At 47.5% G+C, this 70,519-nt stretch overlaps 5 protein-coding genes across 5 annotated transcripts; 3 read left to right on the top strand and 2 right to left on the bottom strand.

Moving 5' to 3' along the window:
• Positions 1–410: 410 nt before the first annotated feature.
• On the top strand, positions 411–3,236 carry LOC124654178 (seipin-2-like). Its single transcript, XM_047193200.1, has 2 exons — positions 411–1,096; positions 2,724–3,236. Exons 1-2 carry the CDS (start codon positions 560–562, stop codon positions 3,168–3,170), a joined length of 984 nt encoding a protein of 327 aa, XP_047049156.1. The 5' UTR covers positions 411–559; the 3' UTR covers positions 3,171–3,236.
• Positions 3,237–9,001: 5,765 nt separating this feature from the next.
• Positions 9,002–12,793, top strand: LOC124652550 (endoglucanase 24). Its single transcript, XM_047191581.1, has 6 exons — positions 9,002–9,233; positions 9,850–10,133; positions 10,912–11,349; positions 11,437–11,584; positions 11,750–11,916; positions 12,067–12,793. Exons 1-6 carry the CDS (start codon positions 9,002–9,004, stop codon positions 12,394–12,396), a joined length of 1,599 nt encoding a protein of 532 aa, XP_047047537.1. The 3' UTR covers positions 12,397–12,793.
• Positions 12,794–25,983: 13,190 nt separating this feature from the next.
• LOC124657383 (HVA22-like protein i) lies at positions 25,984–31,533 on the top strand. Its single transcript, XM_047195943.1, has 5 exons — positions 25,984–26,015; positions 26,101–26,149; positions 30,943–30,995; positions 31,072–31,192; positions 31,303–31,533. Exons 1-5 carry the CDS (start codon positions 25,984–25,986, stop codon positions 31,531–31,533), a joined length of 486 nt encoding a protein of 161 aa, XP_047051899.1.
• A 781-nt stretch (positions 31,534–32,314) lies between these two features.
• Positions 32,315–35,971, bottom strand: LOC124654085. Its single transcript, XM_047193117.1, has 4 exons — positions 35,652–35,971; positions 34,289–34,368; positions 34,158–34,216; positions 32,315–32,776 (listed from the first exon to the last, which is right to left on the bottom strand). The coding sequence occupies exons 1-4, from the start codon at positions 35,919–35,921 to the stop codon at positions 32,472–32,474; spliced, it is 714 nt and encodes a 237-aa protein (XP_047049073.1). The 5' UTR covers positions 35,922–35,971; the 3' UTR covers positions 32,315–32,471.
• Positions 35,972–53,041: 17,070 nt separating this feature from the next.
• Positions 53,042–57,268, bottom strand: LOC124654153 (beta-glucosidase 31-like). The gene is made up of 11 exons (XM_047193184.1): positions 56,984–57,268; positions 56,813–56,876; positions 56,671–56,729; positions 56,521–56,596; positions 56,362–56,433; positions 56,199–56,286; positions 55,820–56,084; positions 54,183–54,298; positions 53,856–54,079; positions 53,622–53,744; positions 53,042–53,544 (listed from the first exon to the last, which is right to left on the bottom strand). The coding sequence occupies exons 1-11, from the start codon at positions 57,137–57,139 to the stop codon at positions 53,216–53,218; spliced, it is 1,572 nt and encodes a 523-aa protein (XP_047049140.1). The 5' UTR covers positions 57,140–57,268; the 3' UTR covers positions 53,042–53,215.
• Positions 57,269–70,519: the final 13,251 nt, after the last annotated feature.

The following is a 70,519-nucleotide window of genomic DNA, read 5'->3' as shown; positions in this document are numbered from 1 at the left end:
CGGCGCCACCGCCGCCGCCGCCGCCGCTTCCAAACCCACCACCTCCGACGAAGCATTCGTCGACGCCACCGACACCCTCCCTCATCCGCCGCCCCCGCCCCTCACATCGTCCTCCTCCACGCTCCGCCGCCGCCCGCGCCGCGCCAAATCTGTGAAGGAGCCCGATCAGGTGCCCTCCCCTTCGGCTTCCGCCTCCTCCGCCGTCACCGCGGCCGACGAACCCGTCAAGGCCAGGCCCGATTCCCCCGAGGCCGCCAGCGCGGTTTCCGCCGTCGACGAGCCCGTCAACGCCGAACCCGAAATCTCCGAGGCTACCAGCGCCGCTCCCGCCGCCTCCGCGGTCACCGCGGCCGACGGGCCCGTCGAGGCCGACCCCCATTCCCCCGAGACCGCCAGCGTGCCCCGTTCCCCCCCGCCCCGGGAGGAGGAATTCGACAAAAAGGATTCCTCCGAGACCGCCAGCGTGCCCCGTTCACCCCCGCCCCCGGACGAGGAATTCGACAAAAAGGATTCCTCCTCCTCCTCCTCGTCAGATGAGGAGGCTGGAGCGCGGGATCACATGCCTCTGCCGCCGGCGGCGCCGCCGGGCATGCTCGAGTCCCTGGCCGTATTCATCATCAAAGCGGTGGCGTTCCAGGTGAGCGCGCTCATCGCCTTCATCACCTTCCCGGTGCGGCTGCTGCAGTGGTGGTACCTCTTCGTCACCGACCCGGTGGGCTCGGCGCGGCGGGCGCACGACTGGGCGCTCGGGGCGGTGGGGCAGGCCACCGGCGCGGTGGCCGCGCAGCTCGGGGGCGGCGAGGGCGTGGGGCGCGTGGCCGGGAGGCTGGCGTGGGGGTCGCTCTGGGCCGTGTACGTCTGCGTGGTCCTCTGCGCGCTGCTCATCATGGCGTTCCTCGGAGGGGGGCTGCTGGTGGGGAAGATGGTGGAGGAGCCCGTTCAGGTGACGGAGACTCTGAATTTTGATTACACCAAGCCGAGCCCTGTGGCGTTCGTGCCCGTGCGGCGGTTGGTGCCGCCGCATCAGCGGATGCAGCTCGAGGTGTCGCTCACGCTGCCTGAGTCGGATTACAACAGGAGGCTGGGCGTTTTCCAGGTACCTTTCTTGCTGGTCCTTGTCAAAGTGGTTTGGTATGATCATCTGCTTGAAAATGGTCTCCGCTAATCGCTATCAAGGGAACAAATTATGCTGGACTGAAGTTTTGTCAAATGAAGCGATGATTGCAATTTTAGGGTCCTGCCAATTTCTGTGTGTCTAGTTTCAGAAGCATAGATATAAGTTAATAACTGCAACTTTGATGTGCATTCCCATGTTCAACTTCAATTTTATTAGAGAAGAAGCTTCCTATCATAGAAGCTTTACACGTTGGGGTCTGCTATATATACACTTAATTTTAAAGTTCATCTGAACTTTGCAGTGTGATTTAACCAGAAATTTTGCTCCACCTAATCTTGTTCTGTGGAATGAAAAGAAGTTCTGGTACAGTCTTGTGAAGTTGTGATACAAATTGAGGCGTAGTTAGTGGTTGATATTTAGCAATGCGCTTACTATTACTGATTTTAGCAAATCCGCGTAAAATTGACTGGTTGATGTTTGATCATCTCTTTGAAAATTGTATTACCCTGGGTTTGTAATGTAAAGTCTATTATCCAGTGGTATTGCTCTGACATTTCATCTCTGTCTAGGATGTTATGGGGAAAAAAATCCTACTACTTTGATTTGTAAAATGTAAATTGGACTATACCTAGATAAACTCTATTATCTAATTGCTCTTTCATTTATATAAGTGCAAGGACACTATGATACATATGTGTGCAAGTTGATTATGAAGAGAACATCTAGGCAAAGATCTATATTTCTAATATAATCCAAGCATATGAGAATATATAATCCACTACAATGGCAATGGGAGCCAGACTACAAAGTAGATATCTGAAATGCAAATCCGTGTTGGATAGGTAAACCAGTGAATCTAAAACATGTTTGGTGGGATAGACATAGTGGTGTCAGGCTGCGAATGTTAATGGATTGATGACTCGGCTATGAAGTTCAATTGATGATCTATTCTCTGGCAGCAGACTCCCAGTAAGCAAACTAGCAACTCCAAGAGCTCAAGCCTGAAGCCTTAGTAACATAATAACCATGGTTTGCAGCGAGATTGACCACATGCTTTCAATAAGACAGACCATTTCTGCTTCCGCAGTTCAACTTTGCTGATGAAATTTCTGTCTCTCCAACTGATTGTGCCATACTTTTTGAAGAGTGTCAAGGCGTTATATACCCAGTTTAGGTTTACAGAATTATGTGCGTTGCAAGCTCGTAGTGTGTATGCATGCATAATATAGATAGTTCCAGTTGCAAAGCTCTTTATATTAGTTCAATGGATAATCCACAGACTCCCAAAAGCAAACAAGCAACTCCATGTGCTCAAATCTCATAAGGTTTGCAGCCAAATTTGGTCGTATGTTTTTCAACAAGAGAGACCGTTTCTACCTCGACAGATAAATTTCTTGACGGAAATGTCCGTTTCTACCCAGTTCGTGCTTTCTTGATACTTCTCTTCAGAATTATATGAGTTTCAAGCTCGTAGTATTAGTGTATGCACAATAATGATAGTTCAAGTTGTGGTGCTCTCCATGTTTAGCAGTATCTGTAGAAAATTGTATCATAGCAAAATATTTTGTATCTCCATCTGATTTCCTTTTTCCCCCTTTGAGTTCAGGTAAGGGCAGAGTTTCTATCTGCAAATGGAAAAGTGGTCTCTGCGACGAGCCACCCATGCATGCTGAAGTTCAAGAGTGTCCACATGCATTTCATAGAAACTTTTTTCCAGAGTTTTTCTCTATTGACGGGCTACTCGTCAGAATCCCAGGTCATCAGACTAAAAATGAGCGGTATCAAGGAGGCTTTTGAACCAATAACAGGAGTGACGATAATGCTGGAGCAGCGAGCCGAGTTTAGTCCTGGTGCAGGCATCCCGGAGATATATGCTGCATCGCTATTGCTCGAGGCCGAGCTTCCTCTGATCAAGAGAATACTCTGGAACTGGAGGTGGACTCTTTTTGTTTGGAGCAGCATGGGGTTCTTCGTTTTTGAGTTGTTGTTTGCCCTTGTTTGTTGTAGAACTTGTATATTTCCCAGGGGTGGGCATCATGCTGTAGCTCCTTAGGGGCAGCTCATGTAATGTACGCTTCGAAATAAATGCAAAGATGGTGTCACGGTCGACTACTAATCATGCTGACGATGCTAGTTTTTTCTTCCACCATGCCTAGCATTGACAGTGCATACATGGTACTAGATTCTCGCTGTAAAGAAAAATATAACCAATTCTACTGCTGTAACTCATATCAGAAATGTTTTTTGAATGATGGGAAAATGTTAAAGCATGCATCAATGCTGAACTCCAACTGCTGTAACTCATATCAGAAATGTTTTTTGAATGATGGGAAAATGTTAAAGCATGCATCAATGCTGAACTCCAACTGCGTTTTATACAGCTTCTAGTACCATGAGGATTAATCATGCTTGTTATTGCTGAGTATCAGATATTCATTATAATGGTAATGATGCTTCTGAAAGACCAATAAGCAGAAATGCTGTTCTTTTGCTGCAACAAGGTTCAGTACTTCTGTGGCAGGTAGCTCTAAGAGGATTCATTTCAAGCTCAGCTATATCTTCCATTTCAGTGTTAACTTCACCAAGATGCTGTCATTTGATGCAGGTGTGCTCATGCGCTGTCTGCAATGTAGAATTGGTTGTGCAGTCGATTAATCGATTACTCTGTAGGATATCATTGTCTTTTTTGTTTGGCTGAATCAAGTGGTGAGAATTTCCCTGTACCTCTTTTCCTTTGAACCTTTAATCATTCATTCATTTTATTGATTGAACGATGGATATTTCTCTTGATTATGGTGTGAATAATGGCATTGCAGTAACAGGTTGTCGCCGTAGCCAGAGTGCAGCCGTGCAAGATGTCAGGAACAGGTATATTTGAGCGGTTGAGCACCAGTTTAGTCATAAATTCCCTAGATCTATACAATTGGTTTACTTTCTGTCCATCGGTACATTCGGAGTGCATTTGTTAAAATTCTTAGTCTGAATTTATTATCAATGGTACCATTCTACCAGCGAGAGACCAGCAAGGGTCTGTTTCTTCGGTGAGTCTGTTAATGGCATCCATGCTAACAACCACGAGTGTGATCCTGTAATACTGTTCGGCGGCTTTAATTCGCTACTGATTGGAAGGTCAGATTAATCTTGATTAAGATGCTAGATTGTACAGTATGCAAGTTGGTAAAGAAGTATTGTTTCATCCACTCAACCAAATAAACAATTTGGTTCTTTTTTTAGCCAAAGCACTAGAGTATATTACACACGGGGCAAGATTATAAGATCTACTCAGAACAACCATGTTAAAGGGTGGAAATTTCCATATGAGACTCCAACTTTTTTTTTCTCTCGCCATCTGCAGAACTGACAGTGTATACATGGTACTACTTGATAACCAATTCCATTGCTGCAGCTAGTATCATACATTGTTTTAAATGGTGGGAAAGTGTTCGACCATGCACTCATGCTGAACTATTAATAAGTACTCCGTATATTTTATACAGCCTCTGACGTGAATCTTCCCATCCTCTGAAGTAAACAAGTTCTGCCCCTTTTTTTTAACATGACGATGAGCTTTGCATGTGCATAGTTGTATCAGATATTCAGATTACATGTTTAATATGTGTACTGGTGCTTCTGGATGGCCTGCAAGCAGATCTGTCGTTTTTTTTTCTGCAACATGAGTGACTACTCTGTTTCTTTTTACAGTACATGAATAAATACTTATTTTGGGACAAGAAGTGCACATGAATAAATACTTCTGTGGCAGGTAGCGCCAAGAAAATTCTTTCAGACCCAGTTATACCTTATAAACATTATAATTAACTTCACCAAAATGCTGGCATTTCAAGTGGGGTTGGAAATCATCATGCCCGGTCTGCAGTGTGTAATTGGGTTTTGCGTCGATTAATCGATTCTTCTGCAGGATATCATTGCTCTGCCTTTTTTTCTCGGTTGGCAAAGAATCCCGGTGACCACCGGCATTACTGGACAAAATGGCCCCAGAAGGTTTGTCAAAAGAACTCATAAATTCGTAAAAAAATGTCAAGACTATTTAAATTCGAATAAATTATATAAACTCTGTTGAATTTCGTCCTGTAGAAAGTGTTCTCAGTGGTATCCAGAATAACCGGTTTTCGGCGAGAAACAAAAACCCTGGGCTGAAGAAACTAAGAAAGTGGTGAGAACTTTGCTGAATGAAGGCTTGTGCAGAAAAGGTAAATTGGTCGGTTCGTCCGTAGGATCTCGTTGTTTTAGTTTGGTTGGTTTTCGGCTGAATCAAGTGGTGGGGATCTTACTGTGCCTCTGTACCTTCGTCCCTTTGAACCACTGATAATTTTCTCTCTTGCTGATTACACAAGGAATGTTCCCGTAGATTAACGATTTGGAAGTTGGCGTTGTGGTAACCAGTTGCTGCTGGAGCCAGAGGTTGAGTCGTGCAAGATGTCACGGACATGTAATTCTGCCAGAGCAGTTGAGCCCCAATGCTTAATAAGTGCTTAAAGCATGAGCCACAAAGTCATAACGCTACGGATCCATACAATCGGACTTCCCGTCCAGCGTCCATCGGTACATTCAGAGTTCATTTTTCAAAATTCTTGGTCTGAATATCTTATCAGTAGTACCCTTGTACCAGCAAAGGGTCCGTGTCTTTGGTGAGTCTGCGGTGGCGTCCAGGCTAACAACCACGAGGTGAGACTTCATTGTAGCTTGCCTGCATCATCAAGAAATAAGATCACCGGCCTCTTTCCGTTGAGCTGTAACCCATCTGCACAATGCGAATGGAAGTGGGCTTGCCACCCGCAGCAGAGCAGAGCAGAACGGTGGTTGCTTGCACGGATCCTGAATTGCTCAAATGGCAATACTCTCCTCGTCGCAGTGTCAAGGGATGAACAGAAGACCCAGATCTGCTGCTAGCTATGGGACACTATCTGCAGGCTCCTCATGGTGCGAGTGTGCTGTGCTGAAACTCTGGTGACGCTGCCACTACCAGCATTCTATGGTCGAGGTGCACTGGCTGCGACTCGGTAGTGACACTGACGCGTGATCTGCTGCGAGCTAGGACCGAGGTAAACACGCCAAATGGTGACTGTCTGCCCGTCTACCGTGATGATCAACCTATCGACTTCAGCAGTGTCAGTGTGGTTCCCGTAATATACTCAGACATGCATCATGAGAGGCCAGCATTAGGCTTGATTAACGGTATGCTGGATGACTTCACTACACACTCTACTCAAGTGGGAAAATAAAATTACTGCCGTCCAGTCAAGCAAACAATTTTGCTGCTGCGTAACCATTATCAAACCGAGTCTTGCGTCAGTCCCCACAACATGTTCCAAGTGTCTGCATTTTGTTTTGCGGGTCTAAGTGTATGCATTGTTTGATCCAAATCGTAATCACGTGCTCCCCCGCCCGTTAATCGCTTTAAGCACTAATAATTGCACTCTCTGTAGATAATGCTAAATAATGCTGGATTGTATCGGACGCAACGCAACGAGTGTAATCTCACGCGTGTGCCACAGCTCACAGGACGCCTCATACAGCAATCATGTGTCTTGTGATGGATGTTCTAGCTAATGCAAGGTAGAATGATCACACAACGGCGAGATGCACATTTGCGTAAACGAGAAGTGAACTATGACTACATGGGACCCCTCTCTCTCTCTCTCTCTCTCTCTCTCTCTCTCTCTCTCTCTCTCTCTCGCTCGCTCCCTCTCCCTCTCCCTCCCCCTCCCTCTCTCTCTCCCTCCCTCTCATTAGTAATTTCTCCGGATCAATTTAACATGCACGCACATAGTTAAATAAATTGCTTTGATTGTTATTTTGGTCAACAATATATGAAATATATGTCACAAAATTATATAATTAAAAACCTTTTTAAAATACGAATCTAATAGTATAGAATTTATAGACATATAAATTTATATTCTGTAGACTAAAATAATGGTTAAACTTTATCTTAAACTGCGTGCGCGCCTGTTAAACCGATCCGGAGAAAGTAGTGTAGATGGGGTCAAGGGATGGAAGAATCAAGACCTGATTTTCCTAATTTAGTACTAGTGCTCTTTTAACTTCGGAATCATATTTATTCATTTACGGGAGTGGTGTTTTGAAACATGGGAGTATATGCTCCCTATATTTTAAAATGCATCTTACACACATTTAAATTTCCAAAAAATTGAAAGAAAAAAATTCGCACGTACATCTTCACGTGCTACACACTCATAAAGTCGTTTCATAAAAAATCGATTTATCATGTGACATGTGTAAAAAAGATAAAATTCAGTGCTAAAAATAATGGTTGACACAAGATAAACTTTCTCTTTTTTACACAGACCACAAAAAATGATGGTTTTTCGTGAAAATTGACGAACACATATATTATGAAGATGTACATGTAAAAAAAATTGACACTTCAAAATATGATTTTTTTTGGTTGAGTGAGCGTACGCACCCGGGGCTGAATTGAATTTCTGTACATTACTTTCTTTGGTCTTCTAAATTTTTATGCTTTAGCCATCCGCGGAGTCTTTACAATATGGAAGCGACTATCGATTAACGAAGACATCATCCTAATGTCGGCTGCATCTTGATCTTTAAAATACGGGAGCTACTATTGCAAAATTAGTTCTCACTGAGATGGCGTCACTTCAATTTCAATTGCAACCAATGTGCTCCTCTCAGACATGTATCATGACATAAATCCAAATGTTTGCATACTATTTTCTACTTGCAACTTTTGTGCAACTCTGAACATAGAATGAATCACCATGGGATCCAAAAGCACGGGACTTGATTCGGCTCAAACTTAATTCTCAGTCGACCGAGCAAAATCGTTAATATGTGGTTTTGATAATTAACCTCTCCTAATTATAAAACCTAGAAAGTTTGTTGTGTCATGAAATTTATTTCCTAGGAAAAATCTATGCATGCTGATTTCGCACACCCAATTAAAAATCTTTAAACTTGATGCTTGACTTGAATCCATCCAATGGTTTTTGTCGCAAACACTGACTTGAAGTATCGTCATGCCCCACTCAGGCCATCTCATCTTCCTCGTATTCGTCTTCGTATGCTTCGAACCTCTTTCATTATCTTCCTCCACATCCAACTTCCTTCTCCTCTTTTCCATGTCCTTATCCCCTTGGCCTTCCTTCTACCTGCGTTTGGGATTATACGGCCAACGTGTGTTTCTAGATTATCAATTTGACCAACATTACATGAATTATACAACACACGGATTATATCATTAGGAAGCAGAATATCTAAACTTTCTAATGAACATGTTTCGTAATATATACTTTGTATTATGCTGATCAAACTTACGATCTAGAAGCCCACGTGGCATTATATCCCGAACGAAGGTAGAATAATTTTATAGCTAACCATTACTAGATATACATGTTATATATGACCAGATATATAGATAACATTACCATGCCTTGCACGGATCACTATACTGACCTTTATCAAATCCTGCTCTAAAAGGAGAGAAAAAGGAGGGTACGCGCGCTATTGGGTGGATATTATTACCACGTCATTCCCGAGGGAGGTACGGTAGCCCTGTCGGCTGTCGGTGCTCGACTACACACTACCTGACGCGTCCCGGCTATCCTACACCAGACGTGCGTCGCACCCTCCCACTGCCAGTGGGGCCTACATTGTCTCGGCCCCATCCGCAGTGACACGGAGGTCCTACCCCGTTCCCCAGCAGTTCCCTAGTCGCTACCTCACCGCACCAACCGCCGCGCGGCGAGCCTGCCTAGTTAACTGCAGCAGCTCAGCGGCACCGGGCTAGCTCAGACCCAGACCGGAGCAGCCTCTGCCTTCTCAGCCGCCCGCGCGCCGTCGGGGAATGCGATAGGAGAGAGGCAGGCGGAGCGCGCGGAGATGGTGTCCAAGAGGGGGGGCTGCTGCGGGTGGCTGATCGTGGCGCTGGTGCTGGCGCTCGTGGCCACGGCGGCGGTGGTGGCCATCATGAAGCGGAAGCCCGGGGGAGGAGGAGGCGGCGGCTCGAGCCGCCGCCCCAAGCCGCTCCCCGTCCCCGGCCCGCCCGGCGACGTCGACTCCAAGTACGGCGACTCGCTCGGGATCGCGCTCCAGTTCTTCCAGGTCCAGAAGGGTGAGTCAGTACCTACAGCACCGCTCGCGATTCGACCGTTTTTGCTCCGGGACATTGCCCGTTTTTTCCGCCGGGATCGCAGGCATGTTTTCTGTGTCGATTTTCGCTGTGTTCAGATTCAGTCGTGCGCTATCTATGCGATGGTAGGTGGACAGGCCAGTTCGCTCGCTTCGGGTGCTCTGGTGGACTGTGATGACGAATTTCGTACCACCTAGTAGCTAATGCCGAGAAATCCGTGTCCGGCGCTGGTAGGATTTGGGAATTTTTGCTCTGTCCATCACTTCCTGATGATTTTGACATTCAGAGAGTGGAGAACCTGTCCACTGACTGCAAAAAGGATGTATTTTTGTGTGTGTGGTGCTTTCGTGTTGCTGCCAGTGTGTGCTGGCTTGCAGATTCCACTCAGATGTTCTCATCTAGCTCTGAATTTGAATGTTTTTGATTTTGCTGTCAGGGTAGGGATTGCTACCTTCATACTTTGGCATTCCCGGACAGTGACAGCAATGCAATTCTTGGAATGCCGGCTGAACAAAATCGCCAACCATTGCTGGCTTGCTGCTTCTTCAGCTCTGATCCATTCGAGAAACCCTTGCTGATTTCCTGTTCTCTCGTGCAGCGGGGAAGCTGGTGGACAACCAGATCCCGTGGCGGGGCGACTCGGCGCTGGACGACGGGAAGGAGGCGAAGCTGGATCTCTCCAAGGGGCTCTACGACGCCGGGGATCACATGAAGTTCACCTTCCCCATGGCGTTCACGGCCACCGTGCTCGCCTGGTCCATCCTCGAGTACGGGGACCAGATGACCGCCGCCAAGCAGCTCGACCCTGCGCTCGACGGGCTCCGCTGGATCACCGACTTCCTCATCGCCGCGCATCCGTCAGACAACGTGTTGTACATTCAGGTATGGAGCTGTTGTGTGCTTCTCTGCGCGTAGTGTGCATTTTAGGAATTAGGGTGAAGATTTGGTTAAAGAGATTTAATTATGGGTTTATTATTAGGGTCTGACCTGATGGCAGTTCAGTAGAGTTTGGTTGGTACTTGGTAGGGAAGCAAGTCCAGGTGAGGTGTCATGATCAGGACACCTAATATTTAGGAGGCACTGAGTTGTCTGCTTCATATGTTCAAAATGACACATTTGTTGGGATCCTTGGCTAGTGATCAGACAAGGGAAAGATCCGATGTTCCTTTCATTTCTTCTCCTTTTTCCTTGTTTTGTCTTTATAGCTGCATTCTTTCATTATGTGGTACCCCAAGAGAATGTTTTCAAAGCTGAATTAGAGTTGGAATTTATAACATTTCACAACAATAAGAATAACTTATTGTAAATGTAAAGTTGACCCTTGGTAGTAGGGGATCTCAAGTGTTTTAGTCAACTGAGCATAGACTACAATCTGACATTATACACAAACTCGTTCCTGAAGAATAATGTTTTTATTCTGGTAAAATCATTCAATTTAAGCTGTAATTCCATGAAATCAGATCGAAGCATTAGAAAGTTAGGCAATACAGCATTACAACAATTTCAGCTGTAAGTCCATCTAACTTGAACCATCATTTGGCTGGCCAATTTCAGCTTCAGGTGTTGAAAACATGGTTTATTTCTAAGAACAGAAAGCAATACACCACTGTCTTTTTGTTTTATCACTGGGACCAGCTTTTGACAAATTGTTACCTTGTAGGTTGGTGATCCTGATCTAGATCACAACTGTTGGCAAAGGCCAGAAACAATGACTGAGAAAAGGCCGCTCACACAGATTAACCCAAAGTCCCCTGGATCAGATATCGCTGCTGAGGCAGCAGCGGCCATGGCAGCAGCCTCAATGGTTTTCAAATCCAGTGACACTAAATACTCGGATACACTTCTTCAACATGCACAGAAGTTGTTTACTTTCGCTGATACTTACAGAGGCATCTCTAGTGACACCTATCCAAAGCTCCAGAGCTATTATAATTCAACTAGTTATGTTGATGAGCTCCTGTGGGCGGCGAGTTGGCTCTATCACGCCACAGGAGATCAGACGTATCTCAGTTACGTGACTGTGCAAAATGGGAAGGCTTATGCTGATTGGGGAAGGCCAACATGGTTCAGCTGGGACGACAAGCTCCCGGGGACACAGGTTTGCATGCCTTTAGAAGGTTCTCATTATGACCCCCTTCGCCTACAACGATAAGAACCTTAAGTGATCTTTATCTATCCTGTGCAGGTTCTCTTGTCAAGAGTCAATTTCTTTGGATCCAAACAGACGTCTAATGCTGAAAACATGGGGCTCAAATCGTACAGAGACACTGCCGAAGCTGTCATTTGTGGGCTTCTACCCGATTCTCCATCAGCCACTGGTAGTAGGACTGGCGGTACGTATGAAGTTGGCTGTTGTTTGATTTGGTTTGATGAGTCTATGTAGAGATGCTTTATGAAATATATGGGTGCCTTCCATGTTCCCTGTCTGCGTAGAGAATTTCATGATATGCATTACAGTTTTGCATAGTTTCATATATACCATTGTAATCTTAATGCAGGGGGGTTGGTGTGGATAAGTGGGTGGAATTCTCTGCAGCATGCCACAAATGCAGCATTCCTTGCTGTTGTTTACAGCGACTACATGCTGACATCTCAAACAGCAGCAGTGGAGTGCAGTGGAAAGTATTTTAGTCCAACAGATATCCGCAATTTCGCTATATCACAGGTGAACCACGGGAAACCTTGCAGACTATCTATTCCAGCTAACCATTTTCTTTATCCGCAGTTTGCTGTTTCCGAAGTTTTGCCAAGCATACAGTAAACCCTCTTTCTGTTGACATCATATCTTATTTATTTTTCCATTGCCATATGTCAGGCGAACTACATATTGGGCGACAACCCAATGAAGCTTAGCTACCTGGTGGGATATGGGAGCAACTATCCGCAGCAGGTACACCACAGGGGGGCATCGATCCCCTCGGATGCGAAAACAGGCTGCAAAGGATTCGACTACCTCCACTCGACCAGTCCGAACCCAAATATTGCCACAGGAGCCCTTGTGGGCGGGCCATTTCAGAATGACTCCTTTGTAGACTTGCGTGACAATGCGGTGCAGACAGAGTCAAGCACTTACAACAGCGGCACCTTGGTAGGCCTGCTCTCAGGTCTTGTCACCATGTCGTCCATCGCCAAGACATTCACCTAGAGCTTTTTTCAAGTGGCGACGGCTTTCATCAGCCCAGGAAGCATGAACAGTCGAGAGATTTTCTTGGATCTGGCGATGGTAATGCGCTGCCATTGAGACGCCTTGCAGTTAGGTGGTGATTAGCAGTAGTTAGAAGTGCCATATTTTTCTTGCTTGGTTTGCCGGTGTACTGTGGTAGCTACGAGCCTATGAGTATTGTATTAGCAGGGCTGATTTCATTTGTTGATTCTGAGGTGGTTCATTCTGGGTGGCTCTGCTGGTATGTAATGGCTTCCCAGTGAGACCTGCATTGGATATGTACAATCACATGTATGCGCTTTTTTTACTGTATGTTCCATGCATAGAGAAGAACACCTGGCAATTATGCTGGGAAAAGAAACATGTGTTCATAGTGACATAGTATACTCCATGGCTGCTCCCATGTCCATGTGATTAGTGTTTGAAAAGCCACATACCACATGGAAGCACTATGGGAAGAAGTGCATCCTTGAGCTTTTTGTGTGACTGTCCAGAACAAATACTGTATCACTTTATCTGCTTTGCGAAGTTTTAGCGTGAATCTTACTTGGAGCCCTTGTTTATTCTGAGTTAGAGCATCTCTCAGTCTGTGTCCCCTTAAAGCAATCCCCAAAGCCTTTTAGGGCATCTCCAACCGGGCGACCCATCCCGTGCCCGCGCGTCCGGATGGGTCGAAACGGACAAAACCGCGGCCCAGCGCGCGGACCCATCCCTAAAACGGATGGCCGCGGCGTCCGGGACGACCCAAACCCGGCCCAAATCTTGGACGAGTTTGCGTGGCCGCGGACGCGAAGGCTGGTCGCTCGCGTCCTCCCTTGTCCGCCCCGGCCCGCCTGTCCGCCTCCCAAAACGAGAAAACACTCCACTGTACTCCCAAAACCTAGAGATGGCCGACGAAGCGACTGCCGCCGCCACCGCCACCACCGCCACCATCGGAGAGGAGGCACCCGCGGCCGTTGCCGCTCTGCCGTGGAGGCGGCTCCTGAGCCGGCGGAGGCCGAGCTCCCCCGGGCCGCCGACGAAGAAGGCGAAGGCCGACCTCACCCCGGAGCGAGAGGAAGCTCGAGAGCAAGAAGAGGGCCGACCGCCGCGGGCGCTCGACCAACGGAAGAGGGAAACCGCTGCCGAGGTGGAGCGGCGGCGGGCGGCGGAGCGGCTTCTCCAACTCAAGACGGAGGCGAAGAGCACTCTCCTTCAAGAGCGAGTAGGCCATGCTATTTTACGGCCACCCGGCGCTCGGCCGGCACATGATCATCCCCGGCACCGGCGCGGCCTCGGTGGGGAGCTCGGCCTCCTCCGTGACCCGGCCCCTTCCTCCAAGGTCAAGCGCCCCACCGACTGCCCTATTTGGGCACGAAATGGGGGCGCATGGGCGGCAGGCGTACCAGTCACGGGATCGGTCACCGGAGGTGGGCGAGTCCATGACGGGGCCGTCACCTTCGTCCATTGACCTGAACCGTGCGCCGGCGAACTCCAAAGGCCCGAAGAACCCGGGAGCAGGCTGCGACGTCCGGTGCACGCAACCTGTTCGACGATCCGTCGGCCGCGCGCACGCAGTCACCGTCCACCGTGCAGGCCCCTCCGTCTTTCGCGCGAGACAATGCCGACGACCCTGCCATATCCTTCGACACAGCAGGCTCCCCAGCCACCTCCCATTGACACACAGGAGGGCACAACTGCCTGTCCCGGCAGCATAAACATTGAGGAGGAGCCGTTGTTCGGTGAGGGCCTCACACAAGACGCAGCTGTACAAGCTCGAGGTCGCCGGGTAAGCAAACGAACCGCCAACTACACGGAGAAGGAGGACAAGGTGCTCGTCGATGGATGGTTGACCATCGGGCAAGATGCGTTGACGGGTGCCGAGCAAAAGGGGTCCGCATTCAGCGCCGGATCTATGAATACTTCCATGAACATCGCAAATATGGACAGGAGCCATTTGAGAGCGACCGCGACGAAATATCGCTCCAAAAGAGGTGGGGAGCAATTCAAACGGAATGCAACAAGTTCCACGCGGCGTATGAGCACGCGAGGCGGCTCCCGTTAGTGGCATGGGTGTGAAGGACTTGGTATGATTCATAACCTCAACTTATTCATCCGATGTTTGCACATATGTTTATCGTTGTTGTCTCGCTTTGCTCTAGGTGTGGCGAGCTTTGGAATTCTACAAAGCCAACAATGGAGAGAAGACCTTTGCCTTCCCTCATTGTTGGAAGGAACTCCACGGCACCCCCAAGTTCCGGGAGGGGTACGAGGGCTACATGGCGACCTTGGCCGGCAACAATCCCGCCAAAGATGCCACGGTCATTGACCTTGATGGTGGGCAGCCTTGCGGTAGCTCCGCTTCTCGTGCAAGTCGTCCACGCGGCCACAAGTCAACCAAAGCCGACATGAAGCGTGATGCGTCGTCCATGCTATTGTATGGCACTTTGAAGGAGATGCATGCGGACAGAGAGGTGTCCACGGACAAGAGGGATGAGAGGAGGCGCCGGGAGAAAGAAGAGGACAGGAAGAAATTCTTTGATGTCCAGCTAAAGAACTTGAGCTCAAAGAGAGAGAACTTGAGCTCATAGCAATGGCAAGGGCCAAAGAGGTGGAGCTGAAGGCGAAGGAAGTTGAGCTCAAACGCCAAGCCGAGGACAACCTCATCATGAACGCCGACTTGACCAACATGAGCGAGGCGAAGAGAGCTTGGTTCGAGAAGAGACGAAGGAGATCCTCGAGCGCCCAAATTGAGTTAGACAATCTCAATTGTAATTTTTATATTTTTCTCAAACTATGGCACATTTTATTTGATTTATCATGGTACATTTGATAATATTTTATGGTATTTGATAATATTTTATGTTTATTATATATTATTCTATGTTTACGAGATATTATTATATATCAAACTAAGGATCTGTGGCCAGAGGACCTATTTTCCAAAGAAATAGGCCAAATGGCCAAATGGGTGGCCGCTGCGTTGGGCGCAGCACGCGACCCAAACGGGGCTCCGTCCGCGCGTCCGCTCGGACACGCAAACGGCCCAAAACGAACGGACCAGCGCGTCCGTTTGGGTCGCCCGGTTGGAGATGCCCTTAGGACGCACCCTGACATATAACCGACCCCAACCGCGTGCTCCAAAGGGCCATTCCGCCTGGCGCGACTCAATACGGTATCAACAAAAAAAACATTTAGTACATGCCCTTATGTTTCTACACCCCGACATAACTTCTGTTAGATCGGAGAAAACTTAACGTGTAAGTTTGGATTGCAGTTAGCAAAATAGGGATACACATGCAAACTATTGTAGCGCCAACCCTAGGAGCCGCAGCAACCATGCTGGTCCGATTTGAGTTCCGACTCGAATCGGGAAACCAATGGGCCAGTCCATATTATATAAGGAGGCCGGGCCGGCACACAGCTCCCCGGGCAGAACAGAAGAGAAGGGGAAGACGCACCACGGATACAAAAATCATGGCAGCGATGGTGATGAGCGAGGAAGACGACTTGAGGGCCAAGGCGGAGGAAGGCGTGGATCGGTCGTTCGACGAGAACTTGCCGATCTTGCGTTCAGAGATGACAATCTCGCTGGGCGAGATGGAGCGTCAAATGGAATCCCCCGCCAACGAGCGGGACGATCTGTACGCCTTCTCCCAGCTGGATTGGGCAGAAGGCCTCGAGGACTACTTTGCCGCCAAGGAGCCCGGCCTCGCCGGAACCCTACGCGCGGAGGTCATGGAAATCGCTGCCAGCGCGCGCCGCCTGCGGGGCATGTGCCTGACAACGTTGGCGGCGATGGAGGAGGAGGACATCGTCTGCGTGGCCGCGGCAGAGTACCTTGAGCACGTGGCCACGTACACGACCCAGGACGCAGCGGTGGCGGCGGGTGCCATGGATCCCGGCGTGCTGCTCTTCGTGGAGGAGTTCGTTGAGAGGGCCGCCGGGATGCTCAGGCGAGGTTCAGCGGAGTTCGGGGGCGAGGACGCTGCGCAGTTAAGGGAGCAGGCGTCCAAGATAGAGGCGTTGTGCACTGACACGGAGGCTTTGCTGCAGAAGATGGTGTCTTCCTCTTACTGGAGGTCGTGGAGGTGTCTTCCTCCCAGAGCACACACGCCGATGAACACGACGCCGTTAGAGGACGACACGACGCCGCCGTTGGACGACACGACGCCGATGGAAGACACGACGCCGCCGTTGGACGACGCGACGCCGCCGTTGGACGACACGACGCCGATGGAAGACATGACGCCGATGGACGACACTACGCCTCTTCTTTCCACCTCAGAAAGATCTGATCAACAATAACTGTAGCATTTTGAACTTGATGTATGATATGATCTGTCATGTTCTTTTTTAGATCCTTAATTGGGTTAGATCGACTTAGTTTTGATCCAAGATTATTGTACTGGACATAATATATATGAGCTGCAGTCAACGTCTTCGTGATCCATCAGCATTCACATTTTTATTTTTTATTTGAGACAAGGGAAAAAGTTTTGCCCTATTCAATTAATTAAAATTTTCTAGGATAACCGACATGGGCGCTGCACTCACATTTAATATTTTCTAGGATAACCGACGTGGGCGCATGCTTATTCTTGAAAACCCTCGCATTTCTCTCATTCCAAAGTTCCCACGGAGCAAGAAGGGTGATGGAGGTCAAATCCTTTCGCTTCGTGACGAATTTCCACCAATCATGGATAGGAAGTGTCGGCTATCGTTGTAGGTCGATGAAGTGGAGTCCGAGCCAAGGCTTGATAAGCCCCCGAAGCCTTATGGTGTAGCGGCAATTGACAAAGAGATGATCCACCGACTATGTAGTACGCTTGCATAGAGGGCACAAACCGCAATTTGGCCAACCTCACTTCTCCAAGCGGTCTGTTGTCCAAAGCCTATTTTATATAGCTTGCCAAGCGAAAAATTTCACCTTAGGAGGAACCCAAATCTTCTATAGAGAAGAGCTAACGGGTGAGGAGGTGGCCCCAAGGAATTGGGCATTGTATGTGGATTTAGGAGAATATTTCCTATCATTAGTGAGGTTCCAAGTAATATCATCCGGCACATCCTCATGAGTCATGAAGGTATGCTTCCAGCAACTAATTCACTCGTTCGGTGGAGCCATCCGTCTGCAGATGATAGGAAGAACTGAGAGGCAATTTTGTGTCAGCAAGGTGGAACAATTCTGTCCAGAAACCACCCGTAAAGACACGATCATGATCTGATATAATCGACAGAGGCATGATGTGTAATTTGTAGACATTGTCCAAGAACAGACGAACAATCTTGCTACTGATTAAGGGTGTGAAATAGGAATAAAGTGTGTAGCCGTGAGAATTTGTACACGACCACTATTACTCCATCATAGCGACCTGATTTGTGAAACCAACCAATGAATCCATAAGAGAAAATTTCCTAGGCACGACGTAGAAGCGCTGGAGCATGCGGTAATGGACGTGCTCTGGTTTTGCCTGTTGACAAAGAGCAATGCGCCCACGTAACTAGGTACTAAAGATCTTGTTTTGTTCTATCGGAAAAATGAAGAAATGAACCTAATTAGTAATACTAAACTGGATCTGTATTTTTACATGGTGGAATTGCTATTTCATGGAAATCAACAAAGCAGACTCTGAGCAACTTCCACTGATCACTCTGAAATAATTGCACTATATGAAGCCTCACAAGAGTGTGTATGGTTTCAGAGTGATTAATCATATCCAAACATCATATGGTATTGGTTCATTAGAATCACCAACCATTATCTATGAGGATAATGTCGCATGTGTTTCTCAAATGCATATAGGATACATTAAAAATAATATCACTAAACATATTGCTCTAAAACTATTGTTTCCTCATGAATTACAGAAAAATAGAGAAATTGATATTTTCCAAACAAAATCATGTGACAATCTTGCAGATTTGTTCACTAAGTCTTTACCTACTATTGCATTTCAAAAATGCATTCATGGCATTGGTATGAGATGACTTAGAAATTTTCAAAGTTCAGGGGCAGAAATCTCGGAGAACTGAACGTAGTATTTATCATCCGATACTAATATATTGAAATTTTTTCCTTGTGAGTTCTCCAACGGATTTCTCGTATAGGTTTTAATGATACAATTATTATACCAACGGTATATTGGATTTCTATATTCTCCTTATATTTTCTCAAGGACTTTTCGAGGATAAACTTTGGACAAGATCGGAGATTCTCAAATATTTAAGATTAAGGACTATCAAGATTTTCAAACACTCAAGACACTATGGAAAATTTCAAGACATTGAAGATTTTGTAGATATCGTTGTTCAAGGGGAAGTGTTAGGAAATAATAAGCAGATATATCTTAGCGTCAGTTTTAGGCTAATAGAGTAGTTAGGACTTTATCGAGTTAGCGTTGATCAAACGCTATCCTCTCCAAATCTCTCCAAAGAGACATCACGTCTATGCCAACAGGCACAAGCGTGTAAACCGACTTTGTAAAGCGTATGCTCAGAGACTATATAAAGGTGAATAGTTCCATCAATAAATACTACTCATTCATTTCCAATTTTTGTTACTTCTCATTAATAAAAGATCAAGTTACATGAGTAAACAATAAAAGATCAAGTTAAATGAGTAAACAATAAAATATCAAGTTACATGAGTAAACAAATGTCGGTGTGCCACATCGACTAGGAGACATCCCGTGCTATCTTGAACTAAGATCCGCCGCATACCGTCGATGAAGTCTATGAATGTTATCACCAGAATTTGACCGAGTCAGAGGTGGGCCGCGATCAAAATGGACTTGAAGATATATACATGGAAGAAATACATGAATCGGCCTTATATACCAAGTTGGGCTAAATTGCCCGTGTATCTGTAAGATATTAGATCGCATCTTAGTTTAGAAGTTAGAGTTTTACCCGTGCACGGTTTAGTGCACGCCCACATTAGAAAGTCCCCTGGACTATAAATATGTATCTAGGGTTTATGGAATAAACAACAACCAACGTTCAACACAAACCAATCTCGGCGCATCGCCAACCCCTTCGTCTCGAGGGTTTCTCCGGTAAGCACCATGCTGCCTAGATCGCATCTTGCGATCTAGGCAGCACGAGCTCTGCCTACGTTGTTCATGCGTTGCTCGTCATCGAAGCCTTTTGATGGCGAGCAACGTAGTTATCATAGATGTGTTAGGGTTAGCATTGTTCTTAGTATCATATGTTGTTGTAGTGCAACCCTTGCGCATCTAGCCGTCCTTGCACCTCATCTTAGGTGTAGGGCGGCACCCCGCTTGATCATTATTTAGTAGATCTGATCCGTTACGGTTGCTCCTTGATTCATCAAGGATTAGTTTAACATCCGCAATAGTTAGGCCTTACAAAGGGTTGGAGGATCCAGCGGCGTGTAGGGTGTAGTTTGCTGGCCCTAGACAGGACGTTCCGAGGATCAACCTCGTGTTGGTTTTTAGGCCTTGTCTAGGATTGGCTTACGATCACCGTGCGCGAGCGCGAGGCCCAATCGTGAGTAGGATGATCCGATTATGCGGTGAAAACCCTAAATCGTCGTAGATCTCATATGCTTTATCTTGATCAAGCGGGACCACCATATATTCGGCCACCTTGGACGAATCATGGGTGGATCGGCTCCTCGAGCCGATTCACGAGATAACCTCGAGAGCCGATCGAGGCTCGTATTTAACGTGTACGTGTGTGCCCTGCAGGAAACTAAGCGAGGCATCATCCACACCTTCCTCGACCGGGTATAGGTCAGGTGGCACGCCCTTGCAATTTGCATCGGCGCGCGACCAGGAGGCTTTGCGGGCCGTCGCTCTGAGGGACTGGGGCCAGCCGCAGCCCTAGTTGTTCCCGGCTCTACGGTGTTGACCAGTCGCTGCCCGCCGGTGGGTTTCTGACGTCAACACATTCTGGCACGCCCGATGGGACCATCCTCATCATCCACCACATCGCCATCTACGTCTGAGATGGCGGAAAGCACTCCGGTCAAGTACGAGGACCTGGCTGACAAGCTCAAGGAGAAGCATGACAAGATCAAGGCAGTCCTCGAAACCGAACTCGTCGGCTCCTGTGAGAAGACCCGTTCGCACGGCATCAAGCTCAACGGAGACACACGTCCGTTGCCTGATGTCAACATGGTGGACCTTAGCCACCGCATAAGGAAGCCAGAGTTCTCCTTTGGTGTCAACATGGCAGGGCTTGCAAGCCGCCATGACAAAGATAAGGCAGAAAGCAGCCACTCCCGTGGCAAAGATAAAGAGGAGGCCGCTCCATGCGACCGGCCCCAAGGCGACGACAGACGGTACCTAACCGCGGAGGAGGTGAAAGGCATATGGTATCAACACCCACGCTCCGTACATCTCCTCAACAAGTATGAGCAGCAATATGACCGACGTCGGCGCTACGACGAAGACGATGAAAGAAGTCATCGGTCCAATGCAGAGGACAGGAGGTACCGTCAGCGTGACGGAGGCAACGACGGGTACGAACGTCACGCCAGAGGAGGGTTCGACTTCGACGTGACTAAAACTGAGCAGATTTTCGATCTCTTACTCACGGAGAAGCATATAAAGGTACCCGAAGGCCACAAAGTTCCTACGGTGCAGGAGCTGAACGGAAAGCCATACTGCAAGTGGCATAACACGTACACCCATACCACTAACGACTGCAGGGTGTGGCGTCAGCAGATCCAGATGGCGATAGAAAATGGACGACTAATTTTCAACCAGTACGCCATGAAGGTCGACACACATCCCTTCCCCGCCGTTAACATGGTGGAGTTGCTTACCATGGAGGTTGCCAGCCAGGGTCTTCGTTCAGCATCAACATGATAGGATCTGGACACCACGCTGGCAAGGATGAAGATGAGGGTAGCTGCTCTCATAGCAAAGACACAGAGGAAGCCGCTCCACGCGACCGGCTCCGCCAAGATGGCAAGCGCTACGTCACAGAGGGAGAAGTGAAGAACATAAGATATCAACGACCTCTCTCTGATCACCTCCTCAACAAGTATGTGAGTCGGTATGACCAACGCCGACGATCCGGCGATGATGATGAAGGAGCTCGTCCGGCTAGAGAAGCGTAAGACATCGTCGGCACAACCACGATGAGGAGGAGCACGAGCCTTGTGCCAAGGAAACGGCAAGGGAGCAAGACGACGAGGGCAGGCACTGGGATTGCCCCTTCTTCAGACACTGCTGGGATTCAGGAATGAGCCGATTGCCGACGATCGGCAATTGCCCAGAATGCAACCGGAAGAAGAAGGAGGCAGCCAACGTGTCTGTGTTCCAACGCTTAGGGCCTCTCCCGCCTCAAAGCAAGCGTGCTGAGTCCCCTCGATGGAAAGATCTCGAGGACTTAGAAGACGAGGGGGAAGATGAAGAAGACAGGTACCACCGTCCAAGGTGGTGCCCTGATGGTCTCAGCCGCTCCCAAAAGCGAAGGGTTCAGCGACTACGTGCATTAGAAGAAGCCGAAAGGTTGTACTTGCACACGTTGAGGAAGGCACGGCCTGACCTGGCCGCCAGAATTCAGCGAACCCTGGATGAAGAGGGTCGGCCACAAAGAAAAGAGTGGCGCCCCAAGCAAAGGAAAGCCGATGATGAAACATCGGCTGGCACAAACATGGTGCTCGTCCTTCCGACGAAGCCTAGAGCTCCACGGTTACACGATGCACTCAAGGTGGACGACAGCAAGTGCACCAACATGATAAGGTCAGAGATTGGGTTGGTTTTATCCACCGGCCTGACCGTGTAGCAAGAACGCCATCGATGGACGAGTGTGGCAAGGCTGATCCTTGTGATCGGCCCCAAAAATTATGAAGGAACATTGCAAAGCCTTCATTGAACCAGCAACGTGGAGGCCGATTCCAGCAATCGGCCAAAATTATCCCCACCATCCGTTCTGCCTGGGCTCAACGTTTGACCCAACAGGGACTACCTGAAGAGCCGATACCATCAATTCTCTTGACAGAATCGGCTCGGGGGGCACCTAGATGGATGGAACACGAGGATATGAGATAGGAGTATCAAGCATGGGGGCCGACACATAAAATTGGCCGTAAAAATTCAAATTTTTTTAATACAGCCAATGCAGCAGACATCGACTTAAGGATATGAAAGCCGATGCATGACCATCGACTCAAGAGGCGCAACTGTCAGGGGACCAATGGAGCTGGAGCTGCTGATCCTTCCTCCACTTTTATCCTCGCCCTGATTAAGGCTCGGGGGGCAGCAGACCTGGCAAGGCTTTGTTTAAGAGCCAATTGAGATGTCATCGGCTGATCTTCCGGTGCCACCTTCTTCACAAAATGATGAGCGATCACTAAAGAGGGTCGTTGAAACTGGCAGAAGAAATTTAAGGGCTCTCCTGAAGATTCCATATTATCTACCAGTAAATCATCAGTTGAAGGATACCGAAGGGTGAGTCGTAAAGGATCGATGCAGTGCTATCGGCTCATTGAGAAGCGGTTTGAAGAGATCGTCAAGATCAAATTGGGGAAGCTTCTTCATTAATAAACAGGATTTCTTACAAAGGAAGAACCGATTACTCAAAGAAAGAAGAACAAAAGAAGGGTCTATTGACCCATCTACTACTGCTAGGCCTATGCTAGTAGATCCTAATCTACGGGCCATCACTGCCCTCGTCATCGTCCTCGGAACCCTCATCGGCACTACTGCCGATGGGCTCCTCGTCGCTACTCCCGTAGCCCTCTACGGGAGCTTCATCCCCGTCTTCATCGTCGCTGCTGTCGTCATCCCACCACATGCGGAGGCGCTTCGCCGGTGGGTAGCCCTCGAGGGAGTCGTCGTCGTCGTCATCCACCTCTTCCTCCTCTTCAGAGGTAGGGCAGCCTTCCCAGAGGTCGTCCTCGCTTTCCGGCTCCAGTTCCTCGTCGACAAGGAACTGAAGATTTTCATCCCCGCTGGTCAGGGACTGGTCGTCTTCAGACCAGATGGAGGAGGCGTGGTCCTCCAGGTCCCATTCCTTCGGGGCACGGATGTCCGGCGGTGTCTCGCGGGAGGAGGAGGACCCATAGGAAAGCTCGGAGGAGGAAGAAGACATGGTGGTGCAGGAGGATTTTGTGGGCGCTAATGCGAGGAAGATGAAGGAGGAGCGAGCTGTTTAGAACGGCTAAATAGAAGGGATGTGAGGGAGATTTAATGCCACAGCAGTTTCCGAGGAGGTGATGTCTAGCAGGAAAATTTTTCGGACGTGTGGAGAAGTGGAAGGGGCAAGGCATCATGATGAGGATTCTGCGGTGATTTCTGCTCTGCCACGACATGACCCGACGAAAGAAGAATATAATGATTTTGGAAATATCAATTCCAAAACCAGGGGGGCATGTGTTATCACCAGAATTTGACCGAGTCAGAGGTGGGCCGCGATCAAAATGGACTTGAAGATATATACATGGAAGAAATACATGAATCGGCCTTATATACCAAGTTGGGCTAAATTGCCCGTGTATCTGTAAGATATTAGATCGCATCTTAGTTTAGAAGTTAGAGTTTTACCTGTGCACGGTTTAGTGCACGCCCACATTAGAAAGTCCCCTGGACTATAAATATGTATCTAGGGTTTATGGAATAAACAACAACCAACGTTCAACACAAACCAATCTCGGCGCATCGCCAACCCGCTTCGTCTCGAGGGTTTCTCCGGTAAGCACCATGCTGCCTAGATCGCATCTTGCGATCTAGGCAGCACGAGCCTGCCTACGTTGTTCATGCGTTGCTCGTACTGAAGCCTTTTTGATGGCGAGCAACGTAGTTATCATAGATGTGTTAGGGTTAGCATTGTTCTTAGTATCATATGTTGTTGTAGTGCAACCCTTGCGCATCTAGCCGTCCTTGCACCTCATCTTAGGTGTAGGGGCGGCACCCCGCTTGATCATTATTTAGTAGATCTGATCCGTTACGGTTGCTCCTTGATTCATCAAGGATTAGTTTAACATCCGCAATAGTTAGGCCTTACAAAGGGTTGGAGGATCCAGCGGCGTGTAGGGTGTAGTTTGCTCGGCCCTAGACGGGACGTTCGAGGATCAACCTCGTGTTGGTTTTTAGGCCTTGTCTAGGATTGGCTTACGATCACCGTGCGCGAGCGCGAGGCCCAATCGTGAGTAGGATGATCCGATTATGCGGTGAAAACCCTAAATCGTCGTAGATCTCATATGCTTTATCTTGATCAAGCGGGACCACCATATATTCGGCCACCTTGGACGAATCATGGGTGGATCGGCTCCTCGAGCCGATTCACGGGATAACCCGAGAGCCGATCGAGGCTCGTATTTAACGTGTACGTGTGTGCCTGCAGGAAACTAAGCGAGGCATCATCCACACCTTCCCGACCGGGTATAGGTCGGGTGGCACGCCCTTGCAATTTGCATCGGCGCGCGACCAGGAGGCTTTGCGGGCCGTCGCTCTGAGGGACTGGGGCCAGCCGCAGCCCTAGTTGTTCCCGGCTCTACGGTGTTGACCAGTCGCTGCCCGCCGGTGGGTTTCTGACGTCAACAATGAATAAGAACAAATCCACCACCTTTCGACCGACATCCTCGCTCCAGAGCATCAACCTCATCTTGGTCCCTAACGCGTCGTGGATAATGACGAACGATGGTGACGCACCGAGAAACAGATCTCGCCAGATCCAAAGAAAGACGAGAAGACCAAGACACCGATTTGAATGATCCACAAGCACACGATGTCATCAAATTCAAGACACCACTGTAAAGATCACCATCGGTATGGGAGTGAAGTTGAGGTAGATTTATTTACTCGAACGCCGCTCCCACCATCCAACGACGTGCCACATCACACAAGTCTTAACTACAAACCGAAAGAACGGGCCACCTTCCCCTCCTGCCGCAGAGCGGCAAGCGGATGGAGAGAGGGCCAACGCCCACGCCGGTCGTGATTTGGGATCTGGATCGTCGCCGCCTATCGCCAGACGAGAGACGAGCTAAGCGGTTCCAGAGTTCTGAATTTTGTTGTGGCCTGCCATTCTACCCCTGGCACCGGTCACAGTCCAAAAAGGTAGAAGTTACGCACCATTGGTGGATTGGCGGTGCTCATTGTAGCCCATCCACGGCCGATCTGTTCTTCAGTTATGAACGGGCGTTTCTCCGGAGCCCAATGGCGCGAAACGGCACGGCGGTTGGACGCATCCCCAATCTCCAGCATAACCGCTTCCCCTGCACATTTCAAACCACGCGCCATTGCTCTTCCCCGTTCCATTTCATCCTCTCCAACCCACGACGAATCCAATCCATTCCATCCGGAAGGAGATAGATCCATAAGGTAATGATCGTCACATACTCACAGGCAACCCACATATGTTTGCTGCCTATTCGTCGATACAATCGAGCTCCGGCGAAGCACATTCAGGGTTTCAGATTTCACCGCCTTCTTCCTTCGTTCACGATTGAGACATATTGCTCTTGATTATTCCGTATGATCCGGCTCGGTTCAGTGCCATGGATAGATGACCATTCTCTGGGCCTGCACATTGGCCTCTTTTTCTCTAACAACCGTGAACTTCTAAACATTATTATCTTGCATTACAGAGTTTTGGGATTCCCGGTTATAGAAGATGGCGGTGTCGTTCATCACTAGGCTACTGACGTGAGAAGCTGTGCACAATTCTGTCCAAACCAAGTCTTTCGATTCAGCATGAATTCTGTCTAATTCTTTTTACTCCTGCACGCAGCCTGGCCCTCGGGTACGCGTACCCGGCGTACGGCTGCTACAAGACGCTGGTGTTAGATGTATATACCTGTATATTGTAGTTTCCCCATATGTTAGGGGGCTTTCTGCATATGTGCGCGCATGCGTATGCATTATATATTGTGCGCTTCAGTCGCAGTATACTGACAAGCATATTAACATGGTATCAGAGCAAAATTGATCCTCTAGTTCCCGGGACGACGTTGCTTGTTCCTCTCCATCCGTCGCCCGTCCGTCCCCATCCTCGATCTGGCTCGATTCTTCTCCGCGCGGCTCGATCTCCTCCGCGCTTGATACGTCCGCCCCGCCCGCCCCGCCTCGACTGGGCTGCTCTTCCCCGCCCGGGGTCTTCTCCCTGACGACCTCCGTCTGCCCCCGATCCGATCCGATCCCGCGCAAGCTGCTCCCGGTCCGATCCCCGCGCAAGCTGTTGCCGCGAGCTGCTCCCTGTTGACGCGAGCTCGATCCCTGCTAATCTCTCCTGCTCCTCCATGCTAGACAAGGCTGCTGGATCCTGTTGACGCGAGAATCGATCTCCGCGTGGCCGTGCAGTTGCCTTTCAGCTGAGTAAAAAAAAAAAAAAAAAAAAAGAGCAAAAAAAAAGAGAAAAAAAAAGAAAAAAAAAAGAAAAAAAAGAGCAAAAAAAAAAGAGCTATGTCTTCCGCTGATCCCGCCCTTTCTTTGGGCCCACCTTCGGTACTTGGTATTTGTCCGCTGTCTTCGTGTATGACGGCTAGTCATTCTTCGTCGCCGTTTGCGGCCCTCTTCCCGCGGCTCGCCGCGCTTCACCGACTCCGTCTACGTCGGCTCACTGCTCTATACCGACTTTTGCGGTCTCTTCATGCGGCTCTGCCCGCGCTTCGCCGACTTTGTCTCCCTCGACCTGCCGTTCTACATCGACTTTTGCGGCCTCTTCCCGCGGCTCTGCCCGCGCTTCGCCGACTTCGTCTACGTCGGCCCGCCGCTCTACATCGACTTTTGCGGCCTCTTCCTGCGGTTATGGCCGCGCTTCGTCGACTCCGTCTGCGTCGGCCTGCCGCTCTACACCGACTTTCGCGGCCTCTTCACGTGGTTATGACCGCGCTTTGCCGAATCTGTCTTCATCGGCATGTTGCTCTCCGCCGCCCCCTTTGGTGGCCTCTGTGCGTGTGGCTGATAGCTCCTCGTCGGCACTCGATTATACGTCGACCTCTCCGGTCGCGCCTCTCTGCGCATGAGATAGCGCGGCTTCACCGCTTGCTTGATGCTTGTGATTCCACTTTACGTCAGCAGCCTCGCGGTCCGAGTCTCCGCCCTCGTCCTTATTGCACCTACTGTGGCAAGGTTGGCCACACTTCCTCCACCTGTTGGACGCGGGATCCCTGTTTACGTCAGCAGTTCCGGGATCGTCAGCACGCTGGCTCTTCAGGATCTTCTGCAGTTGCACTCTCTGATCAGGACATTCTCAGCCGTCTTCGTGGTCTGCTCGCTACTACAGACTCTTCCTCGCCGGGCGCTGCTGGTTACTGTGGTCGGCTCTTCGGCACTGCGCGACCATCGGTTTCTACACGGTCGAGTACGTCCCCATGGTATCTGGATTCTGGAGCTTCCTTTCATATGACCTCTGAGTCTTCTATTCTATCTGCTCTTCGGTCTCTTATTTCTCCTGTCCGTGTTGTCACGGCTGATGGTACCTCTATTCCTGTTTCTAGTAGAGGCGCCCTTTCTACTCCCTCTTTCTCTGTCCCTGATGTTTCTCATGTTCCCCGCCTTCAGATGAACCTTTTCTCTGCTAGCCAGCTCACCGATTCTGGTTGTCGCGTCATTCTTGACGGCCGAGTCTTGTGCGGTTCGGGATCGTCGCACACGAGCCCTGGTTGGAGCTGGCCCTCGTAGCCGTCGGTCTCCGGGGCTTTGGGAGTTAGGCGGCTTCGTGTTCCTTCCGCTGCCACTCCATCCGCTAGTTCTCCTCCGGTTGTTGCCTCTGTCACCGGCTCTTTTCAGCGGTGGCATCATCGTCTTGGTCACCTTTGTGACTCTCGCCTGTCGTCTTTGGTTCATCGTGGCCTTCGGGGTCCGTCTGCTGGAGATGGGTCGTTACACTTGTCGAGGCTGTAGGTTAGGCAAACAGATTCAGCTTCCTTATCCTACTAGTGTGTCTGTCTCTCAGCGACCGTTCGATTTAGTCCATTCAGATGTTTGGGGTCCGGCTCCCTTTGCTTCGAAAGGGGGTCATCGATACTATATCTTATTCATTGATGATTTTTCCCGGTACACACGGGTGTTTTTCATGCACTCTCGCGGTGAGGTGCTCTCTATTTATCGGCGTTTTGCGGCCATGGTCCGCACTCGGTATTCCTCCCCCATTCGCGTGTTCCGTGCTGGTTCTCGCTGGTGAGTATATCTCCCGGCACCTTCGTGGTGTCCTTGGCGAGGAGGGCACCCTCGCTCGATTTTCTTGTCCGGCGCGCATGCTCAAAATGGCGTCGCCGAGCGTAAGCATCGTCATCTTCTTGAGACCACCCGTGCTATGATGATTGCTTCTTCTCTTCCGCCACATTTCTGGGCTGAGGCTGTTGCTACGTCGGCCCACCTCATTAACATTCAGCCTTCCGCTGCTCTACAGGGTGGCATTCCTCTCGAGCGTCTCTCTGGTGTTTCTCCAGACTACTCGCCTCTCCGCTCTTTTGGTTGCGTCTGCTATGTCCTTCTGCCTCCTCGCGAACGCACCAAACTGACCGCTCAGTCTGTTGAGTGTGTTTTTCTCGGATACAGTGATGAGCATAAGGGCTATCGCTGTTGGGACCCCGTTGGTCGTCGGATGCGCATCTCTCGTGACGTCACGTTTGATGAGACGCGTCCCTTCTATCCTCGCCCCACCTCGGGTACTTACCCGGTGGATGATATCTCTTTTCTTCTTTTTCCGGATGCACCCCCTGCTGTCCCTCCTCCCCTCCCTCCTACTTCTGATGTGCCCCCTTCGGCGCCATCTTCTCGTTCGTCTAGTCCACCTAGTACTCCTTGTTCTCCGGCTTCGGCTCCTTCCGATGATGTCCCTTCTTCCTCTTCTTCTGATGACTTGTCTTCGCGAGATGAGCTTCCCCTTCACGGCCTGTTCGTCGGCGTCGTGCTCCGGCTCGTTACTCTCCTAGTCGGTATGGTCTCTCTGTCGTTTCCGAGCCGACTTCTTATCGGGATGCCGAGCGTCATCCCGAATGGCAGCTTGCCATGGCTGAGGAGATCGCTGCGCTTGAGCGCACCGGCACTTGGGATCTTGTTTCTCCCCCTTCGGTGTTCGTCCCATCACGTGTAAGTGGGTCTATAAAATTAAGACTCGCTCGATGGATCTCTTGAGCGCTATAAAGCGCGTCTAGTGGCTCGTGGTTTTCAGCGGGAGCACGGCCGTGACTATGATGAGACTTTTGCCCTCGTGGCTCATATGACTACTTGTGCGTACCCTTCTTGCTGTTGCTTACGTTCGCCGCTGGTCCGTCTCTCGGCTTGATGTTCGGAATGCTTTTCTTAATGGCGAGTTGAGTGAGGAGGTTTACATGCAGCCTCCTCACGGGTATTCTGTTCCCGATGGGATGGTTTGTCGTCTTCGACGTTCTCTCTATGGTCTCAAACGGGCCCCTCGTGCTCGGTTTGAGCGCTTCGCCTCTGTGGTGACTGCTGCTGGTTTCTCTCCTAGTCTTCATGATCCAGCACTTTTCGTTCATACTTCTCCTCGTGGACGTACCCTTCTTCTTCTCTATGTTGATGATATGATCATTACTGGTGATGATCCTGAGTATATTGCCTTCGTCAAGGCTCGTCTTCGGGATCAGTTTCTTATGACTGATCTTGGTCCTCTTCGCTATTTTCTTGGCATTGAGGTTTCATCCACTTCGATGGCTTTTCTATCTCTCGGGAAAAGTACATTCAGGATCTTCTTGCTCGTGCTTGCTCTTGGGGATGAGCGCACGGTTGATACTCCTATGGAGCTTAATGTTAAACTTCGTCCTACCGATGGTGATCCTCTTCCCGATCCCACCCGTTATCGCCATCTTGTTGGGAGTCTTGTTTATCTTGCTTGTCACTCGTCCCGATATTTCTTATCCTGTTCATATTCCGAGTCGGTTTGTCTCAGCTCCTACCACTTGTTCACTATAGTCATCTCCTCCGTGTTCTTCGTTACCTTCGTGGCACGATCACTCGTCGCCTCTTCTTTCCCCGTTCCGGCTCTCTCCGAGCTCCAGTGTTATTCGGATGCTACGTGGGCAAGTGATCCTACGGATCGTCGTTCACTTTCTGCTTACTGTGTGTTTCTTGGTGGTTCGCTTGTTGCTTGGAAGACGAAGAAACAGGTCGCAGTTTCCCGTTCGAGTGTTGAGGCTGAGTTGCGGGCTATGGCTTTGTTGATTGCTGAGGTGACTTGGTTACGGTGGTTGCTTGCGGATTTTGGGGTCTCTGTTACGACACCCACTCCACTTTTGTCCGACGATACAGGTGCCATCGGTATTGCACGTGATCCGGTCAAGCATGAGCTGACCAAGCATATTGGTGTTGATGCTTTTTACACACGTGCTCGAGGTACGGGATGATGTTGTTGCGGTTCATTATGTGCCTTCAGATTTGCGGTTGGCGGATTTCTTTACGAAGGCACGGACTCGAGCGCAGCATGATTTCTTACTCTCCAAACTCGGTGTTGTGGATCCACCATGAGTTTGAGGGGGGGTGTTAGATGTATATACCTGTATATTGTAGTTTCCCCATATGTTAGGGGGCTTTCTGCATATGTGCACCTGTACATGTACTATATATTGTGGCCTTTGGCCCCCTGGTAATACAACAAGCATATTAACAGCTGGAACGGCACCCGCGTGAGATAGAGCAGCTGCTTTTCTGGTGCCAGTACTGGTAAATCACATTGGCGTTTTCTTCTCATCGTTCCTCTGCAAAATGTCATGCTTCTGAACCTCTGTTGGTGATGCAGGATTCTGGTCGCCTCGCTGACGGTCGTCGAGAGATTCGCAGACGGCGCGGTGTCGTGGCTTCCCATGTACGGTGAGGCGAAGCTGGTGCTCGTCGTCTACCTCTGGCACCCCAGCACGCGAGTAAGCATTGCAGCCGATCGGCCACCCCACAAGAAGATCAACGTTCTGAAACCACCGGTTCAGTTCAGTATGTGACTAACTCTGAATTGTGGAATTGGATGGTGTTCCAGGGCGCGGGGCATGTCTACGAAGGCTACCTCCGGCCGCTGCTGGCGAGGCATGAGGCGGACATCGACCGTGGCCTGCTGGAGATGCGGGCCAGAGCAAGGGACCTGACGGCGTCGCAGCTAAAGGCGGCTGCCGCCGTCGGGCAGAGGTGGCTCGTCGAGATTATCGGTCGTGTCACCTCGCAGCTACAGGCGGCAACATCAGGCCGAGGCCAGGCAGGCGATTTACATTGATTAGGATCTTGGCGAATCAGAAAACTCACTTTCCACTTCTATCAATCTTTGGGATCTTAAGTAGTAGTGGTAAATTGTTCAATTGTTATCACCTGACCGTCTCCTGCGCATGGATGAACCAAAAACGTGACAGCAATTAATTGCTCCTAGCATGTTCAATACCCCCTTTGATCAACACTAAGGATCTAAACAAGGACAGGACAGCAGTTCAATACAATTCCCGTTGACAGAAAAGTTAAGCATCATCTGAAGAGGAAATAAACTAAAAAGCAGTCGACTTTGAAAGTTTTTTTTTAAGCTCTACACTAGGTTTCCCATTGCGTATTTTTTCTTTAAATTTACAAATAAAATAGTATATAAATCTAGAGCAAAAGTTTGGTTACATAATTCCTCACAGAATTTGGTGCTGATAAAACTAGTCCAGAATCCAACTAATCAGGGAAGGCAAATTCAGCTATAACACCAGGTACATCTGGAAAACACCCAAAATCTACTTTCAGCCAAAATTTGTATTTTCTCATCAGGCTTCCAACAAATGGAGATTGTTTCTTTTTGCACAATATTATGATGACATTAAGAAAGAAGGAAACACTTTCAGCGGGAAAAAAACTAAACGGAAGAAGCTAACACAATGAAATGTAAATATCCATACAAAAGGTTAAATAGCAGGAAGGCCTGCCAGAGATTAGCCTAAATCCGTTTAGAGCAGCCCTCACAATTATTGGATCAAGTCGTGGCTACAACAAAAAACCAACAGGATACATGCTCAGTCAGCAAAGCCAGATTGCTACCCAATGTCAACGTTTCAGGGGTTATTTTCATGATACTACGACTGTGACAAAATGGGGAGAAGCAATGGCAGTTTCCATCTTGGTGCTAATTTCAGGCTGACAGGTGGATGGGGAAGCTTTGTTGTTGCATCAGGACTTAGCATCTTCTCACATAGTCGGCATGTCAAGCGCTTGAAGTACATCTTTGAACTCAAAATCCTGTGTTTCTTTGTTGAATCGCTCAACAAGCTTGTACCGCACATCATTCAAGTAAAACGAGTGAGCAGTCTCTAAAAGACACTTCGCCTCTAAATCAGTTAGCTTACTGGTGAAGACAACATCTCCTCGGACAAGAACTGTATCCTTGGTTTCTGCAAACTCTGTGTAATGAGTGACTGTGTAGTATGGACTTGCTTGAGTTCCTCTAGCTTTGTAGTCTTCAAGTCCTGTGAAGATCATGTGTGGCAGCTGGACTGCGATGTTGAACGACAAAGCATAACAAAATCAGCTTAAAATAAAACAAAACGCAGAGAACGCCTACAGATGGATTTGAACAAACAAATGGCCACGCTGACAATGACATGTTTTTTTTTCAGATCTATAACTCCATAACTTTCAAAATGAAATTCAGCAATAATGCTAACGAAATTTTAGTTGCCGCTGCCTTGCTGTCTTGCATTTGTAGAGACTAAACTAAATACAAATATGAACAGCATCAGACATAGAGACTAACTGTAACCTAGCAGACCTATACATTTGGATGGGTGTTTAGTTGTGATATATTTAGTATTTACTGCAGCTCAGCATAAACGAGTATCCATTGGTGATAAGCCCCAAGGTTGGCACCATGATACAACATGAATACTAAGTTGAATTTTCATGTTCAAATACACTTCATGTTTATCAAGTTTCATTTGGCGTGAGGGCATAAATTTACCATACTTGATAGGGAAAATCGGCTTCATGACACTACAAATTCATGCCATGTCCTCTGTCAGGCTGTCACGTGAAGGCTTTAGCTGGTGCAGCCAGCAGCAAATATTAGGGAATCAATCTGCATCATTTTAATTTAATGGGATCTTATCTCTAGAGTTAGTTTCAAAATTGTTTAGTCCTTTCCAAGTTTGTTAGGATTCTGGCGATAGGCCCCAAGTAATGTACGTGGGCTATATAATGCCTGCCTCTAGACCCTTAAGGGCAATCAATAAAGGATCAGATATATTATCATCCTTCCCATGTTAATTCTCCCCTGCCTCTTTGTGCAACAACACCTCCATGGCTGGAGTTGCGCAGTAGAGTACCAGGGGTTCAGTCTTCAGTGTAATATCCAACTACGTGACACAGACTCGGAATTCTAACTTTGCTAAAGCAATCTAAAATGGTGGCTTTTGTCCGAATAGACCATGACATTATAATAGCACTATCTGGCTCAGGATAAGAGAGGCTGTGAGAAAAGTCTGTTGTATCCGTTGTGTTTGACCTTGTGAACACGCTCATGAATGTTCATTAGTCTAGAGACTTAATTGTTTGTGAAACGTTATGCCATCCATTCAATCAAATACGCATCATTTAGTCTATGTGCAAAATGTGTGTTGTCATACTTGCATATAATGTTGCCTGTGTACTGTGTCCATCTATTAATTTGTCAAAAATTGTACACATAAGGGTAAGACTGAATTTTCACACATTCAATCTCCCCTCCCGAGCCATATAATGCTATTATACTATGTGCAGTGTGTTATGGCAAACTGACGCAAGTAAATACATGTATTTAGAGGTTGCTTAGCTATGGAAAGGAAAAACAGCCACTAAGGCTTATGACAATCCAGTATTGCAAAAGAGTTGAGTAATAACCTTGCATAAACATGGTGGTATATCCACTTCCTCTCCACAAAGGAATAACAAAATATCGGCTACAAACAAAATGAAATTAGTTAACAAATAAATAACCATGATGATACAAGAAAAGCTCTAATAAAAAATACCATGTCGCCGATCTTTGTTCCAAGAGATGGTAAAGCTTTGATTTCATAGATGCACCTATATGACCTCTTCCCAGGTGGTACTAATGTTCCAGGAAAAGAACAATGACATAAACGTTATGTCAGGGAGGATACAAGTTAACAATAAACGTCCAGTTATCAGCATGTACATATAAAAAGAATGATTTAATGTCAACAATATGCGACAAAAGACTTTTAGTGAATGGATAGCAATCAGGCGAAATCAAAACTTGTTTTTGCTGCTTTTCTGGATTAACACTTTAACAGGACAATATGTGAGAGACAGTGGTAATCATGTTAGCTTAAACACACAAGTTCCTAAAGAAGACATAACTACCTCCCCATCCCTAATGCAAATCATATATGGCGTTTCATATGATATCAGACAGGAAGGTCAAAGAATATCCTACTTATTCTGCTATTTTCTAACCAATTATTTGCCCAAAAACAATCTTAAAGCTAAATTTAGGGTCGTATGAGATATATACCATTCTATATACCAGCTAGCAAAGTACACACCTACAACCCATAAATATCCATCCCCCTTCCCCTTTTACTACCTTCTAGACCTATCTGCACACATAACACATCTTATTCATCAAAACCCTTAACATCTATGGCTAATCTATTTTCACCTTGAAAACCTCAATTGAGATACAAGTGTACACCCAATGCGGCAATATGTGAAGCATTGAGCTGTAATTGTGGTCCGGGCACTTTGAGGGTGCAAGGCACTGAGAGTATCTCCCATGGCCCGAGATTTACAAATAGTTTTTTTAATTAGTTCCTTGCATTGATGGCATTTAGGAGCCCATATTTGGTGTCTGCCGCGATTATGATGCCAGTGGGACAAGTTTGCCATACTGCTAATATCTTATAACTAAAGTCTGCTTCTCCTCTGGATAAAAACATGTGCAAAAGCTTTTTGTAGGTTCTTTCATAAAACATCCTGCTTTATGCATGATATCTCTCTTCAGGTTGATCATTGGTTCCTAGGAAAGATGTAGAAAAGTGCAACAATTATTTATCTACTGAAACTTTAGTTCTTTAATTCGGCAGTTTTTTTATTGAGTATGCTATGACATCACAGTGACTATATGGCTAGCAGTCTTGGCCAGCTCACTGCTGCTCCGTAGATCATTGCCAAATGATCTAGGAGTAGCAAATATCCTAGAGAGCTAACACATTAGAATAGATTTGGTTTAAGAGAAATATTACCCCAAGACAAAACAACAAATTTGCATGCTTATCGACGACAGCAATCAGACCGGATTTCCTCAATGGTAGTAAAGGGGAAAAAAATGTGCGTCTAAAGAGGAAATTGAGAGGGGGAGAGGGCACTGACGTCATCCCAGGCGGCGACGAGGTGTTCAGGGGAGAGGCCCTTGGCGCGCTCGACGTCGAGGATGGATCCCAGAGTCTTAGGTTCTAAGGGGGTGAAGCCGCTGGCGAACTGGGAGTACCCTCTACGGGCAAGGTCGGCCGGCGCGGCGCCCGCCTCCGCCGGCAGCCGCGGCGCGGTAGGGACGGACCAGCCGCCACGGGAGGGTGCGGGGATCCGGAGTGGTCCGGCGGCCGCGGAGCGCAGGAGCCGCAGGGGTAGCCGCCGCCACATGGCCGGAGACGGAGAGCAGGGAGGCTGGTGGTGGTCGAGGGTTACACTGCGGATTCAGATGCTGCTACTGCTGTCTATTCCGACGGGTGCCTCTTCAGTTAAGGGACGGCTACGACTGATCGACTATTGAACCTTGTTTTTTTCTTTCTTCCAAGAACAGACTTGAGGTTCAGAGTTGACAACAGACAGTGGAAGCTTTCTAGATTCATCCCATTGTCTCAGTGCTTGCATTCAGATGGCTCTGATACTTTCTATAAGAAACAATCTGCGAGCATTTGGTGTGCAGTTCATTAGTGCTTCCTCTGCCTCTGAATCTTTGTAGCCACGATCGGCGGCGAAGTGAATACACGAATCGCACACTCAGACATAACCAAAATACTATGTCTCCCAAAATTCACAGATTTTCGTCGAATACAAATAGCGAATCTGAATACCTTGGCTTCTAAAGCGCAAAATGCTAACACTAATGAACAAGCAAGTATTATCCTCTTCAAGACACGCATGTTTTAGGACTACTGATGCATTCTAGAAAAAAAGAAGAAGGAATCAACACATACAAATGCTACTTCCAGGACAATGAAACCAACTTACAGTAGTAAACTAGACCACACAAGTACTCTCAGCGTTCATAGACACTGCCAATCATACCGACACTTCTCTCTGACAAAATCTGAAGTTCCAATGCATCTGCAGGCCATACGATGCGTCTAGAAGGTGGATCCATTCTATACGAAGTCCGGGCGCTGCAATATCATCAGAAGGGATTCAGAATTCATATAATTACCATCTCGGCAAAGGAAGTGACAGCGGACGCTAACACTATGACAACCATAAATTCAGACCAAGTTTGAGAAAATCTCTAGAATAGGTACCATGTTTTTACAAAATCTCTAGCAGTGAGTAACAATACTTTCACAGCCAACAGCAGTTACGCACGCCTTCGAATAGCACCAGTGAGATGGCACAACCTGAAAGTATGTAGCTCTAGCTCGAAAGTAGCAAAGTTTGAACCAAGCAGTTGTGGCCAACACCACGCGCGTTGCCCAAGGTAACAGGCCAAGCGTATGGCAAAATGCAGCCACAGATATACAACTGGGCAATTATCTCGTAGGAAAATATGTTGGCCAAGCATTACTTGGTTTGCAGAAATACACAAACAAACAAAAACCTTGGCAGGCTCAATAAAACATTTATATCACACTTATTCCAACGACATCCTTATTTCGCTGCTCAAGAAATACTCCAGTGTTGATTCGTGCTACTTTAAAAAAAAAAGATGTGGAAAACAAAAAGAAGGCATGGTGGAATATGTCATGGTATACAAAGATCGGGAAACCTTGGACAGTGCCATGTGAATGCCAACAACAGTTCAGGAGCAGTGGGGAATTTATACTTTAACAGCTGTCAGCATAAGTTGAGGGGAGTTCTGCCTTACAAAAGTAACAGCACCTAATAGTGTAACATCAAGAGATGAGAAATGACACGTATATAAACGGACAAATCACAATCCGAAAAGGTTGATCATCAGAAATAATCAAACTGAACATGCTATACAACCTAATGATGATCCAGATGTAAAAGTAAGGAGGTTTCTCCCAAGCCAGTGAAGTTTGAAGGAAACAACAGGGCAAGATACATACTAATAAACCGGTATGCAGTCATAGTTTGGAAGTTGCCACACCAGAAGCATAAGTTGTCCAAAAAAAAAACAGGTCAAGTTCTAGCTTGTATGGCCAAATGCAGCCCCAGATAAACAACTGGGCAATTATCTCATATAAGATAATGTATCCAGAAAGCTTTACTCAGTATACAGAAATACAAGTCATGGTTCCAATATTTCTTTAGAACATCATCAAGCGCAAGGAATTGATTTAAAAAATTGTACCGAGTAATGATGCATGAATATCACCTATTTACAGTCCTACGTTGTTGTTCGGAGCAGTTAATATTGTTAAAACGCCAGTAATATGTCACTAATCCGAATCCAGAGCAGCCATGCAGAATATAACTTAAGGTTGTCTTCCAATCATGTCTACTTCTAACTCTAAGAATCATTGCCCAGTCCCAGTTCATCAGAACCAAACAAACAGCTAACGCATGATTCGTGTACACGAGATTAAATAGCTTTCTCTTAGCCTCCCTCTTGACGAAGAACACAGGAAAAGAGCGCCCCATGGTGTCAAAGAATCGCACTACAGCTTTTCTGGAACCCAATGGTCACGATGTCATTCTCCAGCTCTGTGAGCAATGTGATGATGGCAGAGCAGGGTGCAACTATTCAGCTCATGTACAACTGTCAAATCACTAACATACAACCAAAAAAAATAAACATCTTGTGGAACAACACATTTCAATACCTTCAACAATCACCTAACAAATGCAATCAGTTGTACCTCTGATCATCCTACAAAAACAAAAAACAATATACAAGAAAATGATGTTCTTACTAATTCATCAATAATTCACATTCCATAATTTCAACACATTGGAATATGAGAATAAAGAATCAGGTACTAACTTTGTACCCGCAGCAGCCTGCATTTCTTGTACCAGCAGAAATGACTCATTGCAATGAAAATCTTAAGCATGCCTTTCAAGGGTTTAAGTTCATGTCAACTGTGGATGTCTCCTTCAAAAAACTGATACCTTGCTGGGAGCAAATATTTGTGCTTATGGTATATCCCTTGCCTTGAAAAGAGAGATATCAATTGGGAAGTAGTTGAAGCTTCAAGCAACATGCTCTTCCCATCAAGTATGGACATATAACTGATGGCCCTGACTATTTCACCCTTTTTCAGTAACTTTCTGATAATAACATTTAACAGACGAGAGTCAGGAGGACAACCACTCGTCTCCATTGATGAAAATATATTGTCAGCTTCTTCTACCAATCCTTTTTCTATAAGGTTTGACATCATCGTAGCGTAGGTTATAACATTAGGTACCAATCCCTTGGCTGGTATTGCAACAAACAAATTCTTAGCTTGCTCTATTCTCCCAACATTAAACATTGCATCAATTATAGTAGTGAGAGTTATAATATCAAACTTAAGGTTCATTGCTTGCAACTTGTCGAACAGCATGACTGCTTCATCTGCACAACCATTTTTGCAAAGCCCACTGAGAATTACATTGTATGTATCAATGGACAATCTCAATCCACTTTTGACCATCTCATGGTACTTTTCCTTCGCAGCAACAATTTTACCAGCCTTAAATAATCCATCCATTATGATGTTATAAGTAAGAGTATCCGGTTTAGCTGCCATACCTAACATTTCTCTGAATAGAGTCAATGCAGCATCCACCATTCCTGCTTTAAAGTATCCATCAATAAGTGTATTGTACGTAATGGCATTAGGCTGAATGCCAACCGATACCATATCATCATGTACCCTGCATGCTTTCTGCATCTTGCCAACTAAGCAGTATCCACCAATCAGTGAAGTGAACATGATAACATCGGGCTTCTCACCTATATGTATCATAAAGTCAAAGATATCTTGTGCATCTGTCACCCTTCCTTCATTGCATAGGCTGTTTATTATTGAGTGGAAGAACATAATGCTAGGATAAAGGATGCCTTTTTCCTTCATTTCATGAACCAATTCTTTAGCTCTCACTAAATCACCATGTGTACAATAACCCCGAAACAGGTAGCTATAAGTCCTTATATTCGGGGGTACCCCCATGTTAATCATCCGGTTGAATTGTTCCATAGCATCATTCATCCTACCATTTCTGCAAAACGCATCTATCATGGTTGAATAGGTTACAACATCCGGCTGCACTCCCTGCTTGTGCATGTTTTCAAAGATAAGAAGGGCCTCATCCACCGATCCACACTTAGCATGTGCATAAATCAATATGCTGAACACATATTGGTTAGGTACAATACCTTGTCCTATCATCAAGTTGTAGAGATTATTCATATCAACAAGGCGTCCTTCTGTAGCGTACCCATGAAGCATAGTAGTGTATGCAACGATATCAGGTTTGAGGCCCTTGAGAATCCCACAATCGAGAATTTGTCTTGCTTCTTTGCTCCTTCCACGCTTGCATAACGCACCAATAATCGAGCTATATGTCACGGCATCAGGAACAACGCCCTGCTGTACCATTTCATTGAATAGGTTGCTTGTTGTGCTGAATTTGCCCTCCTTTAAGAATCCATGGATGACCGTGTTATATGACACCACGTCAGGGGAGCAGGCAGCTTCTTGTTTTGCCATCATCCTGAGCAGGTCGAGTGCATGCTGGCTCCTACTATCATCACATAAGCCTTTGATAACTGTGGTGTATGAGATGGCATCAGGCACGCAGCCCAGATGCGGCATCCTGTGAAGCAGCACGTCCACAGCCTCGTCTGTCCGCTTTGCGTGGCAGAGGACCTTGAGGAGGGTGTTGACGATAACGTTATTTGCCTTGAGGCCCGCTCTGAGGAAGCGGCCGAAGAATGCGAGCGCTAGGTCTGGCTGCCGCGCGCGGCAGCAAGAGTCGAGCAGGATGCCGTACGTGTAGATTGTGGGCGGCGCCACCGGCGTGCCATCGCATCGGGGCATGCGGTTGAATAGGGCGACGAGGAGGGAGAGACCGTCCCTGCAAGTTTGCGCGCGGGTGACGGCGGCGAGGAAGGCAGTCAGGGCGCGCTCCGGGACTGGAGTGGCCTGCAGCAGCAATTCGTCGAACATGTCGTGTGCGTCCTCAGGGCTGAGCGTCCCGGAGCGGGCGCGCTCCGTGGCGGCGGAAAGGGCGACGTGAGAAGCTTGGCGTGAGGGCCGCGAGGTGGAGGTGGAGGTGGAGGAGAAGCGGCGGCGGAGGAGGGACGTCGGAGCGGTCGAGTAGAGGCGAGACATGGGGCTCCTGCTTGTTGGCCGTGCGAGACGGGGAAATTCAGCGGGGCGGCGTGAGAGCTGCTTCGGCCAACCGCTCACAACCAAGAATGGTGTCACCAGAAAAATGTATCCTTTATGGACGAGTGGTATCGGCGGCGGCGTGCGTGGGCCGGTGACGGGGAAGATGGCGGCGATTCGCCGGAACCGCGCGTCGTCGGGGCGAGTGGTACGAGGGAGAGCGGGAGGGGACGAGGTGGAGGCGGAGGCGAGCGGGAGAGGTCGTCGAGAGAGGGAGGGGAGTCGCGACGGCGACGAACCTCACGACGGCGATGGTCTCTCAGTTTGCTTCGTTTTTTTTTTTTTTTTTGAGAAAATAGCTTCGGTTTGATCGACGGATATACTGCCTGCCTGCGCTGATGGGCTGCTGCTGCCTTCGTGGCTCAATAGGTGATGTAAAATAAGTGGCCACCGGTCATGCCAATGCCATACATGAACAATTCCAAACTTCTCAAAAAATACATGAACAATTGCATACACATATAAAACAAATAAGTACTACTCAACATCATCTAAAATAAATCAAAACAAATAGATCTAGATTATAACATTGCAATATAAATAGTTCATCAAATGGGGCCCGCGCCACACCTTTTGGCTACTACTCCATTGGGTCGGTCTAGAGTGGGTAACTCATGAGCGCGTGGCAGAAGTGGACTCGGCGGTCTCATGGGAAGCTACAGTCCATGACGACCCTCCTACAGATCTAGGTCGTTGGTTCCTGCCCAGGAACAAGCAGCGTGGCATGAGCTGAAGTAATCCTGATGGATGATGCTAAGCGTATTTCGGGGGCTAGAAATAAAATATTCTCCTGCTTTGCACCGCTTGAAAGCAGTTCTTTCTCTACACCCACGTGCAACTCCCCACGTCCATAGGAAAAAACACGCAGAGAAAACCCACTCATCGACCCCGACCGATGAATGTGCTTGTGACATGGTTCACGAACCGCCCTGTCAGTCAGAGCTTCGCTGAGAGACATAGCCAGCTCGCAGCATTGACTACCATGGATGGCAGCTCCATCCCCTCCCCCTACCACTGGCCATGTTGGAAGCATTGCCACTGGTGGCTTGTAGCACCTCCCACTACGGCTCACAACACCATCACCGGCTGCTCGTAGCACCTATGGCCATGGCTCGCAACACCACCAGTGGTTGCTCATAGCACCTATGACCGTAGCATCTCTGCCAAGCCGCTAGCAGTACCTTCATCTATCGCTTTCAAAATTGCTCGATACGGTTAGTAGTAACATCGGCGGCTGTTGGAAGCGCATCCGGCCATGGGTCGTAGCAGTGTCACCTAATGTTGGCAGCATCGCCGTCTCTCGCTGGCAGCACCACCGCCTGCCCCTGGCAACACCATCCAGTGACGTCCTCAACATGGTCGACACGTTTGTCAACACCACCGCCTCGCACACTCGGAGCATTTGACTCCGGATAGCGGTAGCGCCTCTCCTCGCAGCACCGACACAACGTCCTCATGCCGGAGCCCGATCTCATATCTGCAGTGGTCGCCCCCTCGAAAAGCAGCACCATTGTCCTTGCAACATCGTCACCGTCATGGAGTCCCACATCTAAGCAGTTCAGGGTAGCAAGATTGGAGATGAGGAGGGCGCCGTCCGGGAGAGAGAGGAATTGGAAGTGCGTGGGTGGCAGACTAGCGAGGCATGCCGGTGCTGGAATGGTGCAGTGGTCGAAGCCATTGCCGCTTAGGTGAGAGAGGGCCGAGAAGAAGAAAAGAAAACTAGAGGAGGAGAGAAGTCGGTTCGTTTCTCACGAACTGGACGGCGTGTCGCACCTAGGACCATGAGAAATCCCCCACATGTACAATACTCCGCCTATTTTAATAAATAAGGCGCCCTCATTTTTTATTTTTTATCTTTGACCAAAGTTAATCTATGTATATGAAAAATATTTAATATAAAATTAACAAGTAGTTATCAAATACAATTGTAATAATATCAGTTATATACTGCATAATTAAGATTCATTTAATTTTTGACGAATCTTAAATAATCTTCACGTGAGGGAGCGAGTACTAGCATTTTCCAATCGTGATTCGTTTGTTCGACGGGCACCTCGGGATCAAAATACTCCTGCTCTCCTCGGGTCCGTTTCAGGTGTTCAGAGTTCAGACTCGAGTCGGAAATCCAAGGCGGCCAGTCAAAATACTCCTGCGGGCCTCTCAAAATAAACACTCCTGCGTCAGGTTGCAATTGGGGCGGGTTGTCCCGCCACGCCGCTGGGCCGCCCCGCAAAACGCGCTCGTGCGGTGCCGCTTGGCCGACCGCGTCGTGCGTAGCGGGATGAAGCGAGCACACCGCGTGGCCCGCTAAGAGCCCGCAGAGTCCGCATGGCCCGCGAAGTGATTCCACCCTAGTGAAACTCATTCGGCCCCGACTCCCGGAGACCCTAACCAGCAACCCCTCTGTCGCCGACGGGCGACGGCGCCGCCGCCGCCACACCTGATGCCCCGGACCCCTCCCTCTCCCATCCTTATTGGTATCGGAGAACCTGCTCACAGTTGTTGATGTTGGGGTCGACAGCGGCGGCGCTGCCATCTCCACATGGAGAAGATCTTCCTCCACCTCTTGATTTCCTCCGTCGCCAAGTGCAGCCGGCGTTTCGTCGCCGGCAACTTCCGCAAGATCCGTCGCTGCAGCTGCAAATGATCCAACCCAAGGTATGTGACCCAAAATCCTCTCCTTTGGTATGTCTCTTGTCGATCCGCCCAATCTGCTCGCATGCTTGATCCGTCGCCGGCTTATTTTGTGTGTGGATTTTCGTTGGCGTATTAGAGAAAGGTACTAATCGATCTAGTCAATTGCTACTGCAGGGAGGCTAGATCTATCAACCAACTAGCTTTCTATGTAGCAAACAACATCGCCTAGTTTCATGTTGCTTCCTCTGTAGACAATATCGCCTAGTTTTATACATGCTTGCATACAGTCTGCCTGTGATGCCTTTTATTCATCTACGCCTTACAATATTTCTTGTCGATTGTACTACACATACACATCTCACGTCTAGTACCCTTCACATGCAGCCATTGTTTCACTTGCAGTCTAGTTGATAGCAATAATTTGTAATCTTAGGTAATTCTTGTTTTACTTCTGCTCACAGATCAACATGAAAGACCTGCAAAATCCCTGCCAAAGAAAGTTGTAGCTGCACCTACAAATGGAAAATCCCAAGATCCAAGCCAAGGTACATGCTTGGTTCTTTATTTTCTAGCACACATGGGAGTAGTTGGATGGAATTCAGTTGACCTATAGGGAGTTATCCAGATCTCAGATGTAGACAAAAATAGTATGTTCAGATACTGTTTCTATGTATCATATAGGGAGTTACAATTGCTTGTTCAGATACTGTTAATAAAAGCCATTGTTTTACTTGCAGTCTAGTTGATAGCAATAATTTGCAATAGGTGATTCTTGACTTCTTGTTTTATTTCTGCTCACAGATCAACAAAAAATACCTGCAAAAACACTGTCAAAGAAGAGGGTGAAGACACCGCCTATACTGCCTGTAGTGAGATCTCCGGGGGTTAATCTGATTCTATCTCAAGGATCGCCGAGTACAATAGGTGTAAAACGGTCCTCGCCAATACCGTCACAGTTTTCTGGTGTGTTCACATGTCCTCTCGATACATTTTTCTTTTTCTTGAGCTGGATGCTTGTGTTCATGCTTGTTATATGCTTGGACTGTAAGTGAGGGCTTACTCTCGAGTTACTCTTTACACATTATTTTTGAGGGCTTACTCTTTACACATTTCTTTGCTGTTTAGACTGTAAGTGATGTTAGCAGTTAACACAGTTGAGATATTCCAGGAGTGAGGTCTTCAGCGGTGGACGAGCACAGCAGGTTCATCACTGCAGCCATGGTCACCTCCATCGACAACTACCCGTGGCGCCTGCTGCCGTCTCAGACCTCTGCATTTTCAATCTTGAGCTACCTCTGTGTTTTGCCTGCGGCCTTAGTGGGCCTATATCCGGCCTGATTTCCGGTTCCGAGTTCCGACTGGAATAGGGAAAGTAAAGAGCGGAGTATATAGGTAGTCCGTGGCGCTACTCTACGGCAGAAGAGAACACGCACGCAGCTATTGATCATCAAGGCTTTTCGATAGAATCATGGTGGAGGAGGCAGCGATGATGATGAGCGAGGAGGATGACTTCAGGGCCATGGCGGAGGAAGGCGTGGATCGATCGTTCGACGAGAACCTACCTAACTTCCGTTCAGAGACGACACGGTTGCTAGGCGAGATGGAATCTCCCTCCGTTGATCAGGAGCTTCATTACGTCTTCTCCCGGCTTGAATGGGCACAAGGCCTCGAGGACAAAACCGTCAACGTCATCAAGTACCTGGCCGCGGACAGGGACTGCTGCCACCGCGGAGCTGCTCACTTCGCCGCAAAGGAGCCGGCGCTCGCGCACACCCTGCGCGGCAAGGCGGCGTGGTCGGACGCCACGCGCGCGGAGGTCATGGAGATCGCCACCGGCGCGCACCGCCTGCGGGGCATGTGCCTGAAGATTCTGGCGGCGGCGGAGGAGGACAACATCGTCTGCATGGCCGCGGCGGAGTACCTGGCGCACGTGGCCGAGGAGTTGGACACGCCCCAGTCCCACGACGGGGACTCGATCCCAGTGTTCCCGTATGAGGCTGTTGTCGGCCAGTTGGACGCAACCGTGGCGGCGGGTAGCAGGGATCCCGACGTCATGCTGTTCATGGAGGGGTTCGCTATGAGGGCCGGGAAGCTCAGGCGAGGTGCGGCGGAGTTCGGTGGCGAGGACAGGGACGCCGTGAAGTTAAGGGAGCACGCGGCTACGGTAGAGGCGCTGTGCGCCGACACCGAGACGTTCCTGCAGAAGATCATGTCTTCACCTTATTTGGAGATGTGTAGGCTTCTCATCCACCAGGAAGTAGCTACCGGAGCCCAGACGCCGATGGACACGACGCCGTTGGAGACGACGCCGATGGATGACACAACGCCTCTTCTTTCCACCTCAGAAAGATCCCATCAACCAGAACATTACGTATAATCTGTCACGTTCTTTTTTAGATCCTTAGTTTTAATCACAAGGTTGTACTCCGGCCGGAGCTCGGACGCCGATGGACAACACGGCGCCTCTTCTTTCCACCTCAAAGATCCGATCAACGAGAGAGTTGTAGTAGCATTGGACATTTTGTATGATATGTCATGTTTTTTTTTTCAGAACCTTAGTTTTGATCCAAGGTTGTATTAAACATGCTATGAGCTGCAGTCAGCAGGCGATAAGTGAACGTGCCCCGCGCATGTTTGTGAACCTGTCAAATTAAGTTTCAGGTCAAAAAAAAAAAAAAACTACGTGCCTCTTCTTTCCACCTCAAAAAGATCCGATCAATGAGGGACTTGTAGCATTTTGTACGATCTGTCATGTACTTTTTTAGATCCTTAGTTTTGATCCAAGGTTGTATTGAACATGCTATGCGCTGCAGTCAGGCGATATCTTCTTGGTGATCCATCAGCATTACCATTTTTATCTTGTCAGAAAAAATGTGTGTTTCTAAACGTGTCAAATTAAAGTAGGTGGACGCTAGGGATGAGCTGGCGGTAGCTGAGCACTCCCGCATACTGGGTGGGGTTGTCTCCCTCCCCGCGTAATTTTTCGGAGAACCGCATGGAGAAAAAACTAAAGAGATATAATTTTCTAATTAATTGTATATTTTCCTCCCTCCACCTGTCTACTATATATAGGGGAATTGCGGTGATAAGGGCCCTTAGCTTGGCAATGCAGGACAAAAGGAGGGGTTGAAGTGGTGGTGCGGCCGGCCTGCCCCCCCCCCCCCCCCCGGAGCTCGGACGCCGATGGACAACACTGCGCCTCTTCTTTCCACCTCAAAACGATCCGATCAATGAGGGACTTGTAGCATTTTGTACGATCTGTCATGTACTTTTTTAGATCCTTAGTTTTGATCCAAGGTTGTATTGAACAAGCTATGCGCTGCAGTTAGGGGATATCTTCTTGGTGATCCATCAGCATTACTATTTTTATCTGGTCAGAAAAAATGTGTGTTTCTAAACGTGTCAAATTAAAGTAGGTGGATGCTAGGGATGAGCTGGCGGTAGCTGAGCACTCCCGCATACTGGGTGGGGTTGTCTCCCTCCCCGCGTAATTTTTCGGAGAACCGCATGGAGAAAAAACTAAAGAGATATAATTTTCTAATTAATTGTGTATTTTCCTCCCTCCACCTGTCTACTATATATAGGGGGATTGTGGTGATAAGGGCCCTTAGCTTGGCAATGCAGGACAAAAGGAGGGGATGAAGTGGTGGTGCGGCCGGCCTGCCCCACCTCCCCCCCGCCCCAATTGTCCCGGCCAACCCCTTTGGCCCATGGGGTGGCCAGCCACTCTCCCCTCATGGGCCACCCTTTTGGGTAACCGGATATGCTTAGACCCCTTGAAAAAATACCAATGCCTCAAAATCTTGGTCATAATGCACGTTTTTTTTTAGAAATGGGGGAACTCCCCGGCCTCTGCATCCAAAGGATGCACACAGCCTTTTATTGCATCATCCAAAAAAAAGGAAATAGTTGTGAATGCACGTGGTGCTCTTTCTTTGCTTATTTTAACTTTGAAGAACAATTTAATCTATATACATTTCATTTTTACTTTTTTTAATTTTCAAATTGATGGTTAAACCTTGAAAAAAGTTTATGCCACTAAATGGGAAAGGATGGAATACATCTAGAATTACCGGTTTAAGTACATAAAAAGCGTACTCTGTCGCCATGTTTCAAGATATTTTACACTCCTCCATTCCAAAATAAGTTATTCTGGCAAAAATGTCCTATATTTTACACAAGAGGTGACTGTATGCTCTCAAACTCCCAAAGAAAATATTGTTTACTAAATTAAATGCAAGCATATATATAAACACTTGATAATAACCTATAGAACAATATGTTACGTCTCTTTTTAGCTTTCCATATATTAGACTTAAAAACAAGATTTATTTATTTATAGGACAAAAAAATATAACACACAATCACATATGATTATAAAAGAAGAATTATTTTAACAATTATCAACCCAGTTATGTGGCTTAATTTCCTATGTATAAAAGAAATACATCAGCCAGAATTAATAGTTATAATGTAAAGGTTGTATCAACAAAAATGTATTTGTATTTAGTAAAAATGTGTTGAACCGAAAATGTTAAAATGTTTAGTATAAAAGGGATCTTCCTGTCAATACAACATGTCTCTCCCTCTTATTCCCCCCTCACGCCCACACCGCAAAAACCTCATAGATGCGGCCGTCAAATTTCTGACTTGTCAGCCTACGAGTCGAGGCTTTCTCCATCAGTGAGTATCCCACTTTTGTCCGCACCACCAGCTTAAGAAAATGGCTATGTCAAAATAAGTTGTGCACAAGTTAGTGACATGGTTGATTTTCCCGGCGAACTCTCCATGGGGCGAGGCATGGTCACAAAAGTCTCTTGTGCAGTTACACATTTCTTGATTTTCCGGCGAGGTTCTATTTGAGACGCGGCCTTTGTTTTGGTTTTCCATCCAAGCAAAAAAAAGGCAGTTGGGGTCAACACCAACAAGTAGTACTAATTTGTGCCCTGGACAAACATCGCTAACAATCCCCTCACCTTTCTAAAATATGCTGCACATAATTCTTAGCCAAATTCAAACTTTATAAAATTTGATCAATTGTATTATAAAAAATATCAATATTTAAATATGAATATTTATAATATTTGTAAAATATGTACAATTTGAAAATATATTTCATGATCAATCTTATAGTTCTGATTTGATATTATATAAGTTAATGTTTTTTGCTATATAATTGGTTAAGTTACAAGGTTTGACTTTAATCAAAAAATAAATGTGGCATATTTTCTAAAGGAGGAAGTAGAGCTCAAATGCGTTCATATTACTCCCAGCGTTTCATATTACTTCATATATAAGGTTTGGTCAAAGTAAACCTTTGTAATATTTGACCAATTATCCATGAAAAAATCTCTATATATACATAATTAAGTGTGAATGATATGATCCTATGTTCCATTTTGGTACTAATGATATTATTTTAAGTTTTAAATAATAATCTTTTTACATATAATTGGTTAAATCTGGCAAAATTTACTTTGACTAAACCTTATATGCGGAGTAATATGAAATATGAGAAGTAACTAACATGTCCATAATTTAACTTTTAGGAAACTCACAGGATTAACGGTGATTGCAACATTAAAGCGGGAAATTTTGTTTTCGCCTTCCCTTAATACTGAATTTTTGTTTTAGGCTTCCATGGTTCGACCCTTACTCTCACTAGTAGAAAACATGCCTTTAGTCAGGCACCTTTGGTCCGTGTCCTGGGCCGGGATCCAAGGCCTGGTCACGTCGCTTTGTAAACGCACCCATAGATCCCGACTCGTAAAGACCAAAGATCCCGGCTCATCTCCCAAACCAGGACTAAAGGGTTTTGCACCACGCGGCGCCTACGGTACCCCCTTTAATCCCGGCGTGTGTCCCAATCCGGGACCTAAAGTCAAACGGTTCGTTTCCCGCGGAGGCCGATCACGTGTCGCCATTACTGGTCGCGTCGAAATCGAGCGTCGGCGTGGAATCCAAGCCGCCGGCGCCGGCGCAGCCAGCCACTGTTCATCTTCCTCTTCCAATTTCTTTATAAGCTCCACCATTCTTCACCATTGCCACACACACACACTCTCTCCATCCGACCTCCTCTCCTCATCCACCATTGCAAAAGCTATAGCTCTCTCTCCCCTCTTCATCGATGGAGCACCTCGTGCGCAACCCGGCTCGTCGGACACGAGTGTACTACCTCAAGGCCAAAGGGATGGCGACGTTCAAGGTCACGGTCACGCTCCGTGCAAGAATGGTGGAGAAGTGGATCCGGGGTGTGAAGAGGAACTTTCTCGACACCGCAACGACCAAGTGCGCCGGGTTGGACTTCGAGTTCACCGAACCTCGCATGTGTAACAATCAGCGCGCCGCCATCCTTCAACTCTCGGTGGCATCTGGGACGTTGGTGTTCCAGATTATTCATGTCAATAAAGTGTCACAAGTGCTCAAGGATTTCTTGTAGGATGGGAACATCAGATTCTGCGACGCCGCTATCAGTAATGATCTAAAAAGCTAAGTCCCTACGGCATTCACATCACTTCTGCGTACGACCTCCAGAAGGTAGTTCCAAACCCCACCACCAAGCCCACTCCAAGTCTATATAATTTGGTAAACTATAGCATTGGGATAAACCTTGAGCAGAAGAAGAAGTACAACACAAGAAGCTCATTTTTGGATGGGCCAATTATCCATTGAGCTACGAGCAAGTGCACTATGCAGCACTAGACGCTCACCTACGCTTCGAGATTGCTAGGAAGCATTGGATGCTAGTTGACTACTATCCATGCTGATCATCTCAATATTTAGAGATGATGAGTAGTGGTGGTCTTCTATATTTGTATGAACTATGAATCGATATGTATAAACTATGTGTCTTTCGTATATATGAACTATGTGTCTTTCGTATATATCAACTATGTGTCTTTCAATATCTTAACTATTAAACTGAAACCGATTGGTTGTACGCGTACCTCCTGGGTTCTTAACTATTAAATTGAAAACGGTTGTCCGCTGGCGCCGCTCCGAGCACTAGAACTAAGGCCGCATGGCGGATGGGGAGATGGCATGGACGTGACTCAACGTATCGGTTTCGTTCAAGTATCGTCCGCTCTGCTTGCTGGAGGAGTCAGCTCGAACAGGCGTGCCTTCAAGAGTTCGGGGGACGGGCGGCTCCATGCCTCCATAACAACTTCCTAGCTCTCTCTCTCTATTCAATCGATAGACCAGGGCACCAGATTGAATCGAGGCCGCTGGAGCGACCTAAGAACCGCGCCGCCACCGTCTCCTGTAGTCGCTCACTGCCGCCTGAAATCGGCTCGCCGACGCGTATGCAGTCGCCCTTCCCTCTGTCTAGAGTCGACTCGATCGGGCACTGCCAGCAAGGTGACTTCCTTCCCGGTCCCTGCATGCTCTACTCCAGTACTACTTTGTTTGTTGTTACCAGCAGTGGCGGAGCCACACTAGAGCTGTGTAGTCTATTGACTACACAGTTTTTTAGGTGCATAGCCAGAAATTATGCAAAAAAATTAAAAAAAATCATATAGATACATATGTTTGACTACACAGTTTTGAACTGACTACGCACGATTATTGTTGTGGCTCCGCCACTGGTTACCAGTCGTGGGTTATGAACTTCATGGGCGCTGTGTTGGGCATTTGTTGTGCTGTGTTCGTGCTTGCTTGCAGCACAGGGTGCCTACTTGCTTGCTGCTGAGCGCAGTCCTTTTACCATGTGGGAATTAGCCAAATATATTCACTAAACCAAGTCCAATTTAACCGTCATGATAATTATACAGTGAAGATGGTGATCTTTATGCAAAGGAACTAACTACATCATCCAAATTTGAGGAAACTGCACCTGTAAATAATTGACTTAAATTAGGTACTACACTATTTTCAGAGAAAAATACGGTTTCAGTATTTAGAAAAACAAAATGTATGTAAACCTATCAAGTGAGCAAGAAAGAAAAGGGCTTTAATTTATGTTTTATCCGGTCGTTCATATTTGGACCAGCACTCTACAGAAAATAATTTTGACAACAAATCCAATTGTTTCATTCCCAAATGTAGTTCCTTCAAAGTGTATGCGATCAATTCTGATGTGTCATGGAATGTGGTATAAAGAGATAAAGAAAATTATTCTTTTAATGTATGCCGTGACTGCTGCAACGAGCATGTGTCATACCTCCGACACCTTGTCGCCCGAGTTCCACTCTCGTGCCAACCCCTTTCTTTACGTGTCTCGCAAAACCCTAATCCCACATGTCGGTATGGGTTCTCTATGAGTGAGGGTTCTCCGTCCCCCTAAACCCAGACAATGCTGCCCTGGACGCCGCCACGGCCACGCTAGCTCGTCATACCACCTATGTATTCGTGCATGTGATGTTTTTTGACGATTTCGTAGCAACGCACGGGAAGATTTGCTAGTATATGAACTATATATGTGTATTTCAATATATATGAACTATGTGTCTTTCAATATATATATCACTCACATTTTTCTAATAATAAATCATATATTATTTGTCAAATTCCGGTTTACATATATCAAGATATTAATTATTTGGCCATATTATATGAATAATGCATATATTATTTGATAAAAATAATAATAAATAAATAAATACTTAATTATTCCATATTCAAATTACTCATATTTTTCTAATAATAAATCATATATTATTTGTCCAATTCCGGTTTACAGATTTCAAGATATTAATTATTTGGCCATATTACATGAATAATACATATATTATTTGATAATAATAATAATAAATGAATAAATACATAATTATTTTATATTCAAATCACTCACATTTTTTTAATAATAAATCATATATTATTTGTCCAATTCCGATTTACAGATGTTTTTGGTTTCAAAAAATACAGAAATGTGCCACAATTGTATAAGAATTAATAGGATTGATATGGTAGTATTTACAACAAGGTATAATCATATTCGCGGGACCACACCAGGAAAGAACCAAGGAATTAAGCGTGTTGAGGGTGGAGTAGTGTGCGGATGGGTGACCAACCGAGAAGTGATGACCAAGTCTACAAGTTGACTGCATATTAAGTGTAATTAGTATTAAAAATGGTCCAAATGAGAGAGTAACAAGTCAAACAAAAAGAAATTAGGAAAATGAAAAACATAATCATTGAAAATAATATCTAGTCATGGTTGGTATTAAGGGTCGGGACTAAAGGTTCTCCATCCCAAACCCTCTATCGTGGCCACATGAAGGGCCATGGACTGAATACCCTATCTCAACTAGTGTCTATTCCCCAGTTGTCGTGCTATAGGGATTAGATTTGTTAGTTTCTTGTGTTGCTCTATATTTTTTTTCATGATTCAAGCGGTCTTTTGGTTCGCAGAAATATCCGCTTTGTGTTTGCACCATATTTGGTCAGCATCTGTTTCTGACAACAATAATCCTAGACCTACGGAAACTATCCTACGAAATGGGCTTACGGGCTGACGTGGTGGCTGATGTTTGGTTCTGGTTTTTTCCATCCCTTAAATTGTGGAGCTCGTACTGATGTGCCTGGAGGTGGTTGTCCGTAAGAATTTTTTGTAGGTGCCGTTCGTAGATGTAGCATTGCTGTTCTGACAATATTTATTTCCATATTTATTTCTGCTCTCTGTAGTTATTTTCGCGTCCGCAAATAATGCTGCACCACTCAGTTGCGTTCGGTTCTAAAAAAAAAAAGTTGCGTTCGGTTCTCTCTGCTCAGGGCGGTAGTCCATCACCGGTGCTTGCTCATCCATCATTCAGAGTAGAAGCCGGCTCTGTCTCCGCTAGTCGCCACCGGCCTAAGCTCGCCGCCATGGAGGAAGCTGGCGTACCACCTCGCAGAGCTCCGGGCATACCTCGTCCGCTGCTCGTCCCCGAAGTCGACGCCGTAGAGGCCGAAGCGGAACCTGTAGGCGAACAGAATCTCGAAGACGTCGAGGAACGACCACACGAAGTAGCCGCGCACGTCGGAGCCGTTCCTCATGGAAGACAGCGCCGCTTCGATGTACACCTGCAGGAAATGCGCCCTGAACTCGTCCTCGTACATGAACTCGCCTGAAGGGTCTGGCTCGTGCCCAACTCCTGCCCAAGAACACCGTATCAGATGAAATTATCAAGAAACTGGGCAGATAGCTGGGTGGAGTTGAGATCGGCCTTACCGTTTTCGTAGATGACCACCGGAGGGTTCTCGTACTTGGTCCGCAGGTGCTCCAGCATTTTGCTCAGCCCCCATGGAGCCTCACGGCTTCTCAGCTGGTTCCTTGTTGAGCTCTGAAATGGTGCTGCATAATTGTACGACGGAACAGAAGGAAGTAAAGTCAGGCGATTGCCCATTCAAGTAGGCACTAGTTTTTCATTCATAACTTTTGATTATTTTTTGTTGCCATGCTTACGTGTGACAAATTTGGCGGCCGTGTCACCGTAATAATCTCTGAGCTTGCGTTTCAGCTGGCTCAGGTCCGCCTCAACGAGGATGGCACCGTACTGGTTGATCCCCACAAAATCGAATGAGCCGCGCACCCTTGCCGACTCATCTGGCGTCAACTCCGGCAGCCTGGACCCGACGTTCCTCCTCATCACCGGTGGATAGTCGCCGTACACCAAAGGATGCATGAACCTATGAATTGTCCATTGTGTCACCACCTCAAATGCAAATTCTCGCCACCCACCCATCATGTATAATTACTCATTTTGAACGGGTGATTCAAAAATTACGTTACCATCCAATTGAGAAGTCATTTGCCCTTGCAGCTGCTTCTCGATCCTCAGGTTTCTCCGTCTCCGACTCGTACCAATAGGCCAGCAATGTGAGTCCAATCTGCCCTCTTTGCTCAGCCTGGACAGTATGAAGCAGAGTACCTTGAGATTAATGACCATGGGGGACAATTTTCTCTTTCCCAGGAATGTGGGAGGGCACGAGTGGGCAAAGACCCTCGGGGCGTGGCGGCGGCGGGGGCCCTTCCTCGTCGACCCCTGGTGGACGGCGGCCGGATCCCCTTCCTCGACGCATGGCGGGCGCGCGGATGGGTTGGGCGGCGGCGGCCTGCGCTGCGCCCCCTTCTCCCGTCGGCTCTCCCTCGGCCGGCGCGGTTGGGATGGGCGGCGGCGGCCAGCGCTGCGGCCTCCCTCCTCCCGTCGGCTCTCCGCAGCACTCCGACAGGGGCTGGTGGTGGGCGGCGGCCAGGCTCATGGCCTGCGCCAATTTCCCCCCGCCTCTCGCCGGTGAGTGGAGGCGATCTTGGGCTTCACCCGCGACACGAGGTCGCCCGGGCAGCAGCCTTGGGTAAGACGGTGGAGGTGGCCCTCTTCTTCGCCGGAGAGGGTTGGCCTGCGGTTGGTGGTGGTGGATCTATCGATCTATCACCGCGTTCCGGCGGCAAGATGGAGATGCTTGGAAGCCGGCGACGGAGTCACCGGTGGAGGGTTGGAGTGGCCAGCCCGGGATGGTCGCCGACGTGGGGGTCCGACCTGAATAAAGGCGGTGGTCCTAGGGTCTCTCTTGCGTGAAGAGGAAGACCTACCGGAGGCCTCGGACTCGTGATCTAGCCGGAGTGTTGAGTTCCGAAGGCTCTGCCGGCGAATGTAACGGTGCTTTTTGCCCGGAGTTTGCTGGATTGGTGGTACTCGGTCGTGCGCACCCATGCTTTTATTCCGACCGATTGGTTCCGGAGGGAGCGGCGCGAAGCTCTTTTTCTCGTGTTGACATCAAGTGACTATGGATCCATGATGAAAGTCGGAAGAAGAGAAGTTCATGAAGGCCGGAGGGAGGACTAGCTAAGGGAGGTTCAGGTCTCCGCGTTGTTGAGGGACTTGCTTGGTGTTCCGGGCTTCACGGCAGCGGTATGAAAGTGGGGGCGACAACACGAGTGAAGTTCGAGTCCTACCTTTCGGGTGAAAACCCAAGGTCCGGCCTTAACTGGTTGTGCCCGGCAATGACCTTGTTGGAGGCATTGTTTTGAGAGCGGGGACTATCTTCGGTGGTGAAAACCTAAGATCGTTGATCGGGCGACGATGGTGTTCGCGCACTGTTCCCTTCTTGGAGGCGTCGTTTTTGGAGATTCTGTATTTCAGGTGTTGTCTTGGCGGTGGATGTATTGCTGTTGTTAGGCCCAAGATACTGTAGCGGGACTTTTGTTTCTTAGTTTTTTTTTCTTTTTTTTGGCTGTGTGCATCCGTAATGCCATTAGGGTGGTGCGTTGGTGCAGAGGCTGGGTGTAATTGGTATGGTTTTGATATTAATATATTCCCTTTATCGAAAAAAAGGGAAAATGACCATATATTAATCCTTATATGCATTGGTAGTACAATGTACTACCAATATATTGTTTTTTCAAGGAATATGTAGCAAAAGATTAACCTGGTATTTGCGTCTGTAGAGGGACACAGCGGAGGTGTGGGCGAGCAGAAGGTGGTGAGCAACGATGTACGGCTCCGTCGTGGAATTGCCACCGGTGCAGGGGACGGCGTCGAACCCAAACGGGTAGGAGCACCGCCGCGGCGGGAGGTATCCCTGGTCGTACCCGCCGATGGGCTCGATGTTTGGCTCGTTGACGGTGGTCCAGTGCTGCACCCTGTCGCCGAAGCTGCTGAAGCACACGTCTGCGTACGCCGTGAAATCGTCGCTGCAATGCATTCATCACTCCCAGAATTGATCAGCTGATCAAAGGTCATGCTTTTATTTCATAAATGACCATCTCCGCAGACTGCGGTGGTGGAAGAATAGTGAGTAGTAGTACATGATTCTTGGACTGAGCAAGCCATTGTATTCATCTTGAAGAGCTTGGGGAAGGTCGAAGTGATAGATCGTTGCGTGAGGCTGTATACCTGCCATTTCAGAATCAGGAAGCAGCACTCAAGCAGAGAGCCTAGATTGATTTTGATGGAAGGAAAGCAAAGTACCATAGCTTAAGAGTTCATTGATCAGATTGTTGTAGTACTCCAACCCCTTGGGATTCACAGCTCCTCGCCCATCTACAACACAATCAAGGACACACGTATAAGCAGCACTTTCCCAAAACGGGATATGGAAAAGGAGACATGAATCATGTGTGCAATTACCTGGAATAAGCCTTGACCAGGCAATGGAGAACCTGTAGGCGTCCAGACCCATGTCATGCATTAGTTTCACATCTTCCTGCAATGAACCCACCATAAGTAGCAGTATGCGTGTACACAGATTACAGCATCTTGAGAAGATCAGAAACATGCCTTGTACTTGTGATACTGGTCCGCAGCCACATCTCCAGTCGCATGGTCGATGGAATAGCCTACAGAACCACCCAAAAGAACCTGTTAGGAAGAGAGGCAAGCAGTTCTTGGATTCGCCCATAAAGCCACAGAGAATGCAAACCGTCGTGCGTGAATGTGTCCCAGACGCTCGCCTTCTTGCCATCCTCTGCCCACGCGCCTTCAACCTGAATGAACAAGATGAATTTCAACAGCGCCGTGGTGCGTTACTGTATGTCTGTATCTACGAATTACTGTATTCACACTGAACTACAAAGTGTTACGCGATTGGTACCTGGTAAGCCGATGTGCCGGCGCCGAAGACGAACCCCTCCGGAAAGTCCGCCCGGGTAGCCGCAGCTGAGACGACCTCGGACAAGACGGTGGAGGCAAGAATGAGAGAGACGGCCCGGAGCACACGCCGGAGAGAATCGCCATGGGTGAGCTCCATCGCCGGTGTTCAATGACCGTTTGGTCTCCCTGATTCCGACTGTCAAAAAGTGGCCCGAAATTACCACGGCAGTGGGCGCCGGCGCTGCTCTGCTTCCTCTGCAAAGATTCTGCTGCGTGGGAGCTAGAAGTGTCGCCGCAGGTGACTGTGACTCACCGGCGGGCCGACACGTTTCGCTGTCATGTTGATGTTGCCACCTCCGCATCCGAACGTCGTCACTGCAGGCGTCACCGCGCACGTTCGAAACTCTCCTATCAGTATCGTGGCTTTTGAAATACCACCCACACCTTTCAGAAGAGGTAGTTGCAATGACACCGGTCTCCTAGCTTGACTAGTCTACGTATTTGATATGCAGTTCAGGAGATTAGACTATCCAAAGAGATGGTCTCCGTGTTATATTAATACGGGTAAATAAATGTACAATTTACAGAATTCTAACTTTGCCAGTTAGAATACAAAACCTACAATTACCTTCTCTGATAGCATCCCTCGATCTTAACCATTTTCTGAAATATCAAGGAGGTTAAGATTGTGTATTATTTCAGAATTTGAGGCTAGAAATAAAAGAGAAAACATATGTGTGCATTATATTCATGGATAAAAAATCTGAATAATTTTCGCAATTTTAGATGAAACATAACAAAGTGATTGAAGTTTCACTTAAGTTGATGAAATCGAAGTAGATCATCAAGTTGAGCGTTTTAAATTTTAATATGATCTTAATTAAAACCTTGTTTTATGTAAAAAGGTGATTTGATCTAGGAGTTAGATCAAATGGAACTAGAACCAATCAAACAACACATTATTAGAGGATCAAATATCAGATCTTCCAAAGATCGTAATATGAAATACTTTTGTAAGAAACCATTGCTACAAATTAAGTGCAAAACAAATAAAAAAGACATAGAAAAAGCAAAACCTCATCCATATGTTTTCCATGCCTTATGTTCAACATATATTCTTGCCATGATACTAATAGTATTTTTTCAACTCAATTCTTGACCTTATGATAAAGAAATCAGTACACAAGTTATATTACCAAACGAAATCGCTAGCATGAGCGCGCATGCAATCTCGTCCCGCGTCAGCACGTGGTGGGTAACGCTGGGCTTTTCCTCTTTTTTTCTTTCTAGATTCGAGTATGAAAAATAAAATAGCTTTCAAACTGAGATCCCAAATTGTAATCCATTTTCATAGCTGTCTTAGTCACATCGAGGTCTTTAAAACTAGATCCCAAGTTCATAGATTTTGATGAATATTTTTGGGCACTGCCTAGGGTGGCTAGATTGCATTGCCTTCGGTCTCACACGCCGTAGTGTCCTGGTAGCATGCAGCCCGTGAGCTGTTTTTTCTACTATATGTGGCACTGCAGGAGTAGTGCTGCTCATGAACTGTCTCTTTTTAGTGCGCTGCACTACCGTGCGGTCGTAGTGCACGGCGCGTTATTCTGGTACTGTACTGCCCCTTTCTTACTGCATTGCATTGCCCTGCAGTTGTAGTGCATGGTGTGGTGTCCTGGTAGTGTATTGCCAACTGCATTTTTACTATGTTGCATTGCGATGCGGTCATAGTGCATGTCGCGGTGTCGTGGTAGCGTACTGCCAACTGTCTTTTTTATAACGGTGTACTGCCCTGCAGTCCTAGTACATGACGCGGTATCCTCAGAGTGCACAGTGCGATGTTCTTGCAGTGCACTACTTGTACTACATTGCCCTGCCTCCCGACCTAGTGCACGGGAGGGTGCACTAGCAGTATATTGTCTTCTTTTTCTGCGATGAACTGCCTTCTTTTTTCGCGGTGCATTGACTATTTTTTACGCGGTGTACTTCCTTATATTTTCCATGGTGTAGTACTATTTTTGTGGTGCAAGTTTGCAGGACACCTGCTAGTTAAACAACAACTAGTGCATGCTAGTTATACAGCAACAACTAGTGCATATATAGCATGCATGCAACTTTCTTGTCCATGTGCCGATGTGCGACCCTACCATATACACACATGCATGCAAGCTCAAGGCATGCGTGGCCATGTGCGACATTGTCAATGTCTGGGGACGATCGAGTATGTGCCACGCATCAGCGGCTGCCGCTCACATCCGCGCCATTCGATGATGAAACTTTGATTTATTTGTCCCAATTCATTTTTCCCAAACCTCAGAGAAGGGAGGGAAATATTAATTCATCTATATAGATGATCACCTCATCTTCTCTTGAGTTAGAATCCGTAAATATAATCCAAGTCAGTTATTAGTTAGTGAAGTAACCGTAATCTCAAATTAACTAGAGTAGTTATCTTGACTTTAAGAAGTAAAGGAAAAAACCATATTCATGCCTATAAAAGAGAGTCCAAGCTAAAATGTAACACTTAAGTTATTTGAGCAAGCACTTGCTCAGTTGCTCTTAGGTAAGAGTCATATTTCATTAGTGATATCCTAGGTAAGCCAAAACCATGATCCTCACAAGTGGGTGTTGATCATAGAACTCTAAACAAAAGTATGAAAGAAGTAAGTACAAAACCTAATGAACTATGAGCCATCAATATTAACTTGAGAAACAATTGAATAGCTATAGTAGTGGATAAAGACCTTAATGGCAAATCTCCAATAATTAAAAGAGAATAAGGAAGATGAACTAATGAGAAGTAAAATGATCATGTCAAGTACATGATTATACTTCAATATACATAAGTGAAAAATGTTAATTAGGAAACCCTAGTGTTATAAGCAGATATCGTCCTTCACAAAAATTAATAGGGGGCTACTAGTAAGAAACCCTAGTCCATATTCAACATTTTTAGTAAAGAAGCAAGTGTTGGATACCAAAACTTTGCTTATCTAAGAACCTAGCTAGGTCAATAATATTTCGAAGCAACCATCATATTATTGTGAGGTAGAGCAATCCCTAGTCAACTCACACTTGGAACCTTGGACCCACATCTCAATCCTAACTTGTGCATCAATTGGTGATTATTAGTAAACCCTAGTATAATACCCTATATTCCAATCCAAGGTCACTGATCTATTGCCCATCCTCAGAGTCAAAGACAAGTCAATGAACCAAGTAACCAACTCAACTCAAACCTTAACGCTAGATAAATGAATGATTATTTCTAATTAAGTAAATGAAGTACACCTAAGTATCCAAAGCCACTGTTTAAGAAGATTATTAATGATACTAGAACCACTTTAGGTAAATTTTCCGGCAATGAGAAAATATATGCATACAATCCTTTGAACATATATTCAAAACAACAAACCAAGTGTTATTAAACTTAGTAAATTCATATATGACCATCACTACAAAAAAAAATCCTAAATATCATTATGGATATATCCAAGTCAATAGAAAAAAATATGGTGAACATCAAATAATATGACCAAGGGTATATTTTCAATAAAGAGACCAAGAAATAATATTAAACCTAGCCGTTTGTTTCTTTACAAATTCGTACTAAACTAAGCCTTTACCTATCACTAGGTAGTTAAATAAGTTCTTCGAAAAATAATTTGAACACTCCCAAGTTGATATTTGAAATTGTGCTTATTAAGATGACTAATCCAAAATTCCAATAATGTTTAATCAAAATATGTGTCAGTGCAAATATATAATTCCTCAATACACAAGCAAAATCCAAACATTATTTTGGAGGAATTCCAGAAGGATTCATATGTATAAAATCCTCTAAGACAAAACTGAATTCAACTGGAATTCAAATAAGAAATTGAAACAGAAAAAAAAAGAGAAGAAAAAAAGAAAAAAGAGTTAGAGAATCGGGCCGAACCGGTCTGACCAGCCCATTAGCACAGCCCAACAACCAGCCCACCAGAACCTAAAACTTGTATTTTTTGTAATGAGATGGAAACTATCAGTTAATTTTCTTTATCACTGTAGTAGCACACAAAATCTGTAAGTTGTTGGTCCGAGTGTTTAGGACCAGATGCGGGCGTGAGTTGTGCGGGAAGCGGACCATGACACTGTAGGTGACCGAGCGCGCCCGCGCCCAAGCTGCGAGGGCGAACAGGAGAAGGGCGGCTGCGGAGGAATGCCGAAGGAAGGCCGCCGTCGGGCCACCCAGGTAAGCTGGAGTGGAACCCTCACATGTAGAGGCCGCCAGCGTCGAGTGAAATCCACGACTGTAGCAGTGAGTAGAGTCGGCAACAAAGCCTGGGTAGATAGGCTAATAGTATGTAGTACTGAAACTGTAATATATTTAATTTAAAGTAAAAATGGTGTTATGTTCCTATGACATGCGGGAGCCAGGATAGGGGAGGACGCGAGTGGCAATCGCTTAGCCCGACGCTATCAGAGCTTGTTGAGACCATAAATCGCTTTGCATAAAGGACGGACAAAAGAAGAAGTCAGAAGGGCGGGTTCTCTTTCATCCGTCTTTTCTAGGTGCACATCTCCATCTACTAAAAGTAGAGGTGGTTGCCATAGATAGATTGGGTCCACGCAAACGAGACTCAGATTTGAATCATTCCGAACACCGTGGTCATCGGTCTTGGGATACGTCCGCGGGCTGGGCCATGTTTTCATCCGACTTAACCCATCCAACGGACGCAGAATGGGTTGCCCGTTGGAGATGGCCTAATGGAATCTGTCCACGTCTAACGTCCTCCCCGCGCCACCTTGATCGATCACCTTCTCGTACGGCCACAAACTCTGTCCCGTCCCTCTCCTATCGATCTGGAATTTTGTGACGATAGATTGGTATGTCTCGCCAAACAGGTTCATCGCATTCAGACCTAGTGTTTCAGACGGAGTAGCTCTCCGTTTTAATAAATAAGGCATATTTTTTCCTGTATTTTCTAAAACTTAATCTACATATGTTAAAATTGTTGGTATAAAATTAGCATTATTAAAAAGTATTTTTCAATACGAATTTAAAGATATTTATTACGTATAATATAACTAAAATTTTATTTCTTAAATTTTTGAACATAGTTTATTTTAAAATACGCATGTGACTTATTCATGGATAGTACCGTATAATGCAAGGCGTGGGCGATCTCTATCCAGGTACAAGAAAAGTCATTAATTGCCACCCCGCCGTCCCATCAAAACCGCATGAGTTTTCCAGAGCTTTAGAGCAGCCGCGTCCTCTAAAGCGGCCTTTAAAAAGATTTAGAGTGCGTTAGATAAAATTTCGTTTTTAGCCGCGAGCATCAAAGTATCCTTCCGTTCGGCGCGACCTAATATGGTGTCCGACTTCACGAGTTCGTCCCCGCTCCACAGGAGACGCTCTAGGCATATCGGACACAACAAAATGCGAGGCGAGGAGACGTGGGCCCGACGCGTCAGCGACACGGAAGCCTAAAACTCTATCGCCTACCTCTGGTCAAGCGATGTTAATAGCGCCATGCTTACTCAGGCGATGTAGTGATGCGTCTCGTCGTGCATGGTACCGGGAGGGGTGACCTCGACTTGGCGGTCGCAGTGTCTGTGACACCGGGAAGCCACTCGTCGACCTCACCGATGACGGCGAGGCTGGACCAAGCGGGACGGTGAAGGACGAGTCCGTCGACGAGCCCAACGAGCACGGCAAACATGACGTCATCATCGATGACATGTACAACTTCCATCAGTACTACGACGCATCTGGCCGCCGCAAGTACTACTAGATTAGGGTTTAGTTTAAATTTTATCGAAATTCGTTCAAATCTATGTAATATATAGCAAGTTTGAATGAATTCAGTTGTTTTCGCTGAAATTTTAAAAATCTAATATTTTGTTTGGGGGACGCGGCTGGGAGCGACGTCCCCAAACGACAAATCAGGCGCCGTTTTGGGGACGTTCTGGAGGACGCGGCTGGAGATGCTCTTACTCTTAGCTTGTTTGCGTCCGTGGGGTTCAGAAATGCATCGTGTCCCTGCTCTAGCGGGGCGACGAATAGTGACTGGATTGTCCGCGGCGACGCAAACCTGGCCCAAATATGCGCCTCGGATGCATATCTGCGGACGCTGCGTGGACGCGCAAAATGTCCGCTCGCGTCTGGTGGACGTTTTGTCAGGCCCGCCTAGCAGCGACCTTGGCTCAATGCGTCTTCTCAGGTGCGCCAGCGACTGGCGCCGCTGCATCACTTCGGGAGTCCGTGCCACGTTAATGGTGACGCCTCGCGTGCCGCGCGACCGTCGTCTACCTCTGCGCATGAAGTAATTGAGATGTCACGCGTGCCGCGGCCGTCGCCTGCCTCTGGCCTATATAAACAGGGGCTCGCGCATCTCATCTCCTCCCACACTAAACCCTAGCCGCCACACAACCTCCACCGTAGCACCGTTGTCGCTCTACCTCCACCTTGGCCACCATGAGCAACGCCGACCACAGCCAGGCTACCGCACCTCCACCTCCACCTCCGACTCCACCTCCCCCCACCTCGAGCCCCGACGAGGAGTTGGACGACAACAACAACAACACATACGACCTCCTTGACCCGGCCAGGGACACCAAGTTCCTGCCTGACGGGGAGAACAAAGCAGAGAAGGAACAGACGGGCCACGCGGCGTTCGATGCCGAGATGGAACGCCGCAGGGTGGCCGCCACCGCAGAGGACGACGACTTCGACATCTCATGGTCATCTGATGACCCTGATGCGCCTACCCCGGAGGAGAAGGCGGCAGAGCAGATAGCTCTCGTTGACTCCTTCGAGACGCTCAAGAAGGCCGAGGATGCCGCGAACGAGACGCTACGCCTGCGCCTGCTAGAGGACGTGGCGGCACACCAAGCTCTAGCGGCCGCACGGCACCGAGCTCTAGCAATCGCACGGCAGGCGGCGGAGAAGCATACGAGGGAGGGACGCAACGACGGGGCTGGGCCATCGGGTATCAAGTAGTCTAGGCTTCTACAAATAAAGTTTGTATAGTTTTTAAATATTTTGCAAAAAATAAAATGAATCACCCCGCTGAAAGCAGACGCAAACGGACGTGCGGTCAAAATATATCCACGGAGCAAGACAAACAACACGCATAACCACTTTTGGCGTCCGATATACGTCGCCCCGTTAGAGATGCTCCTAGCCACATCAGGAGGCAACAAACAGCTAGCACATAAGCTTACAAATGCAAGTTAAACCGCTCGAAGCTCGCCCTGACGACATCGAAGTGATCCAACATGAGACCGGGATGAAAATTATGAGCTTTGGTACGCTGTTAGAGTATCTCCACCGGCCTCGGCCTCGGCCTTCTTCTCCTACCATTTCTTCTTGCCGGCGGAAGCGCTGGCGAGGCCGCGGCATCCTCCTCCTTGAGGCGGCGGCGGTGGCCCGACTCGTGCCCAAGGGGTTGGCACGGGGTTGCCGACGTTTTTATTGGGCTCGAAAATTAACCGGCGCCATTTGAAATGCACCGGGTAAGCCCAAAAACCACACCGACTCTTAAATCGCTATCGGGCCCCAACCCGGGGCGCCTGTGGAGATGCTCTTAAAGCTTCACTTGTCGCGGCAAGAGATTTGTTCTTCCAACGTGTCACAGTGTCACGTCCCTCTCTTGTCGACCTGGAACTTCCCCGAGATCGGTACGTGGTGCCGATCGAGCACGTTGGACGCAATTAATCGAACGTGGTGTTCATACCGTGGACGCTTGCACGCAAAGGGCTTAAGGATCATTTCATTAATCTTGTGCATGCTTGTATTTCCTCACCAACTTTCTCGGTGATCATTAATGGCCAAACTTTTGCAAAGTTTAGTAGTACCAGAGGCATCAGGCAGGGATGTCCGTTGTCTCCGTATCTTTTTGTCTTTGCGGTGAATGAACTATCTCTGGCACTTCAAGATGCCCTGCAAGCCAATCAACTCAGAGGTATTTTACTTGGACCAAATTGCCCACCTATACACTCTTTAATGTTTGCAGACGACCTAATTATTTGTGGCAAAGCTAACGTTCAGGAGGCTCAAACTATATCCCAAATTATTGATCATTTTTGTCAGCACTCCGGTCAAACTCCAAACTGGAGTAAATCAGGAATTCTTTTCAGTAAGAATGTTACTATGCAGGTTAAAGAAGATATACGAAGGTTCTTCCCAGCTCCAGACATAGACAATTCCTTCACTCATCTAGGCCATCCTCTCATCCTTCCCTCCAAAGAAAGATCAGCTGCATATGCCTTTGTTTATGACAAATTCAAATCCAAGCTCTCCACCTATAAAGCTAATCGCCTTTCGCATGCAGCCAGATTAACACTCATAAAATCCGTGTTCTCCTCTATCCCTGTCTACTACATGTCGAACCTTCTTTTCTCAAAAAAATTTCTAGCTAAACTGACAACGATTATCAGAAACTTTTGGTGGACAGGTGTACAAGAAGATCAAACAACTAGAAGTCTTTGCCTACGGGCATGGGCTGATGTTTGTATTGACAAAAATATTGGTGGTCTTGGTATTAGAAATTTGCAGGCAATGAACCAAGGACTCATCCTCTCGACGGCGTGGAGATTGGCGAAGGAACCACATGGCCAGCTAGCTCAGATCCTCAAGGCCAAGTATCATCCAGATACTTCAATTTGGAGAGCAAAACCAAATAAGCCTAAATCAGCCTTCTGGTCTGCAATTCTTAAGGTAAAACCCCTTTTAGTTTCCACATCTTTATATCAGATTGTTGATGGGAATAGTTCCATATGGAGTTCTCCTTGGTTTACTGGTTGGGAAAGCATTTATGATAATCTTATATTACAACAGCAACCTTTTGTTTATCCCGCACAAGTAAAAGACCTTTGGATTCATGGGCATAAAACTTGGAACACAAACTTGATTAACTCTCTATTTAGTACTGAAACTGCAAATGCTATTCTCCAAACACCCATCATTAATGCCAATGGAGAGGATACTTTGATTTGGAAACTAACCCCGACAGGTCAGTTCTCCCCTAAAAGTGCTTATAAACAATGTTATAATAATCTTGAGCTCCCACCAAGAAAAAGACCAAAAATTGTGCCACCACAGGTTATATCTCTTCTTAAACAGGTATGGCGAGACAAACAGATGGCACCAAGAGTTCAAACATTTGCATGGAGACTTCTTAGGAAAGCGCTTCCTACTGGTAAGAGGGCGAGCAGGTGCTCAAAGCACATCAATGAAAACTGCTCTAGATGTGGCAACCTAGAAGATGAAATGCATATGTTGTTCTTATGCCCCTTTTCAAAGGCTGCATGGTACTGTCACCCTTGGTTTATTAAAATTGAATTTATTGCTAAGCATCATCCATCTGTCACTGATATGATTCAAACTTTACTAACTTCTCAACATCCACAAATAAACGTTACTACTCTTTACACATTCTTGTGGTGCCTATGGAAAGCACGAAACGATGCTTTATTTTACAGGAAAGTAGGCAGACCTTCTCAGATATATGGAGCAGCAAATGCAATAATCAAGGGAACCAATTTAGAAGACAGCAAATCCACACGCCAGCAAGGACACGAGAACACACAACAGTCAGACCAAAGACCTCCTCAAATTACTCAAGTTCAACATGATGACTACTTCACAGGAAATGTTATCTATTGCGACGCAGCTTGGAAAAGAAAAACAGGGGAAGACACCAGCCGAGCTGGACTAGGCGTCATCATACACATGCTTGACAATCAACACCTCCGGCAGCTGCATGTTTCAGCGCTCTCTCCACCAGCTTCCTCATCTCTACAGGCAGAGACTTTTGGTTTGCTTCTAGCAACAAAACTAGCAGATCTTCTGCAGATTCAAGACCCTTACTTTTACACCGACAGTTCAGTGTTAGCATTGACGGCATCATCTCCAAGTGTATTCAACGCTCCAGGACACTGGGAAAACAGGCCTCATCTTGCAGCAATTCAGGCATCTCCATCTTTTCACTGCAATAAAGTAGCCCATATTGACAGGAGCAGGAATATCAAAGCGGATCATCATGCTCGTCTAGCTCTTAAAATTCGCAATGCCTCTTTAGTTATTCGATGCTTATGCCCAGAAGCAGGTCAATGTCCTGGCAAGGACATCCTTTCTGTAACAAGTGTGGAACCTTTCACGCTTATCTCTGTAAAATGCACATAAGTTGAATAAATCTTTTATGTTCAAAAAAAAAAAAAAAAATTGCTACGAGTGGCTCGCTTTGTTTTGACAGCGCGCGCTACAGTGGTAGTTCTGTTCCAGAAAACCGCGGGAAAGTCCAGCAGAAGAATTGCCATGGTATCACTTGACTACTTGGCTCGTCGTTCCGTACCTAAACCGCGTGACTTCCATGTCAAGACAATGACCCGCCCGTGTGGTTTCTGTTCACCTGGCGTCTCGATTCACAGGCGTCACACCGCGCCAGCTCAGTCGTCGCCGTCGATCGCCGGCTCCTCCCTAAAAGCTTAGGGCATCTCCAGCGCCGATGTATTTCGGACGTCCGAAATATCCGTTTGCGTCGGTCCACGGACGCGATGTGGCTCAGGGCGACCGTTTGCGTCTGGGTATCTCCAGCGGTGCGGACGTATTTTTTAACCGGGGACAGCGTCAAGGTCGCTAATGGCGTTTTACGTCCCGTCAAGGACTGCCGCCGGCGATTAACTGTTCCCGCGCGACGACGATTGTTCCCGCGCGTGCCTAATACATTGGCAAGTTTCGCCGGCGACCTGCGCGCCAACGCCGTTTCCCGCCGCGCCGTGGCTATATGTGGTGGACACCGGCGGGGGCGTCGGGCACACCTCAAACCCTACCATCCATCCATGGCCGACCATATTAGTTGGGAGCAAGTTGTTCACGTGTGCCGGCACCTCCACCCAGAGGAGGAGGAGGAGGAGGAGGTAGTCGCCGCCGGCGTTGAGGCCCAGCAGCTGGACCTGGGGGCGGCAGTGGCAGAGGCGGAGGTTGCGCAGGCGGTGGCGGAGGCGGCAGAGCGCGCGGAAGGGCGCCTCGTGGCGACCAGGACGGAGATCGCCAACGCCATGGCCGAGCTCGCCGACGCTAGGGCCGAGTTCGCGGAGGCGCGGGCGGCCATCGCTCCCCCACCGGCGGACGCCGTCATCCACGACATTGCGGACGACGACCCCTCCCCCCCCCGTGCCCACCCGCTTCGAGTGCGCCCACGACCAGCGGATTCTGCTCGCGTCCTTCGAGTCCCTGGCTGGGGACGCCCAGCGCTGTCAGGCTTGGGTGGCGGAGGAGGAAGCCCACGGCTATGCGATGGACATGGCTCGGGAGTTAATGTGCTCCGACCTGGACTCGCTCCAGCGTAGGGGCCCTTCTCCCGCGCGGGTCGAGCAGGAGAACCGGGAGCTGGAGGTCGTCATTGCCACCTGGGACGAAGCGGTGGCGGAGGCGGCTAGGGACAGGGCCGCTTCATCGCCGACGTGGCGGCGATCCAGGCGGCCCAGGCGAACGAGGACGCGGCGGCGGTCCATGCGGCGGCGGAGGAGGAGGAGGCCCAGGCGGCGGCGGAGGCGGCGGCTAGCCAGGTGGCGTTGACCCAGGCGGAGGCCCTGTGGGACAGCTCCCTGGCCGAGGCCCTCGAACGCCGCAGGCGGCAGGACGAGATGTTCGTTCGCCGGCGTGCGTGGCGCGCGGAGTACGCGAAGCGCTCCCGCTTCGACGACGGCGCCGGCCCTTCCGGCGGCCAGTAGTAGGGCGCGCGACTGCGAGTAACCGAGGCCTGTGTAGGCCGTGCGACGGCGAGTAGGTACGGCTGTTGTAGTTTTAGGTTAACTCGACTAACCATCTCTGTAAAGATGGTCCTTTTGACCAATCAATAGTAATGAAAAAATCTTTTGCTTACCTACTCACTGCTGATCGGGCCCGGATGCACCCAACGCGGATAGATTCCGCGACCGCCGAGCGTCCGCGGAGACGCAAACCTGGCGCATATTTGGGCCAGGTTTGCGTCTCCACGGACGGCCCGGTCATTTTGTGTCGCCCCGCTGGAGGTGGTGGCAGACGCATTTCCGGTCACGGCGGATACAAACGATCGCTCAGCGTCCGTTTACGTCGCGCCGCTGGAGATGCTGTTACATGTAGCTGTGGGCAGAACCAACGTCGCCCGGTGCGTCCAACGGCCCAAGTGCCTTCCTCTGACCAATTTCCTAGCTTTGTCCCTTTCTATCACTGCACTATGAAAAGCACTCGTGATGTGGAATGCCAATAAGAGAGCTGCGAAGAATATCAAAGGAAAAGGAAAAGAGTGAATGAAAAAAATGTGCCTGTCCAGTTCAAAAACAAAGTGACTTTGCATTTTGGGAGCTCGGAATGCTACCGAGTGCTCATTTTCCCCTTCGCCTCTCTCTCTCTCTCTCTCTCTCTCTCTCTCTCTCCTCCCGCTCCTCGTTGAGAGTCATCTTGCCATCTCCGGTTCTCCCCTCTCTTGTCGTCGGCGGCTCAGACATTTGAGATTGGGAGGGGAGGTTGCCCCCGTGCATAGTAGTAGTACTAGAAGATCTAGGTTTAGCGAGGGGAGAGGTTGCCCTTTGCGAACCGGTCGGTGGATCCTCTCCAATGCAGCAATTTACATCCAACCATCGTAGCAACACGCCTCCTTGATTCCAACCTTCTTGCATGGATTTTCATGGGCCCACACATCAAAGATGCCCCTACAGGTTACAATTATGTACGCCCTCATGTTTTTACATATAAGGTTGTTAAGTATTAAAGCAAAAATTTACCTAATAATTTGATCCACAAAATATAAATTACATGAAATAAAATACATATTATTGAAAACATTTCTTAAATAAGAATACAATGGTTTACTTTTCGTGACATGCAACTCATATTTTGTTGGTTACATTATTAGTCAAAGCACTACCTCAAAATATGGGGTGGCTTTATATACAACAACGGAGTGAGTACTGTCGTTTGAATTTTCTACTCAACAATCACCATAGTCACCCTTCCACCTGGAGCTCAGGTTCCACGGATCCCTTGTTTTAAAAAATTCAAAAATAGCATCTTGAAGACTCAAGAAAATCTGAAAAACCCTAGATATACATAATATTGTACTTTACAAATGTGCAAAATCTCAACTCAAAATACCTATATTCATGGTTGCTTTAAAAGGTCAATTCTGACATCTAAGGTCATGGACAGTGTGAAGTTTTGAACCCTCAAATCTGTCAAATTTTATCACTTTTGTGTTGCCCCAAATATATTGTATTTTGATTTGAGATCTTGCACTTTAAATTAACAAATTTTCTACATATATGATTGTTTTTACAATTTTTAATATTTTGAAGAAATAGGCTTCATGGAGCACGGTCTCTATTTGGGTTTCCACCCTCCTAACATACCTGTTTGTTCTCCAATACAAAGGGCACGTCATATCTTTTGATACAAGCTGAAGAACAATTAATATTATTATTTTAAACATAAGGCCTCTAACTCGGTTTTATTGAGAAAACCACGAATGGGCAGCGCATATGCATAGTCTGTTACAAGCAAGCACACACT

This window comes from Lolium rigidum, chromosome 5 (assembly GCF_022539505.1).
Source record: "Lolium rigidum isolate FL_2022 chromosome 5, APGP_CSIRO_Lrig_0.1, whole genome shotgun sequence".
NCBI classification, from domain to species: Eukaryota; Viridiplantae; Streptophyta; class Magnoliopsida; order Poales; family Poaceae; genus Lolium; species Lolium rigidum.
This window is presented reverse-complemented; position numbering and strand designations above follow the sequence as displayed.

Excerpts from the sequence above, each read along its gene's own strand:
- LOC124654178 (XM_047193200.1), top strand. The coding sequence starts at position 560 with ATGCCTCTGCCGCCGGCGGCGCCGCCGGGCATGCTCGAGTCCCTGGCC. Across the intron at positions 1,097-2,723 it reads GGAGGCTGGGCGTTTTCCAG|GTAAGGGCAGAGTTTCTATC; the intron begins GTACCTTTCTTG and ends CTTTGAGTTCAG.
- LOC124654153 (XM_047193184.1), bottom strand. The coding sequence starts at position 57,139 with ATGGAGCTCACCCATGGCGATTCTCTCCGGCGTGTGCTCCGGGCCGTC. Across the intron at positions 53,745-53,855 it reads GGCCGCCAAATTTGTCACAC|CACCATTTCAGAGCTCAACA; the intron begins GTAAGCATGGCA and ends ACAATTATGCAG. Across the intron at positions 53,545-53,621 it reads GGTGGTCATCTACGAAAACG|GAGTTGGGCACGAGCCAGAC; the intron begins GTAAGGCCGATC and ends GTTCTTGGGCAG.
- LOC124652550 (XM_047191581.1), top strand. The coding sequence starts at position 9,002 with ATGGTGTCCAAGAGGGGGGGCTGCTGCGGGTGGCTGATCGTGGCGCTG. Across the intron at positions 11,585-11,749 it reads CACTGGTAGTAGGACTGGCG|GGGGGTTGGTGTGGATAAGT; the intron begins GTACGTATGAAG and ends ATCTTAATGCAG. Across the intron at positions 11,917-12,066 it reads GCAATTTCGCTATATCACAG|GCGAACTACATATTGGGCGA; the intron begins GTGAACCACGGG and ends GCCATATGTCAG.
- LOC124654085 (XM_047193117.1), bottom strand. The coding sequence starts at position 35,921 with ATGTGGCGGCGGCTACCCCTGCGGCTCCTGCGCTCCGCGGCCGCCGGA. Across the intron at positions 34,217-34,288 it reads GAACAAAGATCGGCGACATG|CCGATATTTTGTTATTCCTT; the intron begins GTATTTTTTATT and ends TTTTGTTTGTAG. Across the intron at positions 32,777-34,157 it reads TACCACCATGTTTATGCAAG|TCCAGCTGCCACACATGATC; the intron begins GTTATTACTCAA and ends TCAACATCGCAG.
- LOC124657383 (XM_047195943.1), top strand. The coding sequence starts at position 25,984 with ATGGCGGTGTCGTTCATCACTAGGCTACTGAC. Across the intron at positions 26,150-30,942 it reads ACGGCTGCTACAAGACGCTG|CTGGAACGGCACCCGCGTGA; the intron begins GTGTTAGATGTA and ends GCATATTAACAG. Across the intron at positions 31,193-31,302 it reads TCTGGCACCCCAGCACGCGA|GGCGCGGGGCATGTCTACGA; the intron begins GTAAGCATTGCA and ends ATGGTGTTCCAG.